Consider the following 72,089-nt stretch of genomic DNA (forward strand, 5'->3'; position numbering starts at 1 on the left):
CCTGTAACTCCTGAGAATTGTATTTTTCTTAATATAATTAAAGGTTTCAGGGAATTTGGATATAAATGAGACATGAATGCAATGTTCATTATTAGGGACAGAGGGAGGGAGAGTACTTACAGTTCTACACATAATTAAATCACAAGAATTTTAATAGATACTTTAGTTAAGGGACTGCAGGTGGCAATATATTTGGATATAAATGTATTAGGTAGTGACTTTGTCTAAATACATTAGTAAACAAGGGTTACAGTTGGACACTTAAAGGGAAGGCAAAAGTAAAGTGAAATTAAAGTTAAATTTAAAATTTAAAAGAAAATTTAAAAGGGGAAAGGAGCAAAACATTGGTGAAGAGGAATGAGGAAGGAAAAGTATAAAAGGGGAAAGATAGCATGGAGAGAAATATAGAATGAGTAATCTAACAGTAATGGTGAATGGGATGAACTCTCCTGTAAAAGAGAAGTAGATAATGGAATGGATTAAAAAAATAGAAATCTATAATAAGTTATTTACAAGAAACACATTTGAAGATACAGATAGGATAAAAGTAAGTCCAGAGCAAAATATATTTTGTTTCACCTGAAGTAAAAATAAATCAGAGGTAGCAATCCTATCATAGACAAAGCAAAAGTAAAAATAGATCTCATTAAAAAGGATAAGGAAACATCTTCTGGCCAAGATGGTGGAGAGAAGCCAGGCATGTGCTAAGATCTCCTGGCTTTCCCTCAGAACTAATACAAATCAGGCCTCTTAACAGAATTTCAATTGACAAAACCCAGAAAAAGAGAATAGGAGAAAATCTACCAAAACCGTGTATCTCAGGGAAGCATGGGTGAGCCAGAGGCAGACATCAGAGAACCAGCACAGGGCCAATGGGGTGAGATCCAAGGACTAAACTGAGAATAAATTTGGAAGCTTTTGCTTTTTGAGTAGCAGGCAGGAGAGCTCCAGTGGGGCTGGAAGGAGAGTCCCAGAACAGCAGGCAGGCAGTGAGGCAGCCAGACATCAATCTGGTCAGCTCAGTTGCCCTGGAAGACCAGGGCTGCTAGCCATGCATTTTCCTTGGAGTCCCTGTGTTTCCAATTGAGTCCAGCATCCCCCCCATCCCTATAGGAGAAAGTGCATTTTCCCAGAACAGGCACAGTAACACTCCACCCCACCCCCTACTACCACCACCACCACTGCCCCAGGCTCAGGTGTGGGAAGCAGATCTTTTTCAATAGAATAAGGAGATTAGCTATCTAGACTGAGGGTACAACCCAAACTGTTAAAGAATAACCAGGATACTGCTGCACCCCCCCACAGGTCTAGGGAATGGGCTACAAATCAAGATCATAGACACTCCAGAGGATGCATCTAGCACCCCCTACTGGCTGACCCACTTGGAGATACTAAGTCCAATGAGCTAAGCCTCTAGAGATTTCAACACCAAAGGTCTATGAATCTGCCCCTCCCCCAACACAATTTCCTAGAAAAATGAAGAAAAGTCAGCAGAAATGAGGGTCCATAGAAAGCTACTTTGAAAACAAAAATCCTAACGGAGAGATCTAGAACTTCTGAGGAGAATATGAATTGATCTTAAGCCCAGAAAGACTTCTTAGAAGAGATCTTGAAGGAGTTTAAAAATCAATTGGAAAAATTGGGAAAAGAAACTCAAGAGAAAATTAAAACCTTATAAAAAGAAAATAAATCCATGGAAAATACAACTGGACAACTGCAAAAAGAAAATGATTCTCTCAAAATCACAATTGGGCAAATGGAAAACTTCTTCAAAAATAGAATTGAACAATTGGAAAAGGAGTTGCAAAAGGTAAATGAAGAAAATTCCCTTAAAAAAGAATGGAATCTGTAGAAACTAGTGACTTTGTGAGATAAGAACAATCTATTAAACAAAACCAAAAAATAAAAAAAACAAAAGAAAACAAAAAATAACTCAAGGAGAAAACCATTATTCTAGAGAATCAATCCAGGAGAGACAATTTAAGAATCATTAGGCTTTCTTGAACACATTGAAAATAAAAGAAATCCTGGACTCATATTTCAGGATTTAGTGATGGAAAATTGCCTTGATATCATGGAACAAGAGGGCAAAATAGCTATTGAAAGAATACATCAATCCCCTCCTGAAAGAGATCCCAAAATGAAAGCACCAAGAAATATTGTGGCCAAATTCCAGAACTATCACACAAAAGAGAAAATCCTGCAAAAAAACCAGAAAGAAATAATTTAGATACCAAAGATCCACAGTAAGTATTAAACAGGACCTGGCTTCATCAACATTAAGGGATAGAAGAGCCTGGAATGTGATATTCCAAAGAGCAAGGGAGCTTGGAATGCAGCCAAGAATTCATTATCCAGCAAAACTGAGCCTACTCTTCTAGGGGAAAAGATGGATATTTAATGAAATAGGAGATGTCCATCTTTTCCTGATGAAAAGACCAGAGCTAAATAGAAAATTTGGACTTCAAATAGGAGCCTCCAGGGACAATGAATAGGTAAAAAAGGGAAAAGGAAAAAAACTGCTTTCCAATGAGGTAAAACTGCCTATATCCCCACCTGGGAAAGAGATTCTCATAACTCTTCAGAATTGTAACTCTATTAGATAGAATATTCTTAGCTAGATGTAATGGACACTCATGACTTGTCCATGACTCTGAAAAAAATGATTTTAAAAAAATATCTCCTTAAAAAGGAAGGACAGTAAAGTAAAGAAATAGGAGGATAGAGGAGACTGAATGGGCTAAACCACATTACATGAAGAGGTACAAAGGACCTATTGCAAAAGAGGGGAAGAAGGGAAGAGGTGAGAACAACCTGAATCTTACCCTCATCAGATTGGCTCAAGGAAGGATTAACAGGCATACACTCAGGAAACTTATCTTTCCTTCCAAGTAATAAAAGGGGAAAGGGGGGGCGGGGGAGAAGAACTAACAGAAGAAAGGGAAGGGAGGAGCAAAGGGAAAGGGGAAAGAGGAAGGTGGTTGAATGAAAGGAGTTGGTATTCAGAAGCAAATTACTGGGGAAAATGAATAAAGTGATAAAAGGGGAAAAATACAAACAGAGGAAGATAGCATGAAGGGCAATAAAAACTTAGTACTTATAACTTTGAATGGAAATAGTATGAACTCTCCCAAGAAAAGTAAATGAATAGTAGTGTGATTTAAAAACCAGAATCCTACAACATGCTGCTTACAAGTAACTAATTTGAAGCAGAGAGATACATATAAAGTGCAATAGGTTAGATCACAATATATTTTACTTCAGCTGAAGTGAAAAAAGCAAGGGTAGCAATTCTTATCTCAGAAAAACCAGCTGCAAAAATAGACCTTATTAAAAGAGATAAGGAATGAAACTATATATTCCTAAAAAGCACCAAAGACAATGAAAAAATTTCAGTACTAAATGTATATGCACCAAGTGGTATAGCATACAAATTCTTTGAGGAGAAGCTGAATGAGTTTCAGAATGACATACATAGCAAAATTCTACTGGTGAGGGTGACCTCAACATCCCTCTCTCAGATTTAGATAAATCTAACAATAAAATAAACAGGATTAAAGTTAAGGAAGAAAATGAAATGTTTGAAAATCTAGACAGAATATACCTGTGGAGAAAACTGAATGGGGATAGAAAGCAATATGCTTTTTTTCTGTAGTACATGGCACTTAAACAAAAATTGACCATGTACTAGACATAAAAACTTTATAATCAAATGCAGAAAGGCAGAAATAGTGAATACTTCCTTCACAGATCATAATGAAATAAAAATCACAAGCAATAATAGGCCATAGAGAGACAGACCTAAAACTAATTGGAAACTAAATAACTTCATTTTTATTTTATTTTATTTTAGAAAGATTTCATATATTTTGAGTTTTGCAACTTTTCCCTCATTCTTGCTTCCCTCCCCTCACTCCCCACAAGAAGGCATTCTGTTAATCTTTACATTGGTTCTATGTTATAAATTGATATCAGTTAAATGTGATGACAGAGAAATCATATCCTTAAGGAAGAAAAATAAAGTATGAGATAGTAAAATTACATAATAAGATAACAGGTTTTTTCCTAATTTGAAGGTAATAGTCTTTGGTCTTTGTTCAAAGTTCATAATTATTTCTCTGGATACAGATGGTATTCTCCATTGCAAATAGCCCAAAATTGTCCCTGGTTGTTGCACTGATGGAATGAGCAAGTCCATCAAGGTTGAGCATCACCCCCATGTTTCTATTAGAGTATACAATGCTCAATGCTTTTCTGGTTCTACTCATCTCACTCAGCATCAGTTCATGCAAAGCCTTCCAGGCTTCCCGGAATTTTCATCCCTCCTGGTTTCTAATAGAACAATAGTATTCCATGATATACATATACCACACTTTGCTAAGCCATTCCCCAATTGATGGACATTCACTTAATTTCCAATTGTTTGCCACTACAAACAGGGTTGCTATAAATATTTTTTGTACAAGTAATGTTTTTACCCTTTTTCATAATCTCTTCAGGGTATAGACCCAGTAGTGGTATTGCTGAATCAAAGGGCATGCACATTTTTGTTGTCCTTTGGGAATAACTTCAAATTGCTCTCCAGAAAGATTGGATGAGTTCACAGTTCCACCAACAATGTATTAGTGTCCCAGATTTCCCACATCCCTTCCAACATTGATCATTGTCCTTTCTGGTCATATTGGCCAGTCTGAGAGGTGTGAGGTGAAATCTCAGAGATATTTTAATTTGCAGTTCTCTAAAAAGTAATGACTTGAAGGAAGTTTTCATATGACTATGGACTGCTTTGATTTCCTCAACTGTAAATTGCCTTAGCATATCCTTTGACCATTTGTCAACTGAGGAATGGCTTGTTTTTTTGAAAATTTGACTCAGTTCTCTGTATATTTTAGAAGTGAGTCCTTTATCAGAAATACTAGTTGCAAAAATTGTTTTCCAATTTACTACATTTCTTTTGGTCTTCGTTACATTGGTTTTGTCTATGCAAAAGCTTTTTATTTTAATGTAATTAAAATTATCAAGTTTGTATTTAATGGTGTTCTCAATAACCTCATTTTAAATAATGAGTGGATCAAACAACAAATTATAGCTAGAATTGAAAAAACATACCAAAACTTATGGGATATAGCCAAGACAGTTTTTATGAGATATAGTATATCTTTAAATGCTTGCATGAATAAAATAAAGAGAAAATCAATGAATTAACCATGCAACTAAAAAATTATAGAAAGAATAAATTAAAAAATCCCAATTAAATACCAAATTAGAAATTCTAAAAATTAAAAGAGAAATTAATAAAATTGAAAGCAAGAAAACTATTGAAATAATAAATAAAACCAAGAGTTGCTTTTATGAAAAAACCAATAAAATCAATAAACCTTTGATTAATTTGATTTAAAAAAGGAAAGAAGAAAATCACATTGCTAGTATCCTAAATGAAAAATGTGAACTCACCACAAATGAGGAGGAAAATAAAGTAATAATTCAGGAATTATTTTACCCAACTGTGTGCCAATAAATTGGATAATCTAAGTGAAATGGATTAATATTTAGAAAAATATAGCTACTCATGTAAAAGAAAAGGAAATTAAATACCTAAATAATCCTATTTCAGAAAAAAAATTCAACAAGCTATTACTGAACTCCCTAAGAAAATATTTCCATGGCCAGATGGATTCACAAGTGAATTCTATCAAATAATTAAGAATCAATTGGTTCCAATTCTATATAAACTCTTTGGAAAAACAGCTGAAGATGGAATTCTGCCTAACTCCTTCTATGACACCAATATGGTGCTGATATCTAAACCAGGAAGAGTCAAAACAGAGAAAGAAAATTACAGACCAATTTCCCCAATGAACATAGATGCAAAAATCTTAAATAAAATCTTAGCAAAGCAATTACATACAGCAAGTTATCAGAAGGACAATACACTATGACCAAGCAGGATTTACCCCAGGAATTCAGGGTTAGTTCATTATCAGGAAAACTGTTAGTATAATAACAAACCTAACAGAAATCATATGATTATCTCATTATCTCAATATATGCTGAAAAAGCCTTTGACAAAATACAGCACCCATTCCTACTAAAAAACACTAGAGAACATAGGAATAAACATATTGTTCCTTAGAACAATAAGCAGGAAACCACAAACAAATATTTTATGCTTGGGGCAGCTAGGTGGCATAGTGGATAAAGCACTGGCCTTGGAGTCAGGAGTACCTGGGTTCAGATCCAGTCTCAGACACTTAATAATTACCTAGCTGTGTGGCCTTAGGCAAGCCACTTAACCCCATTTGCCTTTGCAAAAACCTAAAAAAAAAAATTTTATGCAATGGGGATAGGCTAGAGTCATTTCCAATAAGATCAGGGTGAAACAAGGATGCCTGTTATCATCACTACTATTCAATATTTTTTTGCAAATGTTAGCTTCAAGAATTAGGGGGAAAAAAAAGAAATAGAAGGATTTAGAATTGGGAAAGAAGAAACAAAGCTCTCATTATCAGATGATCTGATAGTATACCTAGAGAATCCTAAAAAGTCATCTAAAAAACTACTAGAAACAATTAGCATGTTTATCAAAGTCACAGGATATAAAACAAACCCCCATAAATCCTCAGCATTTATGAATATATGTTACTGGTAAGATACAACAGCAAGAGCTAGAAAGAGAAATCACATTTAAAGTAATATCAGACAATTTAAAATACTAAGGATTCTACCTGCCAAGGCAGACTCAGAAAATCTATGAAAACAGCTATATTTTTCACACAAATAAAATCAGATTTAAATAACTGGGCAAATATCAACTGTTCATGGATAGGCCAGCTAATCTAATAAAAATGACAATTCTACATAAATTAAACTACTTATTTAGTGCTTTACCAATCAAACTTTCAAAAAATTACTTTAATGAGCTAGGAAAAATTGTAACTAAATTTATATGGATAAACAAAAAGTTAAGAATATCCAGTGATTTAAAGAAAAAAAGTACAAAAGAAGGTGTCTTAGCCTTACCATAGCTAACATTATATTATAAAGCATCAGTCATCAAAACTGTCTGGTAGTGGCTAAGAAATAGATTGGTGGATCAGTGGAATAGACTATGTACAGTAGAGATGACAGGAAATGATTATAGTAATCTGCTGTTTGATTAAACCCAAAGAGTCCATCTTCTGGGATAAGAGCTCTCTTTGAAAAAAAATTCTAGGAAAATTGGAAGTTAGTATGACAGAAAATTGACTTAGACCAACATCTCACACCCTCTATCCAAGATCAAAATGGGTATAGAACTTAGACATAAAAGACAATATTATAAGCAAACCAGGAGATCAAAGAACAGTTTATCTGTCAGTTCTATGGAAAGGGAAGCAGTTTATGACCAAGGAAAATGGAGAACATCATTAAAAACAAACTAGATGATTTTGATTACATCAAATTGAAAAGCTTTTGCACAAGTAAAACCACTGTAACCAAGATCAAAAGAAATGTAGCAAATTACGAAACAATTTTTACAATTTATAAAAAAAACAAGACATTTTCCAAATGACAAAAGATCAAAGAATATGCAAAGGCAATTTACAGATAAGAAAAGCAAGGCAATACCTAGTCATATGAAAAATTTGCACTAAATAATTACTGATTAGAGAAATACAAATTAAAGCATCTGTGAGGTACTACCTCACACCTCTCAGATTGGCCAATATAACCTGAAAGGACAATGATCAGTGTTGGGATATTCTATGTCAGATGCATGGAAATGGGAGAAATTTATCATCAAACAAAAGAGTACATTATAAATTGCAAAATGTATGGCTTTCACTATATTAAATTTAAAAAGGTTTTTGCATTAATAAAACCAATTCAGCCAAGATTAGAAGGAAAACAGAAAACTGGGAAACAATTTTTATAGTTTGAAGTTCTGATTAATATTTATAAAGTTACAAGTTATTTCTCAATTGACAAATGGTCAAAGGATATGAACAGGAAGTTTTTAAATGAAAAAATTTAAGTATATGTAATCATATGAAAAAATGCTCCAAATCATTATTGATTACAGAAGTGCAATTTAAAATACTTATGAGGCACCACCTTATACCTACAGATTGGCAAAGATGACAAAAAGGGGAAACAATCCAACACTGGAGAGACTGATGGAGGACATTAATGCATTGTTGATGGAGTTGTGAGCTAATCCAAGTATTCTGGAGAACAAAATGTAACTATGCCCAAATAGCATTAAAACTGATCTAACCCTTTGACCCAGCAATACCTAAACTAAGCCTACATCCAGAAGAAATAATAAAAAAATGAGAAAAAGGGTTTGCAGATCCCAGCTAAGGTGAATCCTACATGAATCAGAGCCATCCCAGCTGTCACTATGATACTGAAGCACATTGTCTACAGAGTAAATTGCATCCTGCAAGGATGGCCACATCTTCATCCACACCTTCAAGGTTTTTGACAAGCACATAAACCTGATCCTATGTGACTGTGTTGAATTCAGGAAAATAAACTTAAGAACTCAAAATAAGCAGAAAGGGAAGAGAATAGAGGTCTGGACTTTGTGCTGCTGTGTGGGGAAAAACCAGTCTCAATGACCATGGAGGGGCCACCTCCTAAAGATTCTAGCATTGCCTGAGTGCTCTTTGCTGGAGCTACAGAGGGTTTTAGGGTTTGACAGGACAGCATGAAGAAGTGTACCTGCCAGTATTCCAATGCTCCAGCTCTGGCAGGGCTAGTAAAGCCTTTCTGAGTGGTAGAAGGGCCATCTAAACAGGTGCTAACTTCACAGGGAAGAGGAACTGTTGCTATGGCAGCTGCTGTCATCACAGCCAGCATTGCAGAAGTCCCAACACACTATCCTTCAGGCTGGGGGGACCTCCCCCACCAATGGGCCCAGGAACACCTCCAGGCATGATGGTTCCCCCACCAGAACTGAAACTTCCCAAGGGTCTTCCAAAGGGGATGCCCCCTGGTCAAGAGGCATCAATGAGCTTGCTCCCTCCTGGCATGAGACCTTGTCCTCTAGGACTGAAAGATCCTCTACCTCTATAGTTTCACCCACCAAGAGCCCAAGATCCTGTAGGTCTTGCTCAGGTGTTCTTTCCATGTTTTCTACCTGGAAAGTTGAAAATTGTTATCTTACTGCCTTTCAACTTGGTTTATAATAAACATCAGAGGGAAAAAAAATCGCAAAAAAAAGAAAGAGGAACATTCCACATGTTCAAGAGTAGCTGTAGCAGCTCTTTTTTTTGTAATGGTAAAGCATTGGAAATTGAGAGGATGTCCATCAATTGCTTAATGACTGACAAGTTATGGTCACAAATATTGTGGAGTCCTGTTGTTTTATACAAAATCATGAATCAGACTCTAGAGAAACATGGATAAAATTATACAAACTTATGCTGAGCAAAGGGAGCAGAATCAAGAGAACATTGTATACATTAACAGCAACATTGGGAGATGATTAACTAGGATGAGTGCAACTCCTCTCAGTGGTTCAGAGAGCTAGGGCAATCCTGGGAGACCTATTATGGACCATACCACCCTCATCCAGATGGGAAAAAAACAAAAAAAAAACCCACAATCTAAATGAACACTGCTCATTTTTTTTTAAATTTCTTTTCTTTTCATTCCTGTTCCATGGTTTTCTTTCTTTTCCCTTACTCCTATTTCCTTATACATAAAATGTTTAATATGTAAACATGGTAAACACAAATATAGAACAATGTTCATGTTCACTCCTGAGGGGAGGTGGGGTAGGAAGGGAGGGTGGAAGAAAATTGCATAACTTAAAATATGCAAGTGGATGAATGTTGAAAAACTTCCATAATATGTAATTGAAAATATAAAATATCAATTAAAAATCAAGAATATTATCAAAGAACTAAGTTATCGAATAAGAAGTCAATCTGGTCATTGGATAAGAGAGGAGATAACCGGTGAACATCCTCCATGCCCTTTTTTGTACTTTTGCAGTGTGAAGGGAATGAAAGCAAAATCTGGGAACATTGTGAGGAATTAATCTATGCAATGAACTTATGAAAGAACTTGTATGAAAGTCATATGGAATAGAAAAGTTAAATGAGATGCAATAGACTTCATTAAAAAGAATACCAAATGGAGGAAATCACAGGGCCATAGAAGCACTGCAGTATATTCAACATTTATATAAATGAGCACTAGAAATTATTTTCTCAGAGAGCATATTTAAAAAATTCCTTGGTTTCTATGTGCTGACATTTTAAATATATATGATGGCACTTATCTATGCAGAGGTAGATCATAGACCAGGGAAAGTTGAATATCATTGGAGTAAAATAGAGCTTCGGTTGATTAGGCTAGTCTCTTCTGTATTAAAATTCTTGAAAGGCTCCCATGTTGGAAGACTTTAAGGTAGCATATTTTCAACCAGCATTTGGAATATTCATATGTCTTGAAGATAATTTTGTGTTTCTCACTTTTTTCAGTAAGAAATATTCCCACTTCCCTGCTGCTTCTTTTCCTGATGTTGAATTGTATATATTTCTTCTCTTTATGCAAAGGAAGAAGAAAGAAATGGCAAAATACTCTGGTATCTTTGCCAAGAAAACCCCAAGGAGTCAAACATGACTAAAATGACTGAATAGCAGGATTTTCTGTATTATCCCCACTCCTAGAAAATAAGTTCCATGAGGGTGGCCTCCATAGCCTGTTTAAACTTTTTTGTTTTGCACAACTTAAAATATTTTTCTGATTATAGTAGATGCTGGATGAATACATGAATGCATCTTTCTGAAAACTTAGTTTTCCTATATGTAAAAGGGAGATAATACTCACCTTTCATATTTCACAGAGTTGTAAGCAAGAATGTATTGAGAGTTCTTAAAAGGAAATTAAATTACTTATTACCTTGACAACCTTGGGCAAATACTTAAACATTAAATATTTCAGGAATTAAGAATACTAACATGCAAAAAGGGGATGGGGAAATGGGAGGGCAGTGAACTAAAGGTACTCAGTGATTTCTGTTAGTTTCAAATGTTTGAAACTCAATAAATGTACTGGATGGCCACTTACCACTTATGGTATAGTGGGAGTTTCTTTTATGAATTGTTCTAAATGATTACTGAGTTCTGTACTCTTCAAACTATGGCATCCTATAGTCATAAACTCATTATAGGGGTAAATATCTAGCAATAGGTTAGAATTGATCTCCCCTAGACATACACACACACACACACACACACACACACACACACACAGAGAGAGAGAGAGAGAGAGAGAGAGAGAGAGAGAGAGAGAGAGAGAGAGAGAGAGAGAGAAGAGAGAGAGAGAGCCCACACCACCAAAATTATTTTTCTATTATTTTCCCCTTAGATTTAATAGTGCTGGATGTTTTGCTATTACATATTGATGGTGAGAGGAATTTCTTTTTCCTAACGTTTTAAATTATAATTTCAATAGTTTTGCTTTTGTTAAGCCTTTTCCCTTTATTTATTTGGTTTAACGTAACCATGGAGTAGTTAAAAGATAAAAGAAATACTTGGCCACAGCAATCATTTCTATATTTGACATTTTACATTACAAGGAAATTTATTGGTTTGTATCCCTGATTATTTTGAGAAAAAAGACTGAAATTATTTTCCCTCTTTTAAGAATAAGAAAAATAGCTTAGGAGACCTAATGAGTGAGAGAGTAAGAATGATAATAGAGAGAGTCCTTGAGAAGGTGTATGAACACAAATATACACTCAATAAATGTTTTTATAGCCCCATAAAAGCAACATTTTATTATCTTCTAATAATTACAAGTTTGAAATGCTCAGTAACATTCTGTTTGCTTGAAAGTAACCTTGGGGGGGGGGGGGAGGCGAGCCAAGATGGCGACAGGAAGGGATCAAGTCTTAGGCACTCTCTGAAAAAAACGTGAAACTAAGGACTCTAACTAAACTTTCAGGAGACAGAACCCACAAAGGGACCCATTGAGGCAATTCTCCTACTCAAGGTAACCTGGAAAAGAGCAGAAAGGCTCTGCTCCCGGGGTCAGAGGGGCGGCCCGCAAGAGGGGTGGCCCACCAGAGCCAAAGAACTTCAGCCTCCAGGAGGCAGCCCCAGGGTGCTGGGATCCGTGGCTCACAGCAGCGGGGGAGTCTCCTGAGCTGCACCCTGGAGAGCACCGGCACAACGTGGGGGAACAGTGGGGGACCTCTGCCAGAGCGAGTATGTGGAACCGAGCCCTCAGGGCACACAGCTAGCAGCTTGCACTTTCCCCAGCCCAGATTAAGAAAACAGAAGCAGGCAGAGCCAGTAAGCAGGATCCTCCAGGACATGAGCCCATTGAGCTGAGGGAGGGGAGTGAAGAGAGATTTCAGAGCTCTGTCCTCTGCCTCTGGAACAGGACTCTGGGGCTCTGACCACATTCAGATCCTGATAGCAGTCTGGGCCCCACCAATAGAACAGCATCCCCCCCCCACCTAAGCCCCATGGCAGAGGGGGGCGCATATGGTCATTCACAGACTAGGAGGGAGGGCAGACCCTCGCACACTGAGACACTTGTGGGAGTGGCCCAAAAGCTCAGAAAGCACCCCAAAACCAGGCTCAGGCTGGGAAAATGAGCAATCAGAGACCATTTGGAAATATTTTGCTCATGAGCACAAGGAGGATCAAAATACTCAGTCTGAAGATGAGGAGGTACAAGCTCCTGCATCTAAAGACTCCAAGCAAAATAAAAATTGGGTTCAGGCTATGACAGAGCTCAAAAAAGACTTTGAAAATCAAATGAGGGAGTTGGAAGAAAAACTGGGAACAGAAAGGAGAGAGATGCGGGAAAAACATGAAAATGAAGTCATCAGCTTAGTTAAGGAAATCCAAAAAAATGCTGAAGAAAATAGCATGCAAAAAACCAGCTTAAGTCAAATGGATAAAACAGTTCAAAAAGTTATTGAGGAGAAGAATGTCTTAAAAATTCCAATTGGCCAGATGGAAAAAGAGATAAGAAAACTCTCTGAGGAGAGCAAATCCTTCAGACAAAGAATAGAATTCAGGGAGATTGATGAATTTACCAGAAATCAGGAATTAATACTTCAAAACCAAAAAAACATGAAAAATTCGAAGAAAATGTGAAATATCTCATTGAAAAAAACAACTGATATGGAAAACAGACTTAGGAAAGATAATTTAAAAGTTATTGGAATACCCAAAAGTCATGATCAGGAAAAGAGCCTTGACATCATTTTCAAAGAATTACTACAGGAAAATTGTCCTGATATTCTAGAATCAGAGGGCAAAATAGAAATGGAGAGAATCCACCGATCCCCCTGAGAAAGAGATCCCAAAAAACCAACCCCTAGGAATATCATAGCCAAGTTCCAGAACTCCCAAGTCAAAGAGAAAATATTACAAGCAGCCAGAAGGACACAGTTCAAATACCATGGAGCTGCAGTCAGGATCACACAGGACTTAGCAGCAACTACATTGGAAGCTCATAGGGCTTGGAATATAATATACCAGAAGGCAAAAGAGCTTAGAATGCAGCCAAGAATGAACTACCCAGCAAGGCTGAATGTCCTCTTCCAGGGAAAAAGATGGACTTTCAATGAACCAGGGGAATTTCAAATGTTCCTTTTGGAATGGCCAGAGCTGAACAGAAGGTTTGATCTTCAGATACAGGACACAGATGAAGCACGGAGATTGGAGGAGAGGGGGGAAATATGAGGGACTTAATGATGATGAACTGCATGTATTCCTGCATAGAAATATGACACTGATAATACTCATATGAACCTCCTCAGTTAATAGAGGAGGTAGAGGGAGCTTTTATAGTTGAAGCACAGGAGAAAGCTGAATTCAAAGATAAAATATGGTGCAAAAATGGAGTCAATAGAAAAAAAAAGGAAATGTAATGGGAGAAAGAAAAAGGAGAGGGGGAATAGGCCAAGATATTTCATATAATAAGGGTTTTTTTTATTATTACAATGAGCTATTGCAATGATATGGAAAGGGGGCAAGGGGGAATGAGGGAACCTTTGCTCTCATCAGAGGTGGCTAGGAGAGGAAACAGCATATATACTCAATGAGGTATAGGCATCTGGAGTAAGAAGAGGGGAGCAGGGGGAAGGGGTGGGGATGTGAATAAAGGAGGAGAGGATGGACCATGGGGGGAGAGTGGTCAGATATAACACAGTTTCTTTTTTACTTCTTGCAAGGGGCTGGGATTGGAAGGCCTATCCAGGACCATAGGGCCAGGTGGATTCTGGGCCCAAGAGGTGATATGGGGGCTCAGGGCTTCTTGGCCCCAGGACCAGGGATCTGTCTGCTACACCACTCAGCGACCCTACAACAGAGTCAGAGTGAAAGGAGAGAGAAAATATAGTATGTGGTAGTAGAGAAATAAGAAAGGAGGGAGTTGCAATCAGCAATGGAAACATTGGAAAAATATGGAAGTAACTTTTGTGATGGACTTACCATAAAGAATGTGATCCACCCATGACAGAGTTGTTGGTGTTGAAACAAAGACTGAAGCACATTTTTTACTATTATTATTATTTAGGGGAGGGTGCAGGGCAAATGGGGCTGGGTGGCCTGCCTGGGCCCACATAGCAGGGTGATCTTTGGGTGTCTGAGGCCAGATTTGGACCCGGGTGCTCCTGGCTCAAGGGCCAATGCTCTGTCTGCCACCCAGCCACCCCTACTATTATTACTTTTATTTTATTTTGGGTCTTTTTCTTTCTTCTTTTAGGTTTTGCAGGGTAGTGGGGATCGGGTGGCTTGCATGTCCCACGGCTGGGTGATTGTTGAGTCTACAGGGCTGGATGTGGGCTCAGATATTCGTGGCTTCAGGCCTGGTGCTTTGTCCATTGTGCCACCATTACTATTATTCTTTTTTTAATTTTATTTTTTTCTCTCCCCTTTACTTTATTGCTCAAGAAAGTCTATATTCATGGGGGAGGGGTATTTTGTTTACTCTTAAACAAGAATATTTTATTAATGTATAAAAAAACATTTGTCCAAAATGAGAATTAAAAAAAAAGAAAGTAACCTTCTATGGGGTGGCTAGGTGGCGCAGTCGATAAAGCACTGACCCTGGAGTCAGGAGTACCCTGGGTTCAAAACTGGTCTCAGACACTTAATAATTACCTAGCTGTGTGGCCTTGGGCAAGCCACTTATCTCTATTTGTCTTGCAAAAACCTAAAAAAAAAGTAACCTTCTACAGGACAAACTAATAACAGCAACACCTAAAAGTACCAGACAAAATTTATTTCAATTTAACTTCCACTAAAACCACTTTAGATGCCTAAACTTTTCAATTTCATAGCAATAAATTTTGACCTACCAAGACCATTCAATAATAAGCAATAGCAGTAATTAATATTTGCATAGTCTTTTAAGGTTTGCAAAGGACTCTATATTCATTTCCTTATTTAATCCTCATGAAAAGCCTAGGAAGCAGGTGCTTTTACTACTAAAACATTAATTAATCCATTTGTGCTCAAGAATCAGAATCTTAAGTATATCACATTATCATTTTTATCACTTTTAATGACTTTCTAGGATTGAAGTAAAAAACAAGTAAACACAAATAATTTGGGGGTAAATATACATCTCTTACTTATTAGATTTCAAAATCATTAGAGTAGTGTACTAGAAGGGAAGATATTTTAGATATTTAAACACAGATTTCTAGTTTTAGAGCTGAAATGGATCTCAGGGATCAGCTAACCACCTCATTTTAGGGAAGAGATTTGAGGCCTAAGGAAACAATGCTATGTGCCCAAGTTCATATATTTATTTCTTTTTTAGTACTTCTTTTTAAATATTTTACTTGTTGACCAATTAGATACAAAAATAGTTTATACCTATCATTTCTGGAAAGGTTTTGAATTTTACAGTTTCCCCTCCTCCCCCCAACACCCCACAGAGGGCAGTCAGATAATCTTTACATTGTTTCTATGCTATACATTCATCAAAATTGAATGTGTTCAGAGAGAAATCATATTCTTAGGAAGGAAATAAAATATTAGAGATACCAAAATTATGTAGTACATAAGAAACTATTTTTTTAAAGAAAAATGAAGGTAATAGACTTTGGTCTTTGTTTAAACTCCACAGTTCTTTCTCTGGATATAGATGATATTCTTCATCACAGGTACTCTAAAAGAGTCTCTGAATATAACATTGATGGAATGAGCAAGTTCATTAGGGTTGATCATTAGCCACATGTTGCTGTTACAGTGTGCAATGTTCTTCTAGTTCTCATGCCATTCAGCATCAGTTCATGTAAGTCTTTCCAAGCTTCTCTGAAATCCCACCTCCCTTGGTTTCTAATAGCATAATAGTGTTCCATAACATGTATATACCACAATTTGTTCAAATTATTCCCCAATTGATGGACATTCACTCAGTTTCCAATTCTTTGCTACCACAAACAGAGCTGCTATGAATATTTTTGTGCAACTGATGTTTTTTACCCTTTTTAATGATCTCTCAAGGGTATAGACCCACTAGACATATTGCTGGATCAAAAGGTATGCACATTTTACTTGACCTTTGGGTATAATTCCAAATTGCTCTCCAGAAAGGTTGGATGAATTCACAGCTCCACTAACAATGAATTAGTGTCCCAGATTTCCCACATCCCTTCCAACATTGATCATTGTCCTTTCTGGTCATATTGGCCAGTCTGATAGGTGTGAGATGGTACCTCAGAGATGCTTTAATTTGCATTTATCTAATCACTAATAATTTAGAGCATATAATTTATGAATAGCTTTGATTTCCTCATCTGTAAATTGCCTTTGCATATTCTTTCATTACTTGTCAATTGGGGAATGTGTTTTTTAAATAAATTTGTCTCACTACTCTACATATTTTAGAAATGAGTTCTTTATCAGCAATGTTATTTGTAAAAATTGTTTCCCAATTTACTACATTTCTTTTGATCTTGGTAACACTAGTTTTGTTTGTGCAAAAGCTTTTTAATTTAATGTAATCAAAATTATTTCATTTGTTTTTAATGACGCTCTCCATCTCTTCTTTGGTCATAAACTGCTTCCCTTTCCATAGATCTGACAGAAAAACAGTTCCTTGATCTCCTGGTTTGCCTATAATATTGTCTTTTATGTCTAAATACTACACCCATTTTGATCTTGGTAGAGGGTGTGAGATGTTGGTGTAATCCAAGTTTCTGCCATATTAAATTCCAATGTTCCCAACAGTTTTTATCAAAGAAAGTGTTCTTATTTCAGAAGCTGGACTCTTTGGGTTTCTCGAACAGTAGATTACTATAATCATTTCCTGTCACCTCTTTTGCTCCTAATCTATTCCACTGCTCTCCCATTCTATTTCTTAGCCAATACTAGAAGGTTTTGATGACTGATACTTTATAATATAATTTTAGAACTGGTAAGGTTAAGCCACCTACTTTTGTACTATTTTTCATTAAAACCTGGGATATTCTTGGCTTTTTGTTTCTTCAAATGAATTTAGTTACAATTTTTTCTAGTTCATTAAAGTAATTTTTTGGAAGTTTGATTGATAAGGCACTAAAAAAGTAGTTCAATTTAGGTAGAACTGTCATTTTTATTACATTAGCTCAATCTATCCATGAGCAGTTGATATTTGCCCCATTATTTAAATATGATTTTATTTGTGTGAAAAGTGTTTTATAGTTGTTTACATAGAGTTTGTAAGTCTTCCTTGGCAGGTAGACTCCCAGGTATTTTCTATTATCGGAAGTTAGTTTAAATAGGGTTTCTCTTTCTAGCTCTTGCTGCTATATCTTGCTAGGAATATAGAGAAATGATTTTTAGATTATTTTTTTAGTATTTTCTAGGTAAACCATTATGTCATCTGCAAAGAGTGAGAGTTTTATTTCTTCCTTCCCAATTCTATTTCCTTCCATTTCTTTTTCTTCTCTTATTGCTAAAGTTAATATTTCTAAAAAATTGAATAGTAATATTCAGTATTCAATATTGAACAGTGATAATGGACATCCTTGTTTCACCCCTGAACTTAGTGGGAATGCCTCTAGCTTATCCCTATTGCATATAATGCTTTTTGATGGTTTCAGATAGATACTGTTTATCATTCTAAGGAACAATCCATTTATTTCTATGTTCTCTAGTGTTTTAGTAGGAATAGGTGCTTTATTTTTTCAAAGCCTTTTCAGCATCTATTGAGAAAATCAGATAATTTCTGTTCTATTTTTTTATTGATTTAGTCAATTATACTCACAGTTTTCCTAATATTGAACCAACCCTGCATTCCTGGCAAAAATCCTGCTTAGTCATAGTGTATTAGTGTTAACTTGCTCTAATCTCTCTGCTAAGATTTTATTTAATATTTTGCATCCATATTAACTAGGAAAATTGTCTCTGATTTTCTATCTCTATTTTGACTCTTTCTGGTTTAGGTATCAGCAACATATTGGTGTCATAGAAGGAGTTAAGTAGAGTTCCATCTTCATGTTTTTCCAAAGTGTTTATAAAAAATTGGAATGCTTGATAGAATTCACTTGTGAATCCATCTGGTCCTGGAGATTTTTTCTTAGAGAGTTCAATGATAGCTTGTCGAATTTCTTTTTCTGAGATAGGGTTATTTAGGTTTTTTAATTTCCTCTTCATTTAACCTGGGCAACTTATATTTTTGTAGATATCCTTCCAATTCACTTAGATTATCCAATTTATTGGCATACAGTTGGGAAAATAATTCTGAATTATTACTTTAATTTTCTCCTTATTTGGAGGTGAGTTTACCTTTTTCATTTATGATACTAGTAATTCATTTTATCAAATTAACCAAAGTTTAATCAATTTTATTGTTTTGTTTTTATAAAACCAACTCTATTTTTTTAGTTCAATAAGTTCTTGCCTTCAATTTTATCAAATTCTCCTTTAATTTAAAAAAAATTTTAATTTGTTTTTGTTTATTTTTTGGTTAGATTCATCTAGATTTGAGAAAGGAAAGTCAAGTTTCTCACAAGCTTAGCTTTGCTGTATGTGGCTTCCTATGACTCATTTAACTTCTCTAAGAATTTTGATGCTATACTACTAAACTATGTGTATTAATGATATAGAACCTTTTAGGAAAATGGTGTTTTCTTCTTTATTACTTTTAATTATTTTTGCTTTTGCTTTGCCTGACATCAGGATTGCTATCTTTTTTTTAAAACTTTGTCTGAAGCATGTGTTCTGTTCCATTCTTTTACCTTTACTCTGTGTGTGTATATATCTCTCTGTTTCAATTATGCTTCTTGTAAACAGCATATTTTAGGATTCTGGCTTTTAATCCACTCTGCTATCCACTGCTCTTTATTGGAAGAGTTTATCACATTCAGATTCATGATTATGATGACTAACTCTATATTACCCTCTGTCATATTTCCCCTTTTTCCTCCTTCGTACTTTTCAATTTCTTTTGCCCCAAAGCCTCCTTTAAGTGATGTGCTTCCGATCACCACCTCCCTCAGTCTTCCCTCTCTGTAATAAGTCCTCTTCCCTTTTCTATCCCCTTTCCCCTCCTATTTCTACCCTTATTCTGCCCTCTTTTCTATGAATCTCTCCCCTTTTTTCCTCTTTCTCTTCCTAATTCTCTGTATGGTGAGATAAATTTCTAAACCAAACTGAATGTATGTTATTCTCACTTTGAGCCAAACCAATGAAAGTAAGACTCCCTTTTCACTTCTTATCCTCTACTGCAATGGGTCCTTTGTGCCTCTTCCTGTGATGCAATTTATCCTATTTTGCCCACCCCTTCTTTCTTTTCTCAATATAATCATTTTCTGTACTTTAATTAAATTTTATATCATAAAATCAAAATTATCTCATGCCCACACTCTTTGTCTAAATATACTCCTAATAATAGAGATACAGTTCTCAAGAGTTACAAGTATCTTCTTATGTAGGGCTGTAAACAATTTAGTCTTAATGAATAATCTTTTTTTTAAATTTCCTATTTAACTTTTTATCCATTCCTTGAGTCTCATATTTGAAAATCAAATTTTCTTTTCAGCTCTTGTCTTTCTATCAGGAAAGCATAAAATCCCCTATTTTGTTCAATGTCCTCCTTTTTCCCTGAAATTATATATTCAGTTTTGCATAGTAATTGATTCTCAGTTGTGATCCAAGTTTCTTTTCCCTCTCGAATATCAAATTCCAGACCTTATGAACCTTTAATGTGGAAGCTGTAAAGTCCTATGCAATCCTGATTTCAGGTCCTTGAAATTTGATTTGCTTCTTCCTTTCTCCTTGACCTGATAATTTTAGGATTTGGCTACAATATTCCAGTTTATTTCATAACCATTTCAGGAGGTGATTGGCAGATTATTTCAATCACTAATTTCCCCTCTAGTTCTAAAAGACATCAAGGAAGTTGTCCTTGATGATTTCATGAAAGATATTGTCCAGGCTCCTTTTTTTTCAATCATAGCTTTCAGGTAGTCAAATGATTCTTAAATTTTCTCTCTTGCATCTGTTTATCTGATCATTTCTTTTTCCAATGAATTATTTTATAATTTCTCCAAATTTTCATATTGTTCCAATTCTAATTTTTATGGAATTATTTAATTCAGTTAACTTTTGCATCTTTTTCCATTTGCCCAATTCTATTTTTTAAAGAATAGTTGTCTTTGTCCATTTGTACAATTGTATTTTTAAAGGAGTTACTTTTCTCAGTCAGTTTTTGTTACTTTTCCCAAACTGTTGCATATCTCTTTCATACCTCTCATTTCTTTCCCCAATTCTCCAACTTGCTTTTTAAAATACTTTTTGATCTCTTCTAAGATGACTAGGTCTTTTTCCAATGTCATCTTCTGATATGATGTTTTGATCTTCCTTTTCACTATAATAGCTTTCTATAGTTAAGACTTTCCCCTATTTCTTACTCATGTTTAGCCTAATTTGTTTTTAAGGTAGATTTTTGTTCCTGTAGCACAGGTAAGCATTATCTGGAGCTCCTGGACTTGAGGTTGAAGACCTGTTCACCACTCATTCCCACATTAGCATTTCCACTTGTGTTTTCCCCACTGTACTGGCATTGTGGGTCTAGTTGCACTCACTGAATTGGTATTCTGGGGCTCACAATTTCCTTCTATGCTGGCCCTGAAGATTTCTCAGCTGGCCTTCTGTATCACTGGCCTACTTAATTGGGAACTAGGGGCTTTGACTGAAAGCCTCCCACCGCCTTCCCCACCTCCTGCCTGCACAGGGCCACAATCCCTCTGAACCCAAGTAGTACAGACCTTTCTTGTAGTTCTTCCAAGAAATCTTCAGCTGAAAAAATGCTCCACTCTGTCTTTTTTGTGTTCTATCTCTCCAGAATCTGTTTAGAAGCCTGATTGACTTTCTTTTTGAGGAAAATCCAGAACTCAGGGAAGTTCCTGTCTTCTTTCTGCCACCTTTGTTCTGCCCCCACATCTGTTTTACTTTTGACCACTACCTTCTTTTATCAGTCCTTCTTTATTATTATCTTTCCCTTGCTATTTTCTTTTTTTAATTGTTATAGCAATTTTATTGTTTCACTGGTGCAAAATCATGATACTTGTGTAAAGCATTTTCCCCTAAATTTACAATAATGAAGGTTATACATAAACTATATAGATCACAATTTCTCTATTTTTATGGAATTTAGAACAAAATTTCCTTGATAAATATGCCCAGTGATGAGTATAGTCCCCTAGTGGATGTCCAAAAATGCAAAATATAAACTTCTGGTTTTAACCATGGTAATTTTAAACTCTCAAACATACATTAATATACTCTAATTTCAGGGGAAATATTACACATAGCTTTGTCTTAGATTTAAAAAAAAGGTCAAGCTGAATTCAACATACAATATCCCTCCCACCCCTAAAACGAATCTTTTGTAAAAATCAAGATGAACTATAGAATACAAAGACAGACAGTGCTAGCCACTTACTGGTTAGTACTCCCCTAGGACTTAATAAAATTACCGAAGCAACAAGAAACAGTGAAGAAAAACAGAAAAGATTAGTAGCTGAAAGAAGAAACTTGGAAGATCAGAGGATTTACAAAAAACGATTCAATCATGCTACGTTTGGTAATCAGACATTTTGATGACCCAACTTGAATATCTGTGAAGTGAATTAATTTCTTAAGGTCCTGAAGGTGAGTGTCTGGAGGTGCAGAATAAAATATATCACAGATAAGAGAAAGATAACCTAATTTGGCATTTCTGAAAGGTATAATCTAGGGGGAGAAGGAGGGATAATAATCTAGCATAATTAAAAAAACTGTATGTAAATGGAAAGAAGGACAGTGTGTCTGTGTTTCTTCTCTTTAAAGGACAAGACCTTCATAAATTGGCCCCTCAGACTCAGGTGATTCCCTCCTCAAGCACAAATGCTCCAGGGTGTTATGAAAATGTTTGTTAATCTGTTCTGTTTCTTCACTGGATTCAAGATTTGGAAGGTCTTCTCTTATCTTCTGGATAAGCTGATTCAGAACCTGAATTGTCACCGCATCATTTTCCTTTTCATAAAAATAGATGTATCTGTTCAGAATCTCTATAAAAATTTGAACTTGTAGCAAGGGATCCATGCACTGATTTGCTATCTTCAGAGCCTCCTTTAGGCATTCCATCACTCTCTTCCCTCCATGAAGCTCTTCTCCATTCTTGTCTGTGTTTCTGCCAGACCAGAAGAGATGGGCACATGTACTCACAGCCCAACCCTGGCCAGGCTTCTTGAACAGTTTGGAAGCTGCCAAGGTGCACTGAGTTCTTAAGGGTTCTTTTCTTCACTGAAGCACTTCATCCTCTCAAATGTCCCAATGATCAAGGTGATGGCAGCCAGCTGGGCTTTAGAATCACTGATTTCATCTTCATACAGAGAAAATGCCTGGGACATAAATTCATATGCCACTGTTTCATGGTTTTCAAAACCAATTTCCCCAGCAGCTAGAGCTCCTTGAAGGAAAAGTCATAGAGGCAGTTCTGCCAATTCTGCTTTGATTAAAGCACTGATAGTCTGATGTGCAAATGAAAAAATTTTCTGGCACTTCTTCTCCCACTTATCATCCACTTTGGAATTTTCTTTGTATCTAAAAGCTAGTTGATATGCTGCAAATACCAAAGGAGGGATTGTAAAGCAAATGCTTTGGGTCCCACCGGCTCCAAAATGTTTCTGTGCAGTGTTTAAAATCAAGAATTGCTGATCAGGATCATCTGATCTCAGGAGATGAATGAATCTTCCCACAAGGCTCTGCTCATCAGCAAAGTTTTCAGGGTCTGGGTCTTCCACAGGTTCATCTGGTTGATCTTGAATCAAAGTTGATACTAGATTCATGATTGCATCCACCTGGTCCTGTGAGACGATTTTGGTATTATAATCCAGGGCATTACTAAGCACATAACAACTCATACTCTTTCTGGACTCATAGTCAAAATACTCAAAGAGGGGATGAAAATGTTTTAACTTCAAAACTGTTAAAATGTTGTTATAGGTGTCAACAGGTATCTTCAAAAGTCTTGTAAGTTCCTTTGAAACTGCACTGCTGGTAGCAATATGTTCTAGATTGAGTTTATTAAATATTTCCACTGTTGTTTCTAATACTTTATCAACATAATCCACATGATCTGGATAGCACTTCATGACAAGGTTAATGAGAGACACTTGTAAAGACACCACATCTTCTGAAGGCATGTCTTGCCTGGACTGTATTACAGTAGCCACTTGCTGTGAAAATATGTCAAAAAGTTTAATATCTGCTGGAATTCCAGGTCCATCTTCACAGTGAGCAAATAAAGCTAATCTATCAATTAAAGCAATGATTATGTTTTTCACATTTACATTTTGGTGTAATTTAGCACAGGCTCGAAGAAAAGGGTTCAAGGTCTGTAGATGAAATTCATCAGGGAATACCTGAATGATACACTCCATGAGATATTCCTGAGCCAAGGCATCCCTGCAATTCACAACTTGTTCCAAGATACCAGTCAAAACAATCTGTTTGTACCGCTCCACATTTACACCTTCCAACTGACTGAGGCAGACCAAATTTGTTCCCACTAGAATTCTAAGTTCCTGTCTTTCCCGTTCTCGTTTTTTCTCTATCCCGGCTATGTCCTTGATGCTGCATTCACACCCAAAATTTGTTCATTTCTGCAAAGTTTAGTAGTACAAAATCCATAGAATCACTGATGTCTCCAGTTGTTTCTTCATCTGTGGGCTCTCCTTCATCTGGCAAAATGTTTCTGGTACACTGAAGAAGGTAATTTCAAAAAAATAGACCTCTTGAGGGATGCTGTACACCACAACACATCTCTACCAAATCTTTCAAAATATCTTTTCTGGATTGAGGAAATGACTTTAGGTAAACAACTCCCACTGTAATAAGCAGATAGCGTCTTGGGATAATATTTCCAGCATACTGTACAAGTTCATATAGATCTGCTACTTTCCTTCCTTTGGCAAATTCATCTGTCAAGTAGACCTCCAAATAATGCAGTTCATCAGAAATAGCCATATAAAGTTCAAAGTAACTCTTTGGTGGTAACATAGACATTCGAAGTTCACCAAGCATGTTAGAGGCATGTTTCAAAGCATCCATAAGTTTGTTTTTGTCCAGGCATCGCTTCATCTGGAATGACTGAACCTTCACAGCCTGAATAGCTTCATCAAGGAGCTTTTCCCTGCTCATCCTGTGGTGACTGCTGTGTTGTAGGCATGGTGACTGCCCGGAGCCTGCGGCAAGCAGCACCAGCCCCGTGCCAAGCCCCGCGCCATCATGTGATGCTGCGGCCTCCGCAGGCCCCGCCCTTCCACTTCCTTGCTATTTTCTTATTGGGATTTCTATATCCAGCTGTATATGTGTGTATGTATGTGTATGTGTATGTATGTATATCTTTACATACACATTTTGAAATAATTTAGTTGAGAGAAAGAATCAAATGTAGCATTCCTCCCCATCATTTTCCCCTCCTCTAAAAAAAGCTCTTCCTTGCCTCCCTTTTATGTGATAATTTCCCATATTCTTCCTCGCCCTCTCCCCTTCTCCCTGTGTATCTCTCTGTCTCACTTGTCCAGTATTTTTAGCTCATCCTGACATAAATAGACGAATCTCATGCTTTCTCTATAGTATTTCTCTATTTGCCTTAACAATGATAAAGCTCTTTGGAGCTACATGTATTGTCTTTTCATATGAACTGATTAATCTTATCTTCTCTCATGATTTTTCTTCATATTTATCATTTTATGCTTCTGCTGAGTCGTGTATTTGAAAGATATATTTTCTATTTAGCTTTGGTCTTTTCATCAGGAATGTTTGAAAGTCTCCCATCAAATGTCCATTTCTCTGCTGAAGACTTACTCAGTTTTCCTGGATAGATTAATACTAATTGTAACCCTAGCGTTTTTGCCTTCTGGAATATTATATTTTAATTTTAAAACTTCTTCTCCTTAATGTGGTATCTTCTGTAATACTGATTATAGCACTATGATATTTGAATTGATTCTTTCTGCCTACTTGAAATATTTTCCTCTTTTACCTTGGAGATATGGAATTTGTCTATAATATTCTAAAGTTTTCATTTTGGAATATTTTTCTAGTTATGATCAATGAATTCATTTCATTTCTATTTTTACCATCTGATTGTGGGAGTTGAAGGCATTTTTCTTTGATGATTTCTTGCAGTATAATATCTATGACCATTTTTCAGTTATATTTTTCTTAAATTATATTGATTTTTTCCACATCAATTTTTTTCACAAAATGTTTCATATTTTCTTCTTTTTTTATTCTTTTGGCTATGTCTAGTGTTCATTTATGTCTCATGGAGTCATTAGTTTCCACTCATCCAAATGCAATTTTTAAGGCATTCATTTTCTTTAGTGAATGGATTCTGCATCTCTTTTTCCATTTAATTGATTTTCATTTGTGTCATTTTCATCAATGAAGTTTTGTACCACTTTTAGGATTTTGCTGATTATGTTTTTATTTTTTTTGCAAGGCAATGGGGTTAAGTATTTTGCCCAAGGCCACAAAGCTAGGTAATTATTAAGTGTCTGAGGCCAGATTTAAATTCAGGTACTGCTGACTCCAGGGCCAGTGCTTTATCCACTGTGCCACTTAGCTGCCCCTGATTATGTTTTTCAGATGTTATTTTATTTAGTATGTTTTGTGACTTTGTTACCAGGTTGTGTAATTTTCCTTTCATAATTTTATTTCCTTACTTTCATTTCTTTACTTGATTTTTTCTATTATTCTTATTTGATTTTGAAAATCACTTTCAACTCTTCCAGGAATTCTTATTGGATTTATGCCAAATTCACATTTCTTTTTACTTTGAGGTTTTGTTTATAGTCATTTTGAGATCAATATCTTGTTTTGAGTTTTTGTCTTGATCTTCCTTGCTGCCATAGTAACTTTTTTGTAGTCATGTTCTTTTTTTGTTGAGGTTTGCTCATTTAGCCTATTTCTTGTCTTTGAGCCTTATGTTAATGTTGGGCTCTGTTCACAGTGTGGAAGGAATTAGGGAGAGGCACTTCCCAAGCTTCAGAGCTCTTGTACTGTTATTTTCAATACTAGATCTGGGGTTTGGGAAATTTTCAAAAATTCTAAGGCTGTGTCATCTGGGAATAAGTGTGGTCATCCTTCTCTTGATCTGTACTTTGGTCCTCTGACTCCTCTGGACCCCTGCTCACTGTGTAGAGCAAATTATTCTTTGCCTTATAGCTCCTTCTTCCTCATAACTCAAAGTGCTCCTCTCTGCCTTTGAACTGTGACCTGGAAATGGGTATAGGCAATGGGATACTGTTTCCAGGACTAGCATAGAATCTATAATCTCTTTCTGACCAGTTGCTCTATCCCCTTACTATCCCTGTCTTGATAGTTCCTGAAGCTGCTGTTGCTGTTGCTACCACCAAATTTCAACAATAGTGTTACATCCACATGGACTATAGCCCAACCACCATCCCCATGTCACAGACCTCTCCTTCCAACTCCTAAGTTGTCTCAGGAAGGAAGAATTTCTTACACTGACTGTTTTTTGGCTCTGATATCCCAGAATTTGATTGGAGATGATATTTTAAAGTTGTTTAGAGGGGAATGGTGGGAGAGCTTGGCCAAGTGCTTCCTCTACTCACCTCTACTCCAATATTCCATATTGGTTTTATTTTTCTATATTGCAGTAATAAGTATCAAGCATATATGGTTCCAAATTGCCTGGGCCATGTCCAGTCTCTTTGATTAAGTAGTTACAGAGTAAGAAAGCAATGCTATTTCAAGTAGCAATAGGATATTTTTGAATTCCTATGACTTACTGTATTGTGATTTTAATGAGGTTCGGGTTCATTCCTGTAAATGACACTCTCACACAGTTGAAAATGAAAGCATTTTAATAATGCAAGGAATAGATTGCTTACAATACTATTCTATATAGAAAATAATATATATATTATATATATGAGAAAGGATTATTGATACTATAACAAAAGTAGAAGAGAAAGATAAAGAAAACATCACCAATTCAGGGGAGTACCAACTCTTAATCAGTTTGGCTGGATAATTCCGGTTCAACAGCCACAAGTCCCAAGTGGGACAGTCAAAGGCAGAATGTCTTCTCTATAGCATTCCCTTTCTTCTGCTTCTTCTCCTTCTTCTTCATCTTCATCTTCATCTTCATAATAATGAATGATTGGAGTCTCAGGATATTTATTAGGGAAAAACAAAGGTTTGTTGCCAAATTCAATTGGAAAGGATCCAAGAATTCTTATCATGAACATAGGAAGTCAGCAAGTGTTATGATGTTAGGAAGATGTCATATGGGGCCACAAGACACAACATAATTAAGGTCAGTACTGTGAGAATAGCCAGTTCTTTTCAGTACTGTTTATGTTCTAAGGAATGGCTAGTTCCTGGGACTCTAAGAACGCAGTCAAATCACATAGGACATGTTCTAGCGGGGAAGGACATGTTCTCATACAGGCTTGAGTGAATTTACTCATATAAGAATCTTAATTTCTTATACATTTGGCGTTAAGATCACGAGAAATGTATGAGGATGGGTCTATGGAAATAAACTGATTATAACAATTATTACAAATGCATAATAATAAGAAAATCATTAACAATAATATAGGAATAGCTAAACTGTCAAAATATTTAGTATAAAGAAGTATAGGGAAAAGGTAACAAATTCTTAATAACATCTGTATCAGGGGAAAAGTAAAAAACATCACCCTGACAGAGCAAATTCTTAATAACATCTGTATCAGGGGAAGAGCAAAAACAAATCATCACCCCAACAGTGGAGATATGTATTTCATCCACTTGATCAGAGTAAAAATCATCACCCTGCCAAGTGTAGGAAAGGGATGTTAGCAAGACATCCAGAAAAAGGGGGTTTCTGTGAGACAGAAGTTAAATCAGTACTATTATTAGAGGTTAAACAAATGTATTGGGAAGATCCTTCATATAACATTGAAAAGTTAGAAAGAGGATATACAGTTAAGTCACATAAGTTAGAGGAGTGTGAGAGAAGGCAGGGCTCCATCTGCCGGGTCATCATCCCACACACAATACCTTGGTTAGTAAAAGTACAGTCCTGTAAAGTAAGAGTTACATTGTCTTAATATACATAGTTGCTATATACATGTGGCAAAGCAAAATAATCATGTAACACAAAAGGAATCACATGGAATTGACACATAATTTTCCATATACAGACTTGATAATATACTACAGTCCCACTACACCAAATCAAGCTTGTTCAGGTTTACTTTGTTTCTAATATTTAACCATTCTAGGGAGTACACTGTCCCAAATATAGGTATCTGCTTCTTGTAACAACCTTTGAGCATTCTCTTTTTGTATTAAAGTGTACATATTTTGTAAAGAACATTTGGTCCATTTAAACAGGGCACTTATCGGGGTATCCATCTGTATATTAGATAGAATGCTATCATTAAAAACTTGTAAGAATTGGCCTTGGTATTTTAAAGTACGTTGGTATGGCAGGATCATTGTGGGCAACCAATTAGAATTAATTGTTAAAACTTGAAGATACATCTTGTCCAGCACTGCTCAGTCTGCTGGCCAAGGTCTCAAGATCTATAGAATTTACTATACCCAAACCTGTTCCAGCTCCACCAAGTAGGGTATCGTACCAGGCTCTTTTAAATCTAGTGCAGGGCAATAAAGGTGGGAAGGACACATTATAACAAAGTACAATTTTATGTTGAGCAATAGACACATTTTCACAAGATTTAGGAACTCATACTACTGAAGGAGGATGCTGATTAGGTGGAGTCTCTGGTAACAATGATATATATTGTATCCATGTAGTTCAGTTAACTATAGTGGAAGCATTAGAGCAGACTAAATACTGCTATCTATTTTCAGTAGGAACATTTATATTATAAGTAGAGTTGTCTATATTCCACTGTGTACAATTCTTAATTGGTTCTTGTTGCATTGTTGATGGACAACTTTCAATTAATCTGTTACACCATGAGGCCGGGGATGCAAAGGGAAGAGGAGTAATACAACATGAAATGTTAACTAACAAAGACATAGTAAAACTTAGGTTCACAGAAAAAGGCCCTTTCAGGATATAGGACGAAGGAGTCTGATAAAATGTAGCATTAGCGATAGTCCAATTAGCAATGTTACAAAAGTTGGGTGCAGGGCAGGTGTAATTTTCCTTTTGTGAAGAAATAATAAACGACCACCACTTCAATTGGATCTTGTTCCCGGAGAATCTCAACCAGGCTCCTGGAGTCCAAATATGTACTGCAGCATAAAACCAGAAGCCTATAAAACACTTAATTGTGAATAGACATTTGGGTTAGTGGAACATGATGCCAAGTGTCATCTTCTGAGTAACTAACAATAGCTGTATTATTATTCCCTTGGGCTATTAATTCAGCTGGCCTAGGAGCATCTGTAGGGTGTCTTTTTTATCCATACTTTGGCTCCTGGGATTATCTTCTCAGGTATCCATTGCATTTCATCTGAGCTACCAAATCCTTGATCCCCTCTAATAGTCTTATCAGGGGATTGGTTTTTTTCTGTCCATTGTCCAATGAGGTATGGTAATATAACTATCTGACATATTGTCTCTCTGGTCTTACAGAAGTAGGTTTCAGACACATGGGAGTTATACAAACAAACTTTAATTTCTCCTCTATAATCATTACATATTACTCCTCTCAGTACATACATGTACCTGTGCCTTATTGGCCAAGCTGGATCTAGAGAATAGCTGACCATAATATCCAGTAGGGAGTTTGACCCCAATACCAGTATTACATAATAATTGGCCTTGAGGTTTTATTTCCACATCATGTATTACATATAAATCATAACCTGCGAACCCAAGTGAGGTCCTCCAAGGTTCCCTAGCATTATCATGTAATCTCCACCATTGTATCGTGGGAATATTTGACAGTCTCCTTATTTGTAAGTGAGGAATCATCATTCTGGACAATGGAGTACCTTCTCCATCAGCCAATGGTCTATTATTTAACTGTCTCAAAGCTTCAAATAAATTTTCCTTCCATTTCTTTATGTTATTATCCCCCAATTTCTTTAATTTTTCTTTTAACACACCATTCATCCTTTCAATGAGGCCTGCTGTCTCTGGATAGGGATATGATATATCCATTCAATATTTTTATATTCACAATAAGCATCAATTTCCTTTCCCTTTAAATGAGTTCCATTGTCACTTTGGACTTGCATAGGGGTTCCATAGAATAAGGAACTAATATCAATAGTCTTACAAGTATTCTTTTGGGTTTCCCATCTATATGGGCAAGCAATTAGTATTCCTGAATAAGTATCTACACAAGTACAAGCATATTGGATTTAGAGGTAATGGGACTATATAATCAATCTGCCAAATTTGGGCAGGCAAAGTGCCTCTAGCCAATTTTCCAGTTAGTTCGAGGTATGGAGTACTGACTGAAGAGCTGGCATTGGGGGCACTCCTGAGTTATCTGTTTAAAAATATCTAAGGGAATATTAATTCCTCTAGCCAATGCCCACCTGTAAGATGCAAGAGTGCCAAGATGGCCTGCAGTGATGTGAATCCATTTTCCTAGCATCAAATCAACCATATTCTCCAGGTGCATCATTTGCAGGGATTTTCCTTCCACTTTTGAGAGTTCATCAGCTTGGGCATTACCACGTTCCACTGAATCAGCTTTCACATGGGCATCTACATGAAACACAGACACATTCATATACTGGATCCAAATACATTTATCTTTCCACATTTCATAAGACCAAATTTGTTTCCCATAAAAATCCCAATTTTTTGCATGTCACATGGTCATCTAAGTGGTTAGGCCATTTGCCACTATGCAGGTTTCTGTAAAAAATGTGACATTATCTCCCCTTCACTTGTTTCAATACCTGACATACAGCCATCAGTTTTGTCCACTGACTGCTTTCCTGTTCTTTCTAAAATATTATTTGTTACAGCCTTCCAATACCTAATTTGTCCTAAATATCTAGCAGAGTCATCCAGTAAACCAAGTGCTTTTCTTTTATTCAGGGGTCAAGGCATCATATCCTTGATTCCATTTGACTGGTGAAACTGCCTTCTGAGGGGGAGTGGTCAGTTGAGACTGCACTGACATTAATTCAGATACTTTCTCAGGCAGGGGAGAGAGGCCAGATTCTCCTGGTTTAGTTCTGTTCTGTATGTACCATTTCCATTTAATTATACTGGACTTCTGTGCATGTCCTATCTTATGAGAGATCAGAGTCTCCATTTATCCAGCTCATAATCATTATCTGGGGCCTTAACAGAACTTCATGATTTAAAGGGAGATGTTCAGTTTCTACTAATGTCCAATATGCAGCTAGCAATTGTTCAAAAGGAGTATAGTTCTCTCCCACAGGTAGCAGTCTAATATTAATTTTTTTAAATTGCTCCAATCACTTTTAAAAACATATCTCAATTTAGTATAAATCTGGGTTGCCAATCCCAGAAGAAATTCCATAACTTATTAGTTGATTCATAGTTCTTTATATTCTTGCCTACTTTACATTAATTTTAAAATCAATTTTCAAAACTTCCAAAACCAATATCTTATTTATACAAAGTCAAACTTGCTCATACCTTCATTCTACATACTTTAACTTCCATAAATTAAAAAGAGCCTAACCTTCTCTATGCCCCTTTCATTTTCTTTGCACCCCTTTCACTATTCTCTTCACAAGTCCTTAAATCCAGTATTCAGACTGCACAACTTGCATTTTCTCTTAACATACTGCCTAACCATATTTCAGACTTTATTCACCTCTCCTTTCTTCTTCTTTTATTCTAACACATATTGTTCATGACCAGATACAAGGATTTATTTAAAACCTTTCTTTTGCAGCTAAATAGGCATAGTTCTATTTACAAGTTCTTGGGCAAGATTCTTCAATGTCCCTAATTCTATTGTACACTTAAAATTTTACAGATTGTAATAGTCTTTATACTTTTGCAAGAATAATTTCTCATCAGGTAAATTGAGAGTCATCCCCCTTAAAATGTACTAATATGTACTCTGGGAGAAAGGGAACAATCATCACTGAGTACTCCTTTTTTGGGTAATTGACCTACCTCTATCATTATTTTAACTTGTTTTACCTAAATTTCTTTTCCTCCCAAGCCTGTAATTTTAACAGACATTCCATTTCTAAATATACTAGGATTCCCATCCATCAAAGAGGTCTCACCCCAATTTCAAAACAAAACAAAACAAAGAAGCAAACAAACTTTAGTAACAGTTGTATGTCCATTTTTCCAATTTATAATTAATTAATCTTATGAGAGACCGATAGCTCCTCTGTCTGATCTCCTTTACTGGGGTTTGGTCCCTATCTACTATTCTCCTTTAAAATGTTCTAATGAGGGATACAAGGAGGAAAGAGGAGGGGGGGTAAGGGGGGTGGAGCAGTAGGCTCCACAATTCAAAGTAGAAACTTTTTCTTTATCTTCCACTTTCTAATCCAAAACTTGACATGCCTTCCAATATACAGTTAAAAGAGCCCATCCCCTTCTGCAAATACCATTCATCTCCTTTCCCTTTTCTATGGCAATTTTCCTTAAGCACTCAGGAAGTTGGGGAGGCTTTCCAACCCTAACACGGCTTCCCCAATCTTCACACCAGCTTATGTTTTGAGCCCAGACCTTTGCTAAAATAGAAAAGGGAGGGTCTTCCCATCCCGGTACTTCAAAAGGGACTGGGATCTCTGTTGTTTTCTTAAATAGAGGCATTTACACAACGAATCCTGTTCAGGACACCAGTTTAATGTATTGTGATTTTATTGAGGTTTGGATTCATTCCTGTAAATGACACTCTCACACATTTGAAAATGAAAGCATTTTAATAATGCAAGGAATAGATTGCTTACAATAATATTCTATATAGCAAATAATATATACATCTATATATATATATATGAGAACGGATTATTAATATTGTAACAAAAGTGGAAGAGAAAGATAAAGAAAACATCACCAGTTTGGGGGAGCACCAACTCTTAATCAGTTTGGCTGGATAATTCCCGTTCAACAGCCACGAGTTGCGAGTGGGAGAGTCAAAGGCAGAATGTCTTCTCCATGGGTAGGATTCCCTTTCTTCTGCTTCTTCTTCTCCTTCTTCTTCACCTTCATCTTCATAATAATGAATGATTGGAGTCTCAGGATATTTATTAGGGAAAAACAAAGGTTTGTTGCCAAATTCAATTGGAAAGGATCCAAGAATTCTTATCATGAACGTAGGAAGTCAGTAAGTGTTATGATGTTAGGAAGATGTCATATGGGGCCACAAGACACAACATAATTAAGGTCAGTACTGTGAGAATAGCCAGTTCTTTTCAGTACTGTTTATGTTCTAAGGAATGGCTAGTTCCTGGGACTCTAAGAACGCAGTCAAATCACATAGGACATGTTCTAGCGGGGAAGGACATGTTCTCATACAGGCTTGAGTGAATTTACTCATATAAGAATCTTAATTTCTTATACATTTGGCGTTAAGATCACGAGAAATGTATGAGGATGGGTCTATGGAAATAAACTGATTATAACAATTATTACAAATGCATAATAATAAGAAAATCATTAACAATAATATAGGAATAGCTAAACTGTCAAAATATTTAGTATAAAGAAGTATAGGGAAAAGGTAACAAATTCTTAATAACATCTGTATCAGGGGAAAAGTAAAAAACATCACCCTGACAGAGCAAATTCTTAATAACATCTGTATCAGGGGAAGAGCAAAAACAAATCATCACCCCAACAGTGGAGATATGTATTTCATCCACTTGATCAGAGTAAAAATCATCACCCTGCCAAGTGTAGGAAAGGGATGTTAGCAAGACATCCAGAAAAAGGGGGTTTCTGTGAGACAGAAGTTAAATCAGTACTATTATTAGAGGTTAAACAAATGTATTGGGAAGATCCTTCATATAACATTGAAAAGTTAGAAAGAGGATATACAGTTAAGTCACATAAGTTAGAGGAGTGTGAGAGAAGGCAGGGCTCCATCTGCCGGGTCATCATCCCACACACAATACCTTGGTTAGTAAAAGTACAGTCCTGTAAAGTAAGAGTTACATTGTCTTAATATACATAGTTGCTATATACATGTGGCAAAGCAAAATAATCATGTAACACAAAAGGAATCACATGGAATTGACACATAATTTTCCATATACAGACTTGATAATATACTACAGTCCCACTACACCAAATCAAGCTTGTTCAGGTTTACTTTGTTTCTAATATTTAACCATTCTAGGGAGTACACTGTCCCAAATATAGGTATCTGCTTCTTGTAACAACCTTTGAGCATTCTCTTTTTGTATTAAAGTGTACATATTTTGTAAAGAACATTTGGTCCATTTAAACAGGGCACTTATCGGGGTATCCATCTGTATATTAGATAGAATGCTATCATTAAAAACTTGTAAGAATTGGCCTTGGTATTTTAAAGTACGTTGGTATGGCAGGATCATTGTGGGCAACCAATTAGAATTAATTGTTAAAACTTGAAGATACATCTTGTCCAGCACTGCTCAGTCTGCTGGCCAAGGTCTCAAGATCTATAGAATTTACTATACCCAAACCTGTTCCAGCTCCACCAAGTAGGGTATCGTACCAGGCTCTTTTAAATCTAGTGCAGGGCAATAAAGGTGGGAAGGACACATTATAACAAAGTACAATTTTATGTTGAGCAATAGACACATTTTCACAAGATTTAGGAACTCATACTACTGAAGGAGGATGCTGATTAGGTGGAGTCTCTGGTAACAATGATATATATTGTATCCATGTAGTTCAGTTAACTATAGTGGAAGCATTAGAGCAGACTAAATACTGCTATCTATTTTCAGTAGGAACATTTATATTATAAGTAGAGTTGTCTATATTCCACTGTGTACAATTCTTAATTGGTTCTTGTTGCATTGTTGATGGACAACTTTCAATTAATCTGTTACACCATGAGGCCGGGGATGCAAAGGGAAGAGGAGTAATACAACATGAAATGTTAACTAACAAAGACATAGTAAAACTTAGGTTCACAGAAAAAGGCCCTTTCAGGATATAGGACGAAGGAGTCTGATAAAATGTAGCATTAGCGATAGTCCAATTAGCAATGTTACAAAAGTTGGGTGCAGGGCAGGTGTAATTTTCCTTTTGTGAAGAAATAATAAACGACCACCACTTCAATTGGATCTTGTTCCCGGAGAATCTCAACCAGGCTCCTGGAGTCCAAATATGTACTGCAGCATAAAACCAGAAGCCTATAAAACACTTAATTGTGAATAGACATTTGGGTTAGTGGAACATGATGCCAAGTGTCATCTTCTGAGTAACTAACAATAGCTGTATTATTATTCCCTTGGGCTATTAATTCAGCTGGCCTAGGAGCATCTGTAGGGTGTCTTTTTTATCCATACTTTGGCTCCTGGGATTATCTTCTCAGGTATCCATTGCATTTCATCTGAGCTACCAAATCCTTGATCCCCTCTAATAGTCTTATCAGGGGATTGGTTTTTTTCTGTCCATTGTCCAATGAGGTATGGTAATATAACTATCTGACATATTGTCTCTCTGGTCTTACAGAAGTAGGTTTCAGACACATGGGAGTTATACAAACAAACTTTAATTTCTCCTCTATAATCATTACATATTACTCCTCTCAGTACATACATGTACCTGTGCCTTATTGGCCAAGCTGGATCTAGAGAATAGCTGACCATAATATCCAGTAGGGAGTTTGACCCCAATACCAGTATTACATAATAATTGGCCTTGAGGTTTTATTTCCACATCATGTATTACATATAAATCATAACCTGCGAACCCAAGTGAGGTCCTCCAAGGTTCCCTAGCATTATCATGTAATCTCCACCATTGTATCGTGGGAATATTTGACAGTCTCCTTATTTGTAAGTGAGGAATCATCATTCTGGACAATGGAGTACCTTCTCCATCAGCCAATGGTCTATTATTTAACTGTCTCAAAGCTTCAAATAAATTTTCCTTCCATTTCTTTATGTTATTATCCCCCAATTTCTTTAATTTTTCTTTTAACACACCATTCATCCTTCAATGAGGCCTGCTGTCTCTGGATAGGGATATGATATATCCATTCAATATTTTTATATTCACAATAAGCATCAATTTCCTTTCCCTTTAAATGAGTTCCATTGTCACTTTGGACTTGCATAGGGGTTCCATAGAATAAGGAACTAATATCAATAGTCTTACAAGTATTCTTTTGGGTTTCCCATCTATATGGGCAAGCAATTAGTATTCCTGAATAAGTATCTACACAAGTACAAGCATATTGGATTTAGAGGTAATGGGACTATATAATCAATCTGCCAAATTTGGGCAGGCAAAGTGCCTCTAGCCAATTTTCCAGTTAGTTCGAGGTATGGAGTACTGACTGAAGAGCTGGCATTGGGGGCACTCCTGAGTTATCTGTTTAAAAATATCTAAGGGAATATTAATTCCTCTAGCCAATGCCCACCTGTAAGATGCAAGAGTGCCAAGATGGCCTGCAGTGATGTGAAGCCATTTTCCTAGCATCAAATCAACCATATTCTCCAGGTGCATCATTTGCAGGGATTGTCCTTCTACTTTTGAGAGTTCATCAGCTTGGGCATTATACTCACGTTCCACTGAATTAGCTTTCACATGGGCATCTACATGAAACACAGACACATTCATATACTGGATCCAAATACATTTATCTTTCCACATTTCATAAGACCAAATTTGTTTCCCATAAAAATCCCAATTTTTTGCATGTCACATGGTCATCTAAGTGGTTAGGCCATTTGCCACTATGCAGGTTTCTGTAAAAAATGTGACATTATCTCCCCTTCACTTGTTTCAATACCTGACATACAGCCATCAGTTTTGTCCACTGACTGCTTTCCTGTTCTTTCTAAAATATTATTTGTTACAGCCTTCCAATACCTAATTTGTCCTAAATATCTAGCAGAGTCATCCAGTAAACCAAGTGCTTTTCTTTTATTCAGGGGTCAAGGCATCATATCCTTGATTCCATTTGACTGGTGAAACTGCCTTCTGAGGGGGAGTGGTCAGTTGAGACTGCACTGACATTAATTCAGATACTTTCTCAGGCAGGGGAGAGAGGCCAGATTCTCCTGGTTTAGTTCTGTTCTGTATGTACCATTTCCATTTAATTATACTGGACTTCTGTGCATGTCCTATCTTATGAGAGATCAGAGTCTCCATTTATCCAGCTCATAATCATTATCTGGGGCCTTAACAGAACTTCATGATTTAAAGGGAGATGTTCAGTTTCCACTAATGTCCAATATGCAGCTAGCAATTGTTCAAAAGGAGTATAGTTCTCTCCCACAGGTAGCAGTCTAATATTAATTTTTTTAAATTGCTCCAATCACTTTTAAAAACATATCTCAATTTAGTATAAATCTGGGTTGCCAATCCCAGAAGAAATTCCATAACTTATTAGTTGATTCATAGTTCTTTATATTCTTGCCTACTTTACATTAATTTTAAAATCAATTTTCAAAACTTCCAAAACCAATATCTTATTTATACAAAGTCAAACTTGCTCATACCTTCATTCTACATACTTTAACTTCCATAAATTAAAAAGAGCCTAACCTTCTCTATGCCCCTTTCATTTTCTTTGCACCCCTTTCACTATTCTCTTCACAAGTCCTTAAATCCAGTATTCAGACTGCACAACTTGCATTTTCTCTTAACATACTGCCTAACCATATTTCAGACTTTATTCACCTCTCCTTTCTTCTTCTTTTATTCTAACACATATTGTTCATGACCAGATACAAGGATTTATTTAAAACCTTTCTTTTGCAGCTAAATAGGCATAGTTCTATTTACAAGTTCTTGGGCAAGATTCTTCAATGTCCCTAATTCTATTGTACACTTAAAATTTTACAGATTGTAATAGTCTTTATACTTTTGCAAGAATAATTTCTCATCAGGTAAATTGAGAGTCATCCCCCTTAAAATGTACTAATATGTACTCTGGGAGAAAGGGAACAATCATCACTGAGTACTCCTTTTTTGGGTAATTGACCTACCTCTATCATTATTTTAACTTGTTTTACCTAAATTTCTTTTCCTCCCAAGCCTGTAATTTTAACAGACATTCCATTTCTAAATATACTAGGATTCCCATCCATCAAAGAGGTCTCACCCCAATTTCAAAACAAAACAAAACAAAGAAGCAAACAAACTTTAGTAACAGTTGTATGTCCATTTTTCCAATTTATAATTAATTAATCTTATGAGAGACCGATAGCTCCTCTGTCTGATCTCCTTTACTGGGGTTTGGTCCCTATCTACTATTCTCCTTTAAAATGTTCTAATGAGGGATACAAGGAGGAAAGAGGAGGGGGGGTAAGGGGGGTGGAGCAGTAGGCTCCACATTCAAAGTAGAAACTTTTTCTTTATCTTCCACTTTCTAATCCAAAACTTGACATGCCTTCCAATATACAGTTAAAAGAGCCCATCCCCTTCTGCAAATACCATTCATCTCCTTTCCCTTTTCTATGGCAATTTTCCTTAAGCACTCAGGAAGTTAGGGAGGCTTTCCAACCCTAACATGGCTTCCCCAATCTTCACACCAGCTTATGTTTTGAGCCCAGACCTTTGCTAAAATAGAAAAGGGAGGGTCTTCCCATCCCGGTACTTCAAAAGGGACTGGGATCTCTGTTGTTTTCTTAAATAGAGGCATTTACACAACGAATCCTGTTCAGGACACCAGTTTAATGTATTGTGATTTTATTGAGGTTTGGACTCATTCCTGTAAATGACACTCTCACACATTTGAAAATGAAAGCATTTTAATAATGCAGGAATAGATTGCTTACAATAATATTCTATATAGCAAATAATATATACATCTATATATATATATATATGAGAACGGATTATTAATATTGTAACAAAAGTGGAAGAGAAAGATAAAGAAAACATCACCAGTTTGGGGGAGCACCGACTCTTAAATCAGTTTGGCTGGATAATTCCCGTTCAACAGCCACGAGTTGCGAGTGGGAGAGTCAAAGGCAGAATGTCTTCTCCATGGGTAGGATTCCCTTTCTTCTGCTTCTTCTTCTCCTTCTTCTTCACCTTCATCTTCATAATAATGAATGATTGGAGTCTCAGGATATTTATTAGTGAAAAACAAAGGTTGTTGCCAAATTCAATTGGAAAGGATGCCAGAATTCTTATCATGAACGTAGGAAGTCAGTAAGTGTTATGATGTTAGGAAGATGTCATATGGGGCCGCAAGACACAACATAATTAAGTTCAGTACTGTGAGAATAGCCAGTTCTTTTCAGCACTGTTTATGTTCCAAGGAATGTCTAGTTCCTGGGACTCTAAGAACACGGTCAAATCACATAGGACATGTTCCAGGGGGGAAAGACACGTTCTCATACAGGCTCGAGTGAACTTACTCATATAAGAATCTTAATTTCTTATACACTTACTCATGGAATGTACAGTATTGTGTTTGCATCAAAATATTAGATGTAAAGCACTTTATAACTGTTAAAATATGATCTAGATTCCAATTATTGTTCTTCTTCTTGTTATCCCATGGTAACCAGGCTGCTGGTCTATGATGACTTAAGTCTTTACTGCAATACTATTAAGTTCAAGGAATGTTTATCCAACAATAGAGTGACATGTTGGTCAGAATTTAACCATGGGGCTCTGTGGTGTTGGTAGGGGGAATGTATGTACAAATACTTTGATGTTTATTTGCATTAACACTTTCTTAATCTTTAACAATCAATATAACAGCAAATCAAGCCCATATTTATGAAGCTTTCTGATTTCTGAGGTGTAAATTTTCACACTCAAATTTTAACAGTCAATTTTCAGTTATAGCTAGCTCCAACATGCTCCTGAAAAATATAAGTACAAATTATCCTAGGGCTATAGGGAAAGTATACTAAATGTAATTATGATAATCATTCAACCTCATACATCACTTTAATCATTTGATCTACCCTTTAGGAAGAAAAGAAATATGTACAACTGTATTCTATTGTCAAAGAGGGTAAAAAGATAATCTTAAATAAAACAGCTATTACTAGAGAAAAAAGGAAAAAATGTCGCATATGTTATTTAAGGAAACTAGGCCTAATTTTATCATAAACATGAATCATCTGTGCTTTGACATTTAATTTTTTGACATGATGATATTTCCCACTGATTGTGTAGGAAGTCTGCTAAATCTATTATTTTTTCAAATATAACAATCACTGTTTCATGTTTCAGAGAGTGCATTTTAATATAGACTGTATTTTCTCTAATTTAAAAGACCAGAAGTTTTTTGGAGAACTCTTTAAAAATATTTAATCCAAATAAATGAAAATAATGAATAAACAACAACAAATAAAATCTGCAAATAACCAGTAAACCAAAGTTCTATTGACAACTTCAATCAAGTGTATGATTAAAAATTTCCACTGAGACAGACTCTCTTGATAAATTATAATATTATTAGCTACATCAAGAAATCATTCAACAAAACAAGCCCATGGTTTCCCTCAGTAAGTAGAGGCAAAATTTGTTGAATCTTTGATACTATAAAGTCTTTTGAAAAGGAGGTACACCTGAGATTGAAAATCAATTTGGATTAGTAAACAAGTAATGAGAGAATAAATGTTACAAAAGGTAGGCCTTAATCCAATGAGAGTCTTAGGGTACATGACACTTTGGTGAAAGAAACTTATTAATATTCATCTGACCTGTCTGACAAAAGGAAAAATTCACATTTTTGCGGACCTGTCTGAGTAAACACAATTAGCAAGAATCTACCAATTCAAATCAATATAGAAATCCTTTACTTTTTTTGGCTTGGATTTTATTCTTCCTGACTGGGTAGGTCTTGCCCAAAATTTTCCATAATGGTTGATTTCTGGATGAGGAAGTGGAAAACCCTTTATTCAAAATTCAATAATTGGTTATTTATATATGAAAGAAATAACCATTTCTCTCCAAGTCACCTACCTAAAGTTATTTAAAAGTAATATAATGGTGAGAGTATTGAATTTGGGATCAGAATCATGAAATCATAGTTTTAGAAATTAAAGAAACCTTAGAGGAAATCTAGTCTAGTGGTTGTAATGAAAACATGAAGAAACCGAGACTTGGAAAAAGATCACATAATTTCTCAGAGATCACACAGGTAATAAACAGCAGATTTTGGATTTGAATCCATGTTTTCTGTTCTCAAATTAGAGAGAAGATCCCTTTTTTGTCAAAAAGAAGTCTTCAAGCAATAATATATTTAACTTAATAACAATTGCTGGAGAGGAAAATGCCAATACATTGTAATGAAACACACAACTAATCAAGAATTTCTGAAGTGTCCAACTTTTCTAACTCTACCTAGAAAGAAGTTACACAAAGGATATCATCCATCTGCATATCCTTCTGGAGTTATCATAGATAAGCTTGTGCAAGGGATATCTAAATCACCAAATGAAAAGTTAAAGTCTTGAGGCAAATACCATAACATAAGAATCAAAGAAAGCTTATTCTGTTTTACTTTAAAATTGCATTTTGCTGATATTTAGAAGAGACTTTTGAGGTTATCTAGTCCATCTCAGGCTTGCCTCTTTGAAATACCCCTCCATTACTATGGATTTCCAAATACTATGGAGTCTGGGAAGAAATAATATTCATGATTTAATAACTTTTAAAAATCAGTGTTCCCATAGCCACTGGAAACAAAACTAAAACATCAATAATAAATGGAGAACTAGCTGTAGAATTTAATTCTTCTAAGTCTGACAAAGTGATTCTTGGCAATGCCACCACAAAGCTATAATGATATAAAGTGCTATTCTCAACTGTAAAATGGGAACAATAATATCTATAGCCTCAACCTCACAAGTTTGCTAAACAGTTTTTAAAAAGATGATATATGTAAAATACTTTGCAAACTTTAAATGCATGTCAATATTTGTCAGTTATTATTGTCATCATTGCGATAGTAACTGCTTTCCATTATCATTATTTTTTATTAGTTAGGGTTCATAATTTGGGGTTCAATAGAAATGATCTATAGACTGGTCATCATCTTTCTCTCATTTTTGATATTGAATATTCTTTGAGCTTTTGTACAAGTTGATGAAATGCTTTCTATAACTGGATGAAAGTATTAAGATATAAAGCTGATACCTGCGAGACAGCTCCAATAGCAAAACAGCAACTAGTTCTCATGTGGTTTTGAGTACTTGAATTGTCTCTATATTTTGAGTTCTTCTCATTTAATTTAGTTAGAAATTATGAACAGTTAGTAAAATAACATCTATTGAAAAGTTTCTTTTGATTTATGAATCAATATAGTGTTCAGGAAATTGAGAACTGACAATTTTGTTTATTATAATGCTTTGTTTCACTATAAAATATCTGATGTATTGTCAAGGAATTTTTGAGGTACATATCTTTAGTATGAGGATTTCTCATCTGTTAGTTTATTAAAGACGGCAAACTTCTGATATATAATTCTAGGGGGTTTTTAGGGGGAGGGGTTTGCAAGGCAATGGGGTTAAGTGGCTTGCCCAAGGCCATTCAGCTAGGTAATTATTAAATGTCTGAGGCTGCATTTGAACTCAGGTACTCCTGACTCCAGGGCCAGTGCTCTATCCACTGGGCCAGTGCTCTATCCACTGTGCCACCTAGCTGCCCTGATATATAATTCTAGAAACCAAGTCCTTTCTTAGCAGATATTCAGCAGGTGCCAGATTTTTGCAGTCTGGAATGATATATTTTGTTTTCACCATTTAATTGCAACCTATGCCTTACACATCCATTACAAATGACCTTTTTGAAATTTCTCATGTTAATGAGCTAGTGCTGTATTACTATTTTAAACAGTCTTTTTTTTCCCTCCTCTATACTAGCTTATTTCATAATCATTTCAGGTCCCATGGGCTCAACTATTATCTATGTGTAGAAAATTTTCCATCTAAATAGCCCAGCCCAAATTGCTATCCTTAACTCCAATCCTACATCAGCAAATATTTTTTGGAAACATAAGTGATTTGCTAAGTCCAGAAAGCCAGTGAAAGAAGGAAGAGTAGGAAGATAATTCGTATATTCTGATTGGTATTTCCATGCTACTATACTGCTTTATTTGAGGGGATTCTTATCCTTTTTGGGTGTTATGATCTCCTGGTAAAGCCTACAGATCCCTTCTTGGAATAATGATTTTAAATGTATTAATAAAATATATAGACTCAAAAAAGAAACCATAATGAAAGTGAATGTGTAGGAATCCAATTAGCATACTGAGTTTTCTCTAATAACATTACCTTAAAGTATAGAAAAGAAAAATGATAGGATTAGAAGTCAATTTGAAATTTGACTTTAGGACCCTTGTGCTACTCTCCTTGGAAACAGAATCTCTATTAGACAAGTCACACAGCTGGGCTGCCTCGGTCCTCTTTGTAAGCCAGATCCTGACTCTTAGGATAAATTCTCCTTGGAAGAGACTCTCCTCTCAATGGCCAGGAGTCATGATCATTTATTTGAGCCATCACCACTGACTATTTTCTACTACATGTGATATCTCTTACTTGGTCAATAAATTTACTACACAATGTCAAGTTTGATTTGGGGAAGAAAGAAAAAGAAATCATTTGGTACTCCAAAAAATGAAAATAGATTCTTTCTCAAGAACTACTAAGCTGTTCCATATCTCTTTCTTTACATTAGAAGGAGGCATACTCCTTTAGGTACTTTCCCAATATGATTGTGTGGAATCTGTTTCTGACTCCAACATGCTATGAAATTATTTGCTCAAATTTTGTCAGTAACTATTCAATTGCTTAATGTGGAACTCTATTTTTTAGGTTTTTGCAAGGCAAATGGGGTTAAGTGGCTTGTCCAAGGCCACACAGCTAAGTAACTATTAAGTGTCTGAGGCTGGATAATGTGGAACTCTTTTTATCAGGTTTCATCATTCTTGATTTGTACCTTTCTAACAATCAGTCCCTCCTCTGAAATACTTTCCCTTTCTTTTAAATCTTAATACATTTTTCATGGTTCTCTTCCTACCCGGCTGATCTTATGTATTCTATAACTCAAAATCTCTATCTTTTGCTCATCTCTGCACTTTCTTTCACTCTTTTATTAATCATTGCCTATCACTAAGCATAATTGTGCTTGAACAATCTGTCCTGGATCTTCTTTTTTTTTTCTCTTTCCAATCTCTCCCATATAGATCTCCTTTAATTCTATGAGTGAAATTATTAGTTCTATGTAAATGACATGAATACTTGCATGTGGATGAGACCTATTCTCTCCATAAATTCAAATCGCACTTTTCCAAATAATTAGTGGATATCTCCTTAAGTGCATTTCATCATTATACATACTTAAAAGAGAAATCATCATCTACCTCCTTTAAACCTGCTAATCCTCAAAATTCCTTTTGTGATCATGAAACAACAATACTTCTAGACACCCAAATCCATCATCCTGAAATTAGTTTTTAATTATACTTTCTTTCTGATCATATCTCATACTCATTCAGTATCCAAAGCCAATTCATACCATCACAATGTATCTTGCATCCTATATACATGCTTTTTTATTATTTAAATTATACAAAGTGTTAATGTTCCTTTTTTTGTTTCAATACCATGTACTGCTCTAAATCATTTATTGTTATCAGTATCTGGGGGAAGGGGGTTGGGCATATGTGTGTATATCTGTATGTGTGTCTTGGGGCTAGAGGTGTAAGTATTTCTTTTTAATCATCTGATCATCTCTTTTCACGCACATTAATTTATTCAGGCTTCAGTAATCAATAATCAGCACTAGTGATTTATATTACTAGGTGGAACAACTGCATCCCCAAATAACTTTTTTTCTTTTCTTTCCTAGAGAGGAGATAGGATTGAAAAATGTTGGATTTTCATTCATTAAAAATTAAATTTCAATATATGTGACATTCATTTAATGAAATTCAAAATCCTCTCTTCAATTGATAACCAGAGCAGCCATCCTTAAAGCTAATGTATAAATTTGTCTTTAAATAAAATAATGGATATTATAAAATGTCCTTGTTTTGCAGCTAAAGTGACAATAATGTGCTAACCTAGGGTAATCAAGTCCATCATTTTTACTCTAGGAAAATATATATAAATAATATAACCCATTGGATAATCCTTAAAGTGCCATCACATTGTCATTCATTCATGTGACAAATGTGGTGAGGCAAAGAATATGATGAACATTTCAAATATTAGGAGCACCAGATTTCATTAAGGTCTCACAAATTTTAAAACCAGTCCATTTTATTTTAACAATTTCAAAAGCATTTGGAATATAATAGATCGTTTGAATTCTCAATTTACTTGGATTTTTCTAAATCTAAGCAACATTCTAAACATCATTTTTTTAAAAAAAAATCACTTACTATTAAGGAGCAATACACCAAAAGCAGAAATTAGAAATACCTCTTCAAAAGTGTTTACTTCAGCACAATTACATTTATGCTTATATATTGATCACTAATGTGAATTGAAAAATTAATTTTCCAAGTCCAATTTTTCTATGCCACTAAAAAGTTAGAGGAGTTTTAAAAGGAGGAAAATTCCATAAAAGTTTCCTGAAAATATTTGGGGCACCATCAAAAATATTTTAAATGGCAGCTGTCTATGGTTCTGAACTGAACTGGACTTTGTGGAAGTTTATTCACCATTGTGTATATTTGTGATGGTGATGAGGGTAGTAGTAGTATTAGTGGTGGCAAGAGTAACAGCAGTAGCAGTAGCAGCAGCAATAGTAGTAGTACCTCTTTTACATTTTGCTCAGTACAGATTTAGAAGGAGTTATTTTCTACCATATTTTTGTACCTCTTTTAACAATGTTACTTCCCTTTTCCTAATTTTCTTATAAAGTTTTCATTTCTTTCCCAAATTATTCCTCTACCCTTTTGTTTGATTTTTAAAATCAGTTTTTGCTATTTTTCATCTCTTACTCTAGGTCTTCCAGGAATTCTTGTTGGAATTGTGCCCTATTTTCTTTTTTTTTTCTGGGAAGCATTGCATGTAGGTGTCTTCAAGTGATTTTCTTCTTCTGAGCTTGGGTCTTGAACTGCCCTTTCATCTGAATATATTTTGATGGTAAAATTATTTTTAGTTATTGCTCATTTTTCCTATTTGGGACTTTGCACTTTATACTAGAGTTGGGTTCTGCTAACCTCTGAGGGGCATGACTGGCCTGAATTTCTCTCTTTTATATTTTCTAGTACTTCCATAATTCAGTCTGACAGCCTGTAAGTTTTCAGTGCTTCCAATATGGTATGATCAAGGGAAAGGTCTGTTTATTATTCTCCATGTCTGTTCTCTAGTCCTTTGCATAGGTAGGGCCTCTACTCTATCATGATTACAATTGCTTCTCTAGACCTTGAAAATGTGACCAGGAACTAGACAATGGGTGGCAGAGTTGCCAGATTGCATCCATGCTTGAACATAATACCAGTATAGGAATCTCCTAGGATCTCTTTGAGTACTTGACAGAGCCAAGGACTTTGGTGGTAGTAATTACAGTAGCAGTTGTCCAGCTCTACTTCCATAGGTATTACATTCCATGTTGAATAAAAGCATTAGGCTAGAAACAATGGTACTCCCTAAGTTCTGAAGCTTGGGGTTCTGGAGTGTTTTTTTAGGATCTGAATAAAAATGGTGGACAAGGTGGTAATGGTAATTTTATTTGCCTAACTGATACTGTCTCCTGTGTATTGTTAAAATGTCTTCTGTTTCAACTGGGTTGACTTGTCTACCCTATGTGTGGAATTTGATTAAATGTTGGTGGGAATACCTGACTCCTTCTCCATAGCACTCGCTTATGATAGAGATGGCTGTGAGTACTGAGTGGAAGCAGGAGCAGAAATGTGAGGGCTGCTTCTACTCCAAACCAGTCTGGTAGCAATTGCTCAGCATTTATTTCCCAACAAAGATGAGAAAGATGAATTTTCCTCTACAATGATTTCTTTCCTCAAAAACAGTTATAAGGGCTGTACTAAAAGAAGGGTTGGTGGTTTGGGGACAGGGTGGAAAGGCATTCTTATTTCTTGAGATTGAGGTATGGACTCTCTTCATCATAGTGTGAGAAGAGACATTGATCAAAGTTATGGTGGTATTTTTGATGTACCTGGAACACATGGCCTTGGGTCCATCAGGGTACCTTGTTGCTTTAGCTAGAATTTCAGCAAGAAGAAATATGGAAGAAATGACCAGTATAATCATTTATATTAGGTACACATTGTCTCAGAGTTGCTAGCAGCCTTCTCTGCTCAAGGGGACCTTTTTATTCCCTATCAAAAATGTTAGTACTTCCTCCAGTAAAATTATCTTATTATTTCTTTTCATACATTTTGCATCCACTTTTATCATACATATTATATTTACCCAGCAGGATCTAAGGGCCTTGCAACTAGGAGCTATTTCTTTCTAAATCCTAAACCATACACAAGGTCTTGTAAATGACAAGTGTTTAACAGTTATCTATAGGATAATTGAATGGGACATGAACATGATGGTCAATCTTTATATTCACGATTAAGTTAAAAGGGAAAGAACAGAAAAATTTAAGAAATGAATGTTCAATTCTTTTTTCTTTGTAGAGAGGTTTCCTTTTCATTATTGTTGTTGTTTTTGTTTAATGTAATTGACAGATTGTAACTTGGTACAAGATTGTAACTTGGTACAAAGAATAATTTAATTATACAGAAGACTTACCCAAACAGATTTTTTTTCATTGCATGAGTAAAATATAGTTTAGCTATTTCCTCTCAAATGCTAATCCTAGCAGCAGCTCATTGAGAGAGAGAGAGAGAGAGAGAGAGAGAGACAGAGACAGAGACAGAGACAGAGACAGAGACAGAGACAGAGAGACAGAGAGAGAGAGAGTCTTAGATATTTTCTTCAGGCTCCAAACCTGAAAAATTGGAGATGGAAATTAAAGGAGAAAAAGTTACTTAATTGTGTGAACACTATACTGCCTTCTCCACTAAAATTTGACATCTCAAACTCAGTGAAAGTTCTTTGGTACTTTCAAGATATTTATTCTGACAAGTTCTCAACAGCATGTTGTGTTGTATATTTCTTCTGTAAATGAAACTAAAATACAGACATTGTGAATTTTAGCAAAATATTGAACTTGGAAAAATGATCAAAATTAAAGTTTGTCATAAGTATATACTTTTCCTATACTGGTAAACTCATCAAACACATCATTGATAAAATACCTAAACATAATATAATATTTCCTGATGAATATAAATTTGTATATGTTTTTCAAAAATTAAAATTATGCTTTTATTCATTAAATTTAACATAATAGCTATTTATTAGCTCTTCTACCTTTATTAATTTAGGAGTCAAATTTTTTAAATATTATATTTGTCAAATCATTTTATTTAAAAATGTAAATTATCTTTTATTTTCACAATAATTCCTTTTTTGAATATGCATCTCTCTTTTCCTCAGAGAAAGTCATCACATATTAAAAAAAGAGAAAAAGAAAGAGAAAAAGAATGACATTTCCAAAAAACTAGCCAACACATCACTCAAGTACAATAGCATAGTTAGTACTCTATACATACCTACAGACACCTACCTTGACAATATAGGAAGGAAAGTCAAGTTCTTAAGCTTTTTATGCCAGATTTGATCATGATAATTATTGCAGAGAGTTCAGTTACAATATTTTGTGTCTAACGTATTACTGTTTATATAGTTCCCATTTCTGTTTTCTTCATTTTTATATATGTATATATGAATATATGTACATATATATATATATATATATATATCCCTATGTTCCTCTGTAATTATCATATTTCTGACACCTTACAGTAGGGATCTATTCTTTTCCACTATTTTCTGGAGCCACATTGTACTTAGCTGTTCTCCAATCAGAGTTTCTACATTTTTTTCTCTTGCAAAAGGGTGCTGTGATGGTGTTGTAAGTTGTAGTTGTTCTTGTTTTGGGGATGGAACAATGGGTTTTTTTTTTTTATCAAAGGGAATGAATTAAGTCCATTTGTTTATAAAATTGCAAAATATTTTCTGGAATCACTGAACCAATTCATAATTCCAACAATTGTATATTAGTATATATGTCTTTCTCCAATTCACTTAACATTGTTTATCCTGATATTTTGTTTTCTTTGGCAAAATATTTTCAATAAATAAGAGTAATAGTTTTCAGAAAACAACATTGGTGAGAAGAAGCCAGGCATATTAGTCACATTACAAATATCTTGACAGACTCTTGTACAGTGGATAAATATTGGACTTCTGAGTTAGAAGGACTTGAGTCCAAGTCTATACCCATAAGGGATTTATATTCTACCAGTTGTATTCCATTCACATTTTACATAGGAATAATGATGATTATGATAGCGTGTTTTAAGCATCATTACTTGCAACTGCTAAGTAACATTAAAAAAAGATTAATGAAAACTATATTTCCTAGGAGTTTTTTATGTAAGTCAATTTATAGAAAGATAAAATATTATATAAAGAGGAGGGGTCTTATGGGGCTAGAAATAAATGGGACATCAAAGCTTTTCTGTGCCTTTGTGGTGCAGTCAGGGAATTTGTCAGCTAGCTTTTCAGTTAGGATATGCTCCTGAGAGTAGGTGGTATGTTTAATCATTTGTTCAAGCTGTGATGTTCTCACAATCTCCTCCAGGAATAAAAGAAAATATAAGGACTTACTCTCTGGTAAGAATAGATCTGCTACCCCAAAGTTGCTTAAAGATGCTGCACCACACAGCTGTATATATAAGAACATGGATGAAGGGAATAATTTTCAAATGTACATCAGGGGAATTATATTTGATACTAAAAGAAATCCTTGTAGAAATCTCTCAATGCACTGAAAATTAAAAGGAATAAAAAGATACCCTTTTGTATTACTTCATATTTACTCCCTCAAACCAAACTCTTCCCCCCTGAATTCTTATTTCTTTTCTGTGACAGTTTTTTTTAGTTTTTTTTTGCAAGGTAATGGTGTTAAGTGGCTTGCCCAAGGCCACACGGCTAGGTAATTATTAAGTGTTTGAGGCCAGATTTGAACTCAGGTACTCCTGACTCCAAGGCCAGTGCTCTATCCACTGCACCACCTAGTCGCCCTCTGTGACAATTTTAAGGAAACTTGCCACTTAGTATGATCCTTCAAAGTCATCACTGAGTCATGAGAATGGTCATCAAATACCCTGAAACATTTAATAGGACTTAAACAGAGGGAATGGGGGGAGTTTCATATCATAGACTACAATCAGCAAATCCCTCAAGGTACCCTTTTCACCTACTTTTAACTTCAGAATTGTTTCTGAAAGTGCAGAACACAGATTAATTTTAAGTTACTTAAAGTTACCTACCAAAACATTGATTCAAGTTTTGTAGATAGGCCATTGAGAGTGGTTATTGATTAGATCACTACATGGTTCCCATTGTTTCCCCTTGTTAGAAATAAGTGACATACAAGAGTATGCTAGGTTCTTGTCAAATTTAGTTAACTTTTTTTGCAATGCCAAATCTATCAGTATTTCATTCGTTGAGAAAGAATTAGGGCAAGGAATTCATTTCAAGGGTTGTCTCTTACAGAAGGCCATTCCTAAACCCTTCAGCTCCTGCCTTCATGGTTAAAATTACCTTCCATCTACTCTGTATTTATCCTGTAAATAATTATTCATATGTGTGGACTGTCAGCCTCAGTATATTGTGAACTCTTTGAGGGTAGTGACTGTTTTTGATTTTTATTTGTATCCCACAGAGACTACTTGGCTATCTAGTATCTGACACAAAGAAAATGCTTGTTAATGGATAGATAAATGGATAGATGGGTCGTAAGTTGATTTTTTTTTGTTCTTCATTCTTGAAGACTACCTTGACATCAGAGATGGGATGTCATGACAAGCGCATGAATTGGATTTGAATGGGGGAATGCAGTGTTAAGTCATTAACCTTGCTTCCTGTATACAATGCAATCAAGGTTAAATTGCTTACTAAAGATCACACAGTATTTGAGGCTGGATTTGAACCTGTTTCCAAGATCAGTGCTCTTTCCACTGTGCCACCTAGCTATCCTCAAGTCATGAAGTTTGATTTGAAAGGAGAAGGAAATTCTAAGCAATAAAAGGAAGTAGATTAAGAAAAACTTCTTAAAGGAGATGATACCTGAGGTGAGTGGACTTTAAGAGAGTCTAAGAATTCCAGAAGATAGATGTGACAGGTATAAATTAAGATTAAACTGTACAGAAGCAAAAAGATGAATGATGGAAAGTTAAGTATAAGGAAGGGGTATGCTTGAGGAGGAGAGAAGGAAAACAAATTCCTTTTTAGACTTGTGGAGTTTGAGAGATCTATGGCATGTTCATGTAGAGGTGTCAAAAGGAAGTTAAGAATGTAGATTTAGAGCTCAGGAAAGAAATGAGGCTAGATATAAATATTTGGGAGTCAGTTATATAGATGTTATAACTAAATCCAGGGAGATAATATGATTTCCAAGAGAATGCTAAGAGAAAGAAAATAAAGACCCTGAGGTAGAGCTTGAGGGAATGCCTACAGGAATCAAGGTTGACAGATTGGTTGGTGATGGTCAAGAGTAGGGAACTGAATTCCCTCATAACATTTCCTCTTCAAAAATAAAGGATACCCCCCCAAATCTTAGTGCCTTTTAAAGAATTTTGAGTCAATAAATCAAAAAATATATGGAAAACCTGGTTTCTGACAATCTACCACAAACTCAATAGCTTTCATTTACAATCCAACCTGGATCAGCTGGCCTTCACATTTGCACCAGCTGCTTGATGGATAACTCTAGAGGCTAGAATGTCTTGGTTACATTTCAGAACACTCATTCATTTGGATTGCATAAGATAATTCCACCATAGTTCCTGTCCATCTGTTAAACTTCATCCTCAATGGTTGAGTGGAATTTGTACATGTGGTATCAGGTCTGATGCCACATTCATTGGCTCACCTTATAATCACCTTAACACATAAATACTATTTTCAACAGCTAGCAACTGGGAAATTTTATTTTCTATTTACTCCTATTTTTTGCATGACATGTTTTCTGGGCATGGAGCCCTAGAAGTTCATTTTTGCACATTTATTTATATCAAGTTCCAGGCCTGGTTTGTAGAAACAAGCACATTGTTATTAAAATGCTAATATCTATAATCACTGAATGGTAGTATTTGTAAAACCTCTAAGGGCATAATGCCAGGCAAAGAAAATTCTTTAGCAAAAAAGTGGAAAAGAGAAAGAGAAGTAAACTGAGGATCTTCCTAGATTCTTTTCCAAGATAGTAAGAGATAGAGCCAAGAACTAAATCCAACCCTGTTAGTCTCCATCTCCACTTTTCTTCTACAGTTCCATGCTGCCTCTTACCTGGGGCATGAAGAAGTTAGGAAGGGAAGGAAAAAGGAGAGTCAACAATAGTAAAAAAGAAGTATGTCCACACCTCCCTCCTTGTGCTGAACAAGTAATGGTGCAGGATGTAACAAATTCTTTCAGAGGCAGTCACTGTACTTTTAATTGAAATCTAACACTTTTTTTCAATTATGAAGGTAAATGACAAGCCATTGTTCTGGGAAGGTCTTCACAGGTTGTGAAGAAAACAGGTTAAACTGTGTGAATCAGTCTAACCATTCTGGAATGCAATTTGGAGTTGATTCCAAAGTTGCTAAACTGTGACTACCCTTTGTGGCAAAAAAAATAAAATATTAGGTACCCAAATTCAGAAAAAAATGAGCACAGTACTTGTGTTTGATAAAACCACAGAGTCCAGCTACTGGAGTAAGCACTATCTGGTGAAAATTTCTGAGAAAACTGGAAACCAGTATGCTAGAAACTAGGTATAGACTTATGGCTCACACCTACCAAAACAATTACAACAAGTCATCACTAGGATAATACATTATGATCAAGTAGGATTTATTCCAGGAATGCAGGGTTAGTTCAATATTAGGAAAACTGTTAGTATACTCAATTATATCAACAAAATACCTATGAGAAATCATATGATCATATCAATAGATGCTGAAAAAGCTTTTGACAAAATACAGCATCCATTCCTCTTAAAAACACTAGAGAGTGTGGGAATAAATGGACTGTTCCTTAAAATAATTATCAGTATCTATCTGAAACCATCAACAAGCATTATGTTCAATGGGGAGAGGCTAGAGGCATTCCCAATAAGATCAGGGGTGAAACAAGGGTGCCCATTATCACCACTACTATTCAATATTGTATTAGAAATGTTATCATCACCAATTAGAGAAGAAAAAGAAATTGAAGGAATTAGAATTGGGAAGGAAGAGATAAAACTCTCACTCTTCGCAGATGACATGATGGTCTACCTAGAGAATCCCAAGAAATCATCTAAAAAACAACTGGAAGCAATGAGCAATTTTAGCAAAGTTGCAGGTTATAAAATAAACCCTCATAAATCCTCAACTTTTCTATATATGTCTAGCAAGAAACAGCAGGAAGAGCTACAAAGAGAAATCCCATTCAAAGTACCCTCAGACAGTGTAAAATACTTGGGAGTCTATTTGCCAAGACAGACTCAGAATCTTTTTGAAAACAATTATAAAACACTTCTCACACAAATTAAATCAGATTTAAATAACTGGGCAAATATCAACTGCTCATGGATAGGGAGAGCTAATATAATAAAAATGACAGTTCTACCAAAACTAAAATATCTGTTTAGTGCCCTACCAATCAAAATTCCAAAAAATTACTTTAATGAGTTAGAAAAAAATGTAGGTCAATTCATATGGAGAAATAAAAAGTCAAGAATTGCCAGGAGCTTAATGAAAAAAAAATGCAAACGAAGGTGGCTTAGCAATACCTGATCTAAAATTATATTATAAAGCATCAGTCATCAAAACTGTTTGGTATTAGCTAAGAAATAGAGTGGTGGACCAGTGGAATAGACTAGGTGTAAAAGCAGGAGAGGATTATAGTAATCTGCTGTTTGATAAACCCAAACAATCCAGCCACTGGGATAAAGACTCCCTCTTTGATAAAAACTGCTGGGATAATTGGAAGTTAGTATGGAAGAAACTTAGATTAGACCAACACCTCACACCCTTTACCAAGATAAGATCCAAATGCTTACAGGACATAGACACAAAAAACAATACTATAAGCAAATTAGAAGATCAAGGACTAGTCTACCTGTCAGATCTATGGAAAGGAGAACAGTTTATGACTAAGGAAGAGTTGAAGAACATCACTAAAAACCAATTAGATGATTTCGATTACATTAAATTAAAAAGCTTTTCCAAAGATAAAACCAATGTAATCAAGATCAAAAGAAAAGTAGTAAATTGGGAAACAATCTTTACAATTAATGATTCTTACAAAGGACTCATTTCTAAAATATACAGAGAACTGAGTCATATTTTTAAAACAAAAAGCCATTCCCCAATTGACAAATGGTCCAAGGATATGCAAAGGCAATTTACAGATGAGGAGATCAAAGCAATCCATAGCCATATGAAAAAATGCTCTAAATCATTAATTATTAGAGAAATGTAAATTAAAGCTTCTCTGAGGTACCACCTCACACTTCTCAGATTGGCCAGTATGACCAGGAAGGATAATGGTCATTGTTGGAAGGGATGTGGGAAGTCTGGGACACTATTGCACTGTTGGTGGAGCTGTGAACTTATCCAACCCTTCTGGAGAGCTATTTGGAACTATACCCAAAGGGCAACAAAAATGTGCATACCCTTTGACCCAGCAATACTACTACTGGGTCTATACCCTAAAGAGATGAGGAAAAAGGGCAAAAACATTACTTGTACAAAAATATTTATAGCAGCCCTGTTTATGGTGGCAAAGAATTGGAAATCCAGTAAATGTCCTTCAATTGGGGAATGGCTTAGCAAACTGTGGTATATGTATGTCATAGAACACTATTGTTCTATTAGAAACCAGGAGGGATGGGATTCCAGGGAAACCTGGAGGGATTTGCATGAACTGATGCTGAGTGAGATGAACAGAACCAGAAAAACACTGTACACCCTAACAGCAACATGGGAGTGATGTTCAACCTTGAAGGACTTGCTCATTCCATCAGTGCAACAGTCAGGAACAATTTTGGGCTGTCTCCAAAGGAGAGTACCATCTGTATCCAGATAAGGAGCTGTGGAGTTTGAACAAAGTACAAGGACTATTCCCTTTAATTTGGAAAAAGACCAGATATTTTATTGTCTGATCTGGTTACCTCTGAGAATTCTGTTCTCTTTAAGGATATGATTTCTCTCTCATCACACCCAATTTGGATCAAGGTACAACATGGAAACAAAGTAAAGAATGATGGAGTGCTATCTGTGTGGTGGGGCTGGGGGGAGGGAAGCAAGATTGGGGGAAAATTGTAAAACTCAAATAATATCTTTAATAAAAAAATAAATTTCAAATAAATATGAACTGACAGTTTTCAAAGAAAGGAAATTCAAGCTATCAACAGTCATTTAATTCTCTCAAGACTGGTAAAGATGACAAAAAAATAAAAACCATTAGAAGGACTGTGGGAAAAACAAGCATTTTACTGTCTTATTGAATTATAATTAGGTCTGGCCCTTCAGGAAAGTAACTAGGAACCATGACCCAAAAGCCTCAACTGAACAGCTTAGGTAAAAGATATGAAGGAATCCTATTGTGCTTTAAGAAATGAAGGGGACAGTTTCAGTGAAGTCTGGGAAGACTTGTATGAATTTATGGAGAGTGAAGGAAGCAGAACCAGGAGAACAATTTATACATTAACAATATTATAAAAATGATAGTTTAGAAGACTTAAGAATTCTTATGAATAAAATAAACAGCCACAATTCCAAGGCATTTATAATGCTACCTGCTTTCCAACAAAGAAGTGATGGATTTAGGGGGTGCAGATTGTGAAATATATTTTTGGACATCCCCAACACAAGAATTTGTTTTGCTTGAAATTATACATATATATATATATATATATATATATATATATATATAATATATATTACAATAGACTTCACCAAACTGTCAAAATAGTCTCTGATACAAAGAAGGACAAGAACTCCTATCATAGTGAATTACTATGGTACTTCCTTTCATGTTCACTGATTGATGAAACTTGAATCTAGGTGCCCTCCAGTTCAGCTTTTTAATTCTTATAAAATAGCCATAATTACTGACTTGCATCATTACAACAATTAAAATCACAAGTCCAGAAAAATAACAATAATAGTAATGACAAACTAAAACAGCATCCATTTGAAGTCATGTTTAGATCTCAGCAAATTAAAAATCTGCATGAAAATTATCAAAAATCTTGAATTAGGGACAAATGCTCTTTAATGTATTTCCATGAAGATTTCAAGACTCACAGAAAGTCAGGCTATCTCCAGAAACAACTCAGTAATGTAAAAAGTATGCTGGGTCTTGTGTCAGGTACTCAGGGTATATACACAAAGATAAAGGAGTCCCTGCCTTCCAAAGAGCTTCCTTCTTGCCAAAAAGTCAAATTGAAAGAGGATTCCAGATTCTTAATTGATAAAGTGATATCTAGTGGATAGAGAATATTTAAGTCCAAATTATGCTTGATACACTTACTAGCTTTGTAACCTTGGGCAATTTTCTCAGCCTCAGTTTCTTTGTTAAAAATGTTATAATACGATCACTTAACCTCACAGAGTTGTTGTAAGTATCGAGTGAGATAATGTGTGTAAAGTGATTTTCAAACCTTATAGTACTATAGAAATATTAGTTATGATAAGTCCAACCCCTCTAATTTAGAAAGAAGGAACTGAGGACCATTTGGCAGATTTGGAATTTGAACTCACATACTTTTGTCATGGAATTCCCTGCTTTTTACATTATGCTACAATGACTTGCACAGAATGGGTCCTATTTGTTGAATGAGAAAGTTCCACATTTCCTCCCTAGTTAAAGTTCCTTAGGTCAGCAGCCAGATCTAATTTATATGGAACCAAAGTTAAATGATGGTCTACTGTACTCTGAACTCCAGAGACCACTCCAAACAATTGATTATATCTTTCTTCATAACGGGAGTTCTTAACCTTTTTTTCCCATCCACGTTTACAGATACCCTGAAATATTTTTGGGATTAAGAGGTGTCCTAGAGAAAACAGGATGTCAACTTGGGCTTTTTAGGATGGAATTGCCATAGTCAGACTTGTGTTTTACAAATATAAATTTGACAGTTGGCAAACTGAACTTTTCTAATATTCTATTGCTTCATCTATAGCATAGTAATAATAGTATTTGTTGTACCTTACCTAATAGGATTGTTGTGAAGCTAAAATGAAATCAGGAGTTCACAATATTTTGCAAAATTTCAAAACAATGTAGAAATGAATGACTGAAAAGACAATTATCAATGTATATTATATAAAAATGCTCTAAATCACTGTTGTATAGAGAAATACAAATTAAAACAATTCTGAGTTACTACCTCATACCTATCAGATTGGCTATTATGACAACAAAGGGAAATAAGGGGAAACTGGGGCACTACTGCTTTGTTGGTGGATCTGTGAACTGGTCTAACTATTCTGGAGAGACATTTAGAATTATACCCAAAGGGCTATAAAACTGTACATACCACTACTAGGACTATATCCCAAAGAGATGATAAAAAAGGGAAAAGGACCCACTTTGTAACGAAAAAAATATTTGTAGCAGTTCTTTTTGTGGTGGCAAACATATGGAATTGGGGGAATGTCCATCAATTAGAAAATAACTGAATAAGTTGCAGTAAATCAATGTGATGAAGCACTATACTTCTATAAAAAATCAAGAGCAGGTAGGTTTCAGAAAAACCCAGAAACATTTCCATGCACTGAAACTGAGTAAAATGAGCAAAACTAGAACTTTGTACACATTAACAGCAGCATTATGAGATGATCAACTATGATCCGCTTAGCTCTTCTCAGTCTTTCATGCATATCAAAGTGTACTATTTTTCACTTTGGGGGGGGGGTTCCTTTCTTGTTTTCCATTTTATTCTAATTCCTCTTTCACAATGATGATGTTTTTGTCCTTTGCTCTTCAAAGAAGACCAAGACATCAGGGGAGGTGATACTATGATAAGCACATGAATTGATTTGAATGAGGGAGAGCTGTGTTGTCACCAGCCTCACTTTCTCCTCCAGTGCTATCTGGGTCCAGTGATCAGATATGAATCAGGATGACTGGAGATGGCCCTGGATGAAAGGCAATCAAAGTTAGGTGACTTGCCCAAGGTCACGCAATTAGTAAATGTCAAGACATTGAGACTGGATCTGAACTCCCATCCTATTGACCCCAAGGCGCTGCTCATTGTACAACTTTTTCAATATGACTAATATTGAGATTTATCAAACATGATTGTATCAGATTGATTGAGGAAGAGGAAGGGAAGGAGGAAACTTTGGTATTTACTTCTTACCAAGAATGAATATTTAAAACTATCTTTACATGCAACTGGAAAAAAAATACAAGCTTTTACTTTAAAAAGTGTAAGGGCATGAAGTTATCAAAAGAAAAAGAATGAAACACATATGAATTGAAGAGTAATAAATGTGATGCAATAAAGTCAACATTTCCCCAGTATTTCATATTTAGATCTATAAGTAACTTGAAAATAATTATACATTAATCAAATAAATGTTACACACAATATTGTTTTGTTCAACTTGTGGAAAATATTTAATTTGCCCAAATCTAAAAAAAAAAAGTTGGAATTAGAAGCAAGGTCAAAGCATCCCTGGCTATTTTTCTTTTAGGTTTTTGCAAGGCAAACGGGGTTAAGTGGCTTGCCCAAGGCCACACAGCTAGGTAATTATTAAGTGTCTGAGAACGGATTTGAACCCAGGTACTCCTGACTCCAGGGCCGGTGCTTTATCCACTATGCCACATAGCCACCCCTAAAAGTTTTTTTAAGCTTATTATTAGGCATCTTGTATTTGGCAACTTGTTATTTTCTTTTTTTTGTTGTTGTTGTTTTTAGGGGTGGGTTAAGCGGCTTGCCCAAGGCCACACAGCTAGGTAATTATTAAGTGCCTGAGATCGGATTTGAACTCAGGTACTCCTGACTCCAGGGCCGGTGCTTTATCCACTGTGCCACCTAGCCACCTGGCTTTTGTTTTTTGTTATATCTTTCTTCCCCTATTAGTCTGTGAGCTCCTTGAAGATCAGAAAATGTCTTTTAACTTTTTTCCATCCCCAGTATTTAGCATAGTTCCTCTCACATAATACCTAATAAATCACTTACTATGCAATTATTATATGATGCACTTGACTGAATTGTTTTTTATATACTTAACTTCAATAAATGTTATCTCCTGAGAAGTGATTGTTGATCAAGTCATATAAATTACGAAAATAATAATCTCTTGCACATATGCATAGATTTTGACTTGGAAGTGAATCCAGGACAGGGATCAGTTTTATTTCCTTAATATCAATAGCCCACAGCACCTATTACAATCTAGGACCTGTCCAATCAATATTTGTTAGCTTCTCTTTTTCACTCTTTTACCCTTCACTAAAACTGTTTTCTTGGATCATGGGTAGAGAATAATTGTTACAATCTAAAGTTTAAGATTCCTAGCTGGAAATGCTTTGTAATGAAACATGAAATCCTCAAAGTCTTCAAAATTCTGAGATAACAATCCTGCTACCTGTCACATATTTTCTTTAGAGGGATGGTGCAAGAATTCATGAATATTTGAAAAGTAACATAGGCACCACAGAAATTTTTAGTACAAATATTATCACCACATTATGGTTACAGTAATTATTCTAGTTATGCCTGAATTTCATTCTTCATATGTCATTTGATATCAAAATTGTAAAGCTTTAGAGTGTGATCTTTAAATAAAAATCTTCCCAAAACGCTTATTTGGTTGTCAGTGTTTAGTTTATATATGGAACAAGAAAAAAATGTGAGAAAGATGAGTGAGAGATAATAGTGAGAGAGACAGGGTTCATCTGGAATGAAGAAAGCTTGAGATACAAGAAAATAATTTAAATTGATTGAACAGATATTGTCTAGAAAAAAGAAGACTGGGGAAAGAAGGCTAGGGCCCCTCTACCCCAGTGAAGGGTTTGAAGGACCATCATATGGAGAATATAATAAATAATTCATTTGGACTCAGAGAGCAATACTGGAAACATTGGCTATCAGTTACAGAGAGGTCAATTTAGACTTGAAGTCACAGGACAATTAAGCAAACAAAAATCCTTGTTAACATTTTGACAATTAGAGCAGTCTAAAAGTGGAATAGGCTGCCCTGAGAGCTGGTGGAATATCTAAAGATAATGGAGTGGTTTGTAATTTCCTTCTTTGGATAATTTTACAGATGAGTAAACTGAGGTAAACAGGTTTAAATGACTTGCCCAGCATTGTATATTTAATATGTATCTGAGCTCAGATTTGAACTCAGGAAGGTGAGTCTTCTTGACTCAAAGACCAGCATTCATTAAACCACCTTCAAGAGAATTTACATTACTATAAAATAATACATAAATATATATCTATGTATACTCAAATGTATGTATATTTGTAGGTAGATGGGTGGGTAGACAGGTAATTATTTCATCCTAAATCACAAATTTAGAAGGGAAAGGGATCTTTAAGTTAATTAAACTTAATCTTGTCATTTTTACACATAAAGAAATTGAATCCTGGTGGTTAAGGGAATTATTCAAAGTCATTTATCTACTAAACATCAGAGACAGGATTCAAATACAATTATTCTTCATTCCAAGTCCAAAACTGTATCCAATATATCAAATTCTCCTTAGATTATTTCTCAGGAAATTTCTGTCTAAATATATGATCCTATGAAATAAGTTTCCTGGTTAGGAATTGGAAATAGTATTCAACCAATGAAAGTCCCAGGCATTTTGATTATGCCTGACATTTATCAGGGAAAGGTGAGAAAATTTAATTGGCTAGGTTAACACCTTCAAGATGAACATTTGTATAGTTTCATATATCTTCTGGTTGTCAATGTAAGTGTTTGGAATTTATCACAGGTTTTTGTGTGACTAAAAACATTTCAGGTAATTATTTCAAATTAAAAAAACTATATATAGTAACTATAATAACCATGTATTACAAAGCATCCAAAAAATTAGGAGAAAATTAATAATCTTTTAAATAATTAGGGGAATATGTTAGTTGGAGGTTCTATGAATAAAGAGATTATATCCTCATATGAAGATATAGAAGATGACTGAGGCTGAAAAAAGAAGAATGGATTAGTCACAGAGAACCTGAGCTCAAATCCCAATTTTGCCATTCTTTAGAGTTGTCACTTTGTTTAAGTTTTGTGTTTTGGGGGAGGCAGCAAGGACTAAAGGGCAGAGTTCTGGATTTGGAAATAGGAAGACCTCTTGGACTCAAATGCCATCTCAGATACTTACTAGACATATGGAAACTCACATAACCTTTCTGTCCTTCAGCTGTGGAAATAAGGGGGTTGGAGTTAATGACATTTAAAGCATGTTCTAACTTACAATATAAGGTTCTATAATAATGTAAATAGTGACTATTCAACTAAATAAAATTCATTTACAGAACTGAGTAGAGAGCACAGCTATGGACACTGGGAACTGAAAAACAAAGTAAAATAAACTCCACAGGGATTTCACAGTCTACTAGGAGAAATTAAATGATGCACATAGAAACACACAATATATACATAGAGCTAGATCGGCACATGTGTGTATATGGACATAGATATACATGTATAAACATGCAAACAAATATTTAAATACAAGATAATTTGAGGAGAAAAAATAAAGCAACTAGAAAAGACTTTAAAGATGAAGATACACTTAAACTGAGCCTTGAAGGAAGATAAGAATTTTCAGAATTAGAAGTGAGAAAATATGGAACTATAGAACATGTGTTAAGTCACAAAGAAGGCAGAAGAAGGGTTGGGGATACAGCAGGTAGATGATGGATGGATCATAATGAAAGGAATATCAAATAACTCAGAAGACTGATTATTAAAGGCTATAAAATATAAGGTGATAAGAATGCATTTTATTTCTGAGATAATAGGGAACTGTCAAAGATTATTAAACAAGAATAACATTGCATATGGGGGGAAGTATTAGATTTGGATTCAGTGGTCATGGATTCAAATGCTAACTCTGCTTTTTAGTAATAGTAATTGCGATCAAGCTATTCATCCTCTCTGGGCCCCAACTCCTTATTTTCACAATGAGAGGTTTAGATTAAATGACTTCTAAATTACCTTCCAATTCTAAATATTTTATTTGATGATTTTTCATATACCAAAAATCACTAAGATAGTAGGAGGAAAGTAACTTGCTGAAGATTACACAGACAGCAGAAAGACAATTTGAATTCTGGTTTATAAAGGAGTCAATTTTTCTTTTTTTTAAATTAAATTTTACTTATTTTTCATAAAGATTCACCTTCTCTCCCTCTCCTTTCCCACCTCTCCACCCTGAGAAAGCAATAAAAATAAAATCTGTTACAAATAAGACTAGATAAGCAAAACAAATTCTTAGATTGGTTATATAAAGAAAAATATGATTCAATTTTCCTTTTGACTCTATTATCTTTCTTAGCAAAATCACATGTTTTATGCTGAGTATTCTGGGGTTGTGGGGTTGCTGGGTTGGTCAGAGTTCCTACATCTTTCAGAGTTTGTCTTTGTGATACTCTTGTTATTATATAAATGGTATTCCTGAGTTACCATTCTGCCTTCAATCTAGGATTGATGATTAAATTCAAGCAATTTTCTCTGGGACATTAGGTTTAACTATTTGTTTTGGACAGAAGGGACTCTCCTAATATTTAGGACTGTACAAAAATTGAATAGAGCCCAAGTACTATGTCACACCACCTTAAAATAATTAAGAGTTCTGCTTCAGTCTGACCCTTTGGTCACTTTGTAGAAATTTATTATGGATGAAGCAATAATTATCAAGACTAATGGTTTCCTTTTGGGTTTCCTTTCCCAAATCTTCTCTCAGTATTTATATAGAGAATGTTGGCTTTATGTCATGATTGAAGCATTGAAAATCATTATCATTAATGTTTTTGGATTCCTGGGGGTGAGGTGGGGAGAGGATCAATCATTATTCAATCAGTTATCAAACATATATCAGAAAAGCCTAAAAGAAAATACTACTCAGATCCAAGTCCAATAAGAATTCCTCGAAGAATTAAATAAAGAGATAAGAATGGGAAAGGGAAAAAATGGGAAAGAAAATAGGAGTGATGTTAAAAAACCAATTATTCCATGACAGACATTTTGCTAGGTACAAGGGATATAAGTTCAAAGAGAACCAAGGAGCAGAAGATGGAAGAGCATAGGCTGCTATCCAATGTTGGAAATAAAAGACTCTCCTATGACAATTTAATGCACTTATTATACTCAAAATATTTAAAATCAATGCCAATTAGCAGTAAAATTCATCTCTTTATTAACATACACTGCCATTTGGAAACATTTCATTTCCCCTTGAATGTTTTATGAATTATAAATTTCAAAGGCAAGTTTATTTTGGCTTGAATTGCAGAAAAATTTGAACTGTCTACATTGCCAACATAGAGGGATGGTTGTAGTGGACTGTTCCAGGGATCTATACTTGGCTCTGTCCTGATTGAGATGTCTCACTTACCATATTTTGATATGACATGATGGTCAGGGGGATAATAAATACACTGGATGACCATCTAGACTTCCAAAAAGATTTCAGTGGGCTACAATGGTAAGCAAAATCAAATTAAATGAAATTTCATTGGGATAAATCTGAAGACACATAATTGGATTAGAAAAATTAACCTTGTAAGAAGAGGTTGGAGGAAGAATGACTCAATAGCAGTCTCCATGCAAAGGTGCTCAGAATTTTCTTGGACTCAACCTCAGAATATATCTACATCATTTCATGGAAAGGAATAGAATCACTGTGATTTTATATTGCTTTAAGAAATAGAATGAGGAAGGTATGAACCACACTCAACCCTGGTAAGATGAATGGATAGAAAAATGTAAGAGATGCCCTTCTCTTTATGACAAGGGGTATACATATAGGGAATGTTTAGGAAAAACTAATCAAGAAAATAGAGGAAGCATGACATAATGGACAGAGATCTGTCCACCAAGTAAGGAAGATCTAAGTTCAAGTCACATCTTTGGTACATAATGGATTATGACATGGACAAGTCATTTAATTTCTGTGGACTTCAAGCAGTTCCTTAGGACTGTCATGGATGGATATTGATCTACACTGGAGAAAGAAATTATTCTAATTTGAGTTCTCCTTACTGAAGAAATTACATAGCAGAGGTTCTCACAACATAAGAGGATACAGACTGTGTTTGAAGCATATCTCATCTTTCTGACATAACTAGAAAAACAGAATTATTTTTCTCAAGTTGTTACAATATGGTGTGCTGATGTCAAGTCCCATATTAATCAAGCAGTTTGCAAAATTTATAAAAAAAGTTTTATCAAAAATATTAAGAAAACAAAATAAAACTGACAACAGAAATATTGGGAAAGGAAGACAACCACCAAATGTTAAAATCTCTCCCAACTGTCTTCATAAGGTCTCATCCAATTAAGAATACAAGGGAATGGAGTCAAGTTGGTGGTGTGAAGGCAGCATTATGACTCTACACAAAATTTAGAGGGTCAGAACCCACAGAAAGACTGAGTGATAGAATTTCCAAGTCCAAGATAACTTAGAAGTTTGGCAAGAAAGGTGTGTTTCACCAGGACCAGTGGTTGGAAAAAAAGCTGCCATGCACTGCAGCACAGCCCAGGGATTAGCCAGAACAGCTTGAAGGGGCAGTGAGAGAATTATGCTTCACCAGAGTCAGAGTGGAGTGAGGAGCACCAGCCTCAGAGCAGCCCTGGGGTGAAAACCTGCAGTGGGAATTGGGAAATCCAGCCTGAAACCCCAGAGCACAATACACAGACAGTAAAGGGGTTAGGGGAGACTGCAGAAATCTCTCTGCTGTCCTTGATGTTTGCCCACACTCAGATCCAAGTTGCAGTTTGGGCTTCCATATTAAGAAATCCAAGCAGGGATCCTCCTCACAGCTCCAGGGCAGAGGGGAACTCCTGTGATCATCTAGATATCAAAGCACAGTCAAGAGAGCTTAAGATGCTGGAGGAATAAAAGTCCCAGTGGGGTATCCCAAAAAAACCTCAAAGCCTGGGAAGTGCAGTAAATTAGTCTTAGGCTGAGGAAATGAGCAAACAAAAGAAAAAGAAAAATATGACCATAGAAAATTACTTTAGTCTCATGGAAGATTCAGAAGATGACAAACTCAAAGTTTCTGTATCCAAAGTCTTTAAGAGAAATAGAAAAATGGGCTCAGGCTATGGATGAGCTCAAAAAAAGACTTCGAAAAAGCAATTAGGGGAGGTGGAGGAAAAATTGGGAGGAGAAATGAGAGCAATGCAGATAGATCATGAAAACCAAATTAATAACTTGGAGAAAGAAATACAAAAAAATACTGAAGAAAATAATGTGTTACAAAAACAGTTTAGACTAAATGGAAAAAGCAAAAGAAAAGTCAAATGAGGACAAGAATGCCTTAAAAAGCAGAATGGGTCAACTGGAAAAGGAGATAAAAAAGCTCTTTAAAGAAAATAACTCCTTCAAATGCAGAATGAAACTAAAGCAAGCTGATGATTTTGTGAGAAATCATGAAGAAATAAAACTTCCAAAAAGCCAAAAATTAGAAGAAAATGGGAAATATCTCATTGGAAAAAACAACCAACCTTGAAAACAGATCCAAAGGAAATAATTTAAAAATTATTGGGCAACCTGAAAGTCATGACCAGGAAAAGAGCCTTGATTTCATTTTTCAACAAATAATACAGCAAAATTGCCCTTAGATCCTAGAAGCTGAGGGTAAAATAGAAATCAAGAGAATTCAGCAGTCTCACCCTGAAAAAGATCCCAAAAGAAAAACTTCCAGGAATATTATAACCAAATTCCAAAACTCCCAAGTCAAAGGGAAAATAATAAAAGCTACAAGAAACAAACAATTCAACTACCATGGCTCTACAGTCAGAATTATGCAGGATTGGAATATGATATTCCAAAAGGCAAAAGATATTGGCTTACAATCTAAAATCAACTACCCAGCAAAATTAAACATCCTCTTTCAGGGGATAATATGGACTTTCAGTGAAACAGGAAATCTTCAAACTGTCCTATTGAAACAACCAGAGTTGAACAGAAAGTTTGATTTTCTAGTACATGACTCAGGTGAACCATAGTGGGGGTAGACAAGAAGTACTAAAACTATGAGCAACTTAATGATGATTAACTGTCTATATTCCTACTTTGGAAGAAGATACTGATAGCTCATATGAACTTTCTCATTTATAAAAGCTGTTAGAAAGAGGATATATAGACAGGGTACAGGAAGGAGCAGAACATAATAGTACAATATAGTAAAAAGATGAAGTCAATGGATGATAAAGGGAAGTACTGGGAGGGAGAGAGGAGAGGAAGAAGGAACTAAAAAATTTCACATAAGTCAAGAAAAAGCTTTTTCAATGGTGTGGAATGGGGGAAGGCAAGGGGGAATGAGTGAGCCTTCATTGCATCAGAAATGGCTCAGAAAGGAAATAACATATACACTTAATAGGGTATAGAAATCTATCTTACCCTAGAGAAAAATGAGAAGAAAGGGATGGAATAAAGGGGAATGGGGGAGGGAAGGGGGCAATAGGTGATAGAAGAGAGGGAAGATTGTGGGAGAGGGTACTCAGATACAACACAATATTGGACAGAGACAGGATGAAAGGAGAAAGAGAATAGAATAAATGACAGTGGGGAGGAATAGAGTGAAGGGAAATATAGATAGGAACAGCAACTGTGGGAAAAATTTTGAAGCATCTTCTCTGGTGGACCTATGATAAAGAAGGCAACTCATCCCAGAGACAGAGCCATTAGAATCTGAACACAGATTAAAGTACATTTTTTTCTCTCTCACTATTCTTGAGGTTTCTCATCTTCACAGGGTAGGATGGTATGTTTACTCTTATAATAAGATTATTATAATAATATAAAATAAACCAAAACAATTTTTAAAAATAATACAAGACAGGACAAATAGCAAGCATCCCCCACAGTTTTGGTCATATTTCAGCATGTAGTGACCAGCATTCCTTACTCATGAAATTTTGTTTTTGGTTTTGTGGGTAATGGAGTTAAATGACTTGTCCAAGATTGCACGGCTAGTAAGTATCAAATGTCTGAGGTCATAATTGAACTCAGGTCCTCTTGACTCCAGGGCAACTGCTCTATGTCATTTAGCTGCCCCCCACTCCTGAAACTTTGCTTAGCTTGGAGAGGTTAGTGAGGACTGACCCTCATCTCTTCCTCAATCATACTTAATTGCACCATTTTTTTCTTTGACTTTTCTAATCCACAATTTGATCACACTTTGAGTATCACACTCTTAATTTGTTTTTCTTTGACACCATTACACAAAAGAAAGTTTGCTCTTTTTTTAAGGAGTAAAATCTTAATACAGATTCCTCAAGGTAGAAAGCTTTTTCCCATTAATCTAAAATGCATAGTTACTTGATGGATTCTGAAGTGGTTACCTGCCATCTCTATGAACCTCAGTTCATAGATTTGGATATCTCATCAGAGATTTGGATAAGATGAACTTTGAATTCTACTCTAAATCTTAAGATAACAACCAATATAAAAAGAAATATCTATTAATCCCTATTTGTTAGGCATTGTATTAAATGATGGATATGTATGTGTGTATGTCACTTATTTAGAAAAGAAAGCTAGTTTGGGGCAGCTAGGTGGCGCAGTGGATAAGGCACCAGCCCTGGAGTCAGGAGTACCTGGGTTCAAATCCAGTCTCAGACACTTGATAATTACTTCTGTGGCCTTGGGCAAGCCACTTAACCCCATTGCCTTGCAAAAACCTAAAAAAAAAGCTACTTTGTAGAGAGGCAGGATAATAGGAGGCAAATTATATTAATTTCATCCACCTAGTCATCCCCTCAATATTATATATATATATATATATATATATATATATATATAAAATTTTAGTAACTCAATTTTTGTCATGTTAAATAATAGAACAGCATATTTCATATTTTGTATAGATTTGTCTCAAATCTACAGATTGAGAAACTTTTCCATCACAACCTGATAAAGGCTGCTCTAAGATAGCACTGTTAAAAATAGATAGAATAATGATCTATTACCATTAAAGTCACACTAAAGCAGCACATATGACCTCCCATATTCCTAGATGCATAAGTTCACAGTAACTTAGGTTGTTTGGTGAGAGAGGGACTATTCCACTCTATTCTTTCTCCCAATACAAGATCATGATTAATCATTTCTGAGATTTTTTCAATTGCAGGCAGACCACCAAAGTCTTTAAGGATCTGAAGTTTTCAGCATTTCCCTTGGTTTGGGTTACAATTCTGGATACACAATATAAATATATGTTTAAAACAGCAAATAATTTTTAGGATGTAATCCAGGCACCCTGTAAACCATTCTGTACCTTTCCTAGGAACTCTTCAGTGATGAATCATTAAAGAAAAATGGGGAAGTGAGAGGAACAAGAGATCTAAACAAGGAAGGAGTTGATCATTTCATTGAAAACAGGTTACTTGTACTCTGCAAATGAAGGAAAGGGGATGATTTTTTCCCCATGTAGGCAACAGGAATTTAGTTCACTGAATAAGCCAAAAATAGAAGTCTATTTTTATTTATCAGAAATCTGATTTTGAGATGAATTCCAATCACAAAGCTCGCATGACAATTACAGAAATTAACTTTGGTGCTTGTTTAGAATAGTAGATTATAGAAGCCTAGAGTCAAAAAACAGTTCAATCAGACTTAGTAACCAGCAAATGAATGTGATTTAGGGGAACTGGAGAAAATAATAGAAAGAGCCTTGGATGTAGAGGATGAGAGTCTGAATTCAAATCCTTTAGCAGATACTAAGTATCTGGGTGACATTGGGCAAGTCATGTTACTTAGTGACAAATGATAGTTCTAAATCTAAAAATGCTATTAGCAGAATTGGAGAGCAATGTATTGCCAGGAGTAGAACTTCCCAAGGTCTTAGAGACATTGAGATCTCTGAAAGCAAACAAAGAAGAAAGGTCAAAATTGGTGGTGGTTATCTTGCAGCCCAGGAGAAGAATTCCTATATAGGAAAAGTCTTTCCTCAATATTGGGTGCATAAATGGTGAAGAGAAATATTACCAGTTCTGGAGCTAGGAAGATCAATCTTTTAGGTGTCACATCTGGACATGAAGATCAAGAAATACTTTCAGGAAGAGACTGATAAACCAATCCAGTTTAGGAGCAATGCCAACAACCTAAGTCTAGCTCATCATGGAAGTTTGATTGCTTTAATTTACAACACAGACTAGTTCAGAGATCTATTTTCAGCAAACAATTCTATTCATTATCACACAATCCTTCTGGTGTCATGTTACTTTTTTTTGCTCTGTAACATATTTATTCCTTCCTCTTCCTTTATTCTCATATTTCTAGTGTTGTAACGAAGTAAATATTTTTCTCTTCCTTTCCCTTAAATTATTAGTATTAATTTTGAAGGTCACAAAGGCAAGGGAAACCATTTTCTTTTAATTTATTTCCTCCTTCTCCAACATAAAGGCATATTACTTTCTGGGTACTTGGTTCTTTAACACTGCCAATTGAGAAGATGGAATAGGTAAGCAAACATCCCTGAAAGTTTAAGTAAAAAAAGAGTTGGAGGCTGTTTTCAGAGCATCAGATAGTTCTTTAAAAAACATCAGTGACATCTTTGGCCACCTGTCAACTATATTTCTAGAAAGCATTCTTTTCTTAATATATTAGTAGCAGTTAAACCTAAACCATTCTAATTTTCACTTTCCTCCATAAAATTACCCTTTGGGGTTGAATTATCAGAGATATGATAGACTGGACATTTTACTTTTAGAAGATTTTTCTTCCTCAACTATAGGGTAGTGTCATGAGTGTTGACCTTAGAACCTCAATCTCTTTTTTTTTGAGCTGGCCTTGTGGCAATTCCTGCAAAATCACTCTCATTAAATTTTCTTGGAACAACTACTCTGAACCATTGAAAGGAAGAGTATGCCCTGGGCTGATAGAACTAAGTCATCTGCTGGAGAAATAAACATCCATTTGTTAAAGAGGAAGATAAAATTTCTCAGTCATCTGTACAGAAAACTTACACATTTCTCTTTGAAGTAGGGATAAGGAAGTAGTCCATGATTTTAGGTTCCATTTTGATAGTACTTTAAGGTTTTCAAAGCTTTTTTCTTGATAACAACACTCTGAGATAGTTAATATAAATATTTTCATTCTCATTTTTTAGAAGAAATTGAACCTCTGAAAGTTAAAAAGACCTGTCTGTGAATACACAGTGAGAAAAGTGTTTTAAGCATAATTTGAAATTGGACTTCATGGTTCCATTCCCAGTCCTGTCTTGAATACTAAGAGAAATATTTTCTAAAAGCACCCCATTATGAAAAGGAGTCATGCATTATGGTCTACAATGAGCAATTACCAAATTATCTATGGTTGACCCATAGTTAATTGGTTGCAGGTCTTTGTGTTGTATTAAATTCCAAAAGAACAAAGGATAATGATATTTAATCTTTTCATTTCTCCCAAGTGATTAGTACAGTACACCATAGATACTGAAATGCTATAAAGGTCTATGATTCCAGTGCTGTTAGTAAGTCTCCAGTGATGAAAATGGCAAGTTCTTTATGCCTTAAAATTTTCACTTTCTTAGACTTACAGGAATTGATATAAAGTGAAGTGAGAACCAGAAGAATATCATATACAGTAACAGTAATATTATACAATGATCAACTGTGAGTGATTGCTATTTTCAGGAATTCAATTCTCCAAGATAATACCAAAGGACTTAAGATAAAAAATGCTTTCCACCTCCTGAGAAAGAACTAATGAAGTCTGAATACAGGTCAAAGCATACCATTTTCCCACTATTTTTTTCTTTTGGTCTATTTTTCTTTTATAATATGACTAATATAAAAATATATTTCACATGATTATACATATATAACCTACATAAAATTACTTGCTGGTTTTGGGGGGAGGGAGAAAATTTGCAGCCCAAATGTCTGTACATGTGATTGGAAAAAAAATATAATACAATTTTTAACAAGTCTCCTTTTCTTGAGAAGTATTTTTATTAAATACATATATATATATAATGATATATAAAATGGATGGATAAATGGATAATTATGTCTTTTACTTACCTAAATAATCATAACTACTATGTATTAGGCACTATGCTAAACTCTGAGAATTTAAAATATGGAAGGCTCAACTCAAGTCCTGCCTCCTCCTGTCTTTAGCTCCTCGTCCTCTACAAAATTATTTTCTATGTATTTTGTAGAAATCTATTTATTACTCTGTGTGTGTTTCCTCATCTATAAGATCCTTGAAGTCATAAATTGTTCCATTTTTTTCTCCTTGTAATCTCAGTAGTTGGCACATAGTGAGTACTTAATT

The 72,089-nt window shown here is 35.3% G+C and overlaps 1 long non-coding RNA gene and 2 pseudogenes across 2 annotated transcripts; 1 reads left to right on the forward strand and 2 right to left on the reverse strand.

Moving 5' to 3' along the window:
- Positions 1 to 8,383: 8,383 nt before the first annotated feature.
- Positions 8,384 to 9,060, forward strand: LOC141492147 (small nuclear ribonucleoprotein-associated protein B' pseudogene; annotated as a pseudogene).
- Positions 9,061 to 22,170: 13,110 nt separating this feature from the next.
- LOC141491712 (vacuolar protein sorting-associated protein 35 pseudogene) lies at positions 22,171 to 24,669 on the reverse strand (annotated as a pseudogene).
- A 2,803-nt stretch (positions 24,670 to 27,472) lies between these two features.
- LOC141491000 (uncharacterized) lies at positions 27,473 to 39,306 on the reverse strand. Of its 2 annotated transcripts, XR_012469425.1 has the most exons (4): positions 36,986 to 39,306; positions 33,461 to 35,760; positions 30,990 to 31,161; positions 27,473 to 29,763 (listed from the first exon to the last, which is right to left on the reverse strand). It is a non-coding gene; the product is annotated as an uncharacterized LOC141491000 (long non-coding RNA). The 2 variants fall into 2 exon arrangements; XR_012469424.1 differs by having other exon boundaries at positions 27,473 to 31,161.
- Between the last annotated feature and the right edge of the window lie 32,783 nt (positions 39,307 to 72,089).

The sequence above is a fragment of the Macrotis lagotis genome, chromosome 6 (assembly GCF_037893015.1).
Source record: "Macrotis lagotis isolate mMagLag1 chromosome 6, bilby.v1.9.chrom.fasta, whole genome shotgun sequence".
In the NCBI taxonomy this organism is placed as follows: Eukaryota; Metazoa; Chordata; class Mammalia; order Peramelemorphia; family Peramelidae; genus Macrotis; species Macrotis lagotis.